Raw genomic sequence first — 72,089 nt, forward strand, 5'->3', positions numbered from 1 at the left:
TTGTGCGTTGGCTAGTACTATTTCTATTTAAACCTGCATGTTGTGAAATGTTATGAAATCATTCCTGCTGTATTTACTTATCTACCACGGAACATTAATTAGTACTCTTATCAACTAAGAGAAATTCTCTGGGGGCAGTAATGATGACAATCTGTCTGCTCAAAGGGCTCCTGGTGCTGCAGACTCCCGTGCTGTTTGTTGTAGCCTTGGTCCCATGTGATCTGCACCTGGATCCCATTCTTAACTTCATCTGTCAGGAGAAGTGACAGCTACCATCAGAGAGGGCCAGTGATGCTCTCAAAGTCACTCAGCTGAAAAGGGAGGATTCCAGGTAAAATTCCCCTAAGCCAGTGCCTTTTACTGTTACGCTACATTGTAATACAATGTAGTGCAAGATTTGTTTCTCTACAAGTAAGTTACTTTGTTTCCCCCAGTGAAATCTGTGTCTGGGGTGCACCGGCTCCCAGTCCCTCAGCTGTGCTGTGGACATGCTCAGGCCAGGTGCACCCCAGAGAGACCAGTGAAACCTCAGCGTGACAAAGTGCCTTGGGCTCAGGGAGGGAGCGCTCCGTGGCTGCAGAGGTCATGGGAGGCCTTGTGGAGAGAGTCACACCACGTGAACTGCAAAGAATCTTTTGACCAAAGCTGGAGGGAGGCAGTTAGGGAGAAACTACACAGCAGATGCTTTAGATGTATGACACGTTCTTTCCTTCGTACTTAATTCAGCCTTGGGGCTGTTCTAGCGCACCTGCTGTCACTGGCTAGGTCCCGCCGTGGGGGCCCAGCTGTCCAGGTAGCCTTTACGGAGGCACAGTCCAGTGGGAGAAGCGACAGGGGGACGCCATTAAAATAAGAGGTGGGCATGGAACAGGCCAGTCCCCAGGGCAGTCTGAAAGTGGCTCTGGGCTTCCCGGATACCTTGTGCTGGGCTGACTGTGGAGGGAGAGTGGGTGAGGGATGGGGAGTGGGGCACAGGGTGAGCTCCCAAGGAGGGAGCTAGCTGAACTGAGGCCAGGGCAGCTCACTGCTGAGTGTGCGGGGAAGCTGGTGCATTGAGGGTGGGTATTTAGTGTCTAGAGAATAAGCGGACTTGGGGACTGGCCAGAGATGGGAGAGGGACACCTGGCCTCTGGCTTTCAGCTTTGTGGCTGAGAGGTTGGGTCTTTCCCAAGAGCAGAGACCCAGGAAAGCCAGCTGGTGGTGTTACCCACCAGAGTTCTTGGACTCCTTAATCAATAGAAACTGATAAGAGGCCAGACAAGGAATTCAGGCAAGGCTTTATTAGGACTCGTGCTGCAGCAGGAGGGAGTGAGGACAAGTAACATGCTCCCCTGGTCCCTCCCCAAGGAGGAGGTGAGCTGGTCCCTTAAACAGGGTGAGGGATGCGGGAGGGCTGGTGGGATGGGCTGGGGTGGCGGCTCGGGCGGTCTGCCACCCCTTTGGTGGTGCTGTGTGCAGGTATTTTCAGCCCCTTGTAGTTTCTTTGTGTTCTGTTGCTTGAGGAGACATTTCTCCAGGCACAAGCCCTGCAGCAAATTGTCCTGCGTCCCAGGCTGTCTCAGCCGGAGCCACCAAAAGTCAACGTCAGACAGATTGTGATGAGGTTCGTAAGACATTTGAGACCTGGGGCCACAGATAATACTTCAGCGCTGAAGGATGGCTCATGCTCAGGCTGCCTGTCTGTTTTCTGTGCTGCTGACACCCCGGGGTTGGCGCTGCGTGGTGGACACCGACAGTCTGGCTTCTCTCTAGGATTTCATGAAAGACGGTAGTTATGGTACAGCCTGTCCTGTGCCGCCTGCCCCACCTGCCACCCCACGCCCCCTGCTGTCGGGATTGCTCCAAACACAAGCACGGACCACAGACCACTGTCCTGGCATCTTGGATTTGAGAACTTGAAAGTCAAGTCGGTTCTCCTGGAAGTGGAAGTGATAAAACATAAGTGCTGATGGCGGCTCTATTTCTACACATTTGGTCATGTGGAGAAAAGTGATCTCCAGTGAATGAAAATTCTCAGACCGCAGAGGTGAGAAGTGGAAATGTGATGTAGCAATGTCAGCCCTCACATTGGAGCTTGGCACCTGCCATCTCTCGCCTGCTCTTTTCTTTGCTTCATTGTTGATGCTTTTGAATTTTGTGAGCCACTCCTGCCCTCTTCCAGCTCAGTCTAATGAAGGGTTTCTAAAGCTTTTTTTTCCCAGTCCATTTATATATTATGTTCACAGATACATATAATCCTGGTTGTATAGGCTCACAGAAGGTAAGGTCACATGGCAGAGGCTAGGTTCCAATTCAAATCAATCTGATCATCTGTACACCAGCTTTGTATTCATGACTGCTATCACTACAGCCTGCAAATCTCAATGACTTACTGTCGTGAAGTTTCTTTCTCACTCAAGCAGAGCCCACTGTGGATACTTCTAGATGGACAGACCTCCTCTAGGCTGTCACTCTGCAAACCAGGTTGCCTCTCCTGAGGCCTGGCCATTGTGTGGCTTTTTGATTCTCTTGACATCATTTCACAGCTGAGTAAGGACAGTAGGGTGGGATGAAGGGTCTCTCACCCAATACTTAACAATCTCAGCCTAAGGATGGTTCACTTCAGTTCCGCTGGCTTTGTGTCGACGAGAACCAGTCATGTGATCACACCTCAATGCTAAGGGAGCCGGGAAGTTGGTGCTGGGCCAGACAGCCCCCTCCTAGCCGCAGTCACTCACCGTGGAAGCGGAGCACCAATTACTGGTGTCTTTCATGTCTCTGCCATAGATCCCAAGCCACAGCCTTCTCCTCTCCACCAGGGTTCAGTGGAAACACAAGAGGTCCCCAGGGCTTCAGATTGACCTGAGGTGCCAGTCTAGTGACATCAAGTCATTGTGCAGACAGGAGAGGTGAGCCCCATTACGCCATGAGCATCTGACCATGGGCGTAAATGCTATTTTCCATGCACATGACCTTGGTCTCCACGGGACGAGGTGGCGGGAATGTGGGGGCCAGCACACACCATCAGGCTTAGTCTAACTCCATGCTTTTTCCCCTGTGGATGAGAGTCACGGGAAGAAGTAACAAGAATCAATGTGGGAAGAAACCAATCACATGAAATTATAGAGCAGGGAGTCAGTAATGGAATATAAATCCTGCCCTCCAGACCTGGGAGTGAGACTAACAGCCCAGAGGTGGTTCTTTTACTGTCTGGCTTGTTGGCCCCTGTGATACCACAATAAAGAAGCATCTTCCTTTTTCCCATTAGAGGTCTGCTGCGCCTCAGTTACAGGACCTTAGAAGAAGTGCCGTAGGGGCCCAGGGGAGTCCTTTGGGGTTTGGTGGTAGCGTCTGGGGATGCCATGAGCTTCCCAGGTGGGATGAAATAAACTCACAGATTTCAGAGATGCTCCAAGGCTGGACAGCTGCCCCCAACACACACCCACTCGTGCACGTGCATGCGCGCGCACACACGCAGGCACACACACACACACACACACTGCTGTCTTCTCTGTAGACAGAGCCCCCTGGCCCCTAGGGTTCCAAGGGTGCACCATAATACATGTGAAAAAGAAATTAGTTCACAGGGCCCTCCCTGGAAGGCTTGTTGTCTTTTCCGTGCACAGAAGAATGGCGTGAGTCCTGCTCTGATGATCTCTGAATAGGTTCTTGAACAGCATTAAAGTCACTTCTTCCTGAAAAATCTAAGAGTCTGTTTACAATATAATTAGCATGGTAATCAAATGCAGTCAATGAAACACAAAAAACCAATTACTTGTGGTTTTAAACTCTTTATCATTAAATAATACAACTTCAGAAACAATGACACATCCTGGTTTTCTAGTGAACTCTCAGGCACACTATCTTTTGTGAGGCTTTGAAGTAAGAAAAAGATAATCAATTCAGCTCTGTCTGAGACCTTCGCTTTTAAACATCTGCTGATGGCGAAAAGCCAAGACCACTATTACAAGGTTTCATCTAAAGCAAAAACACTTTTATGCTATTCCCAAGGAAAGAAGGGTGATTTATTTATTTCTGGGGTGAAGATCTACACACACACACACACACACACACACATATACACATACACACTTGTGTGTGTATATGTATTAAATTATAGAGCAGGGAGTCAGCGATGGAATATAAACCCTGCCCTCGAAACCTGGGAGTGACACTCACAGCCCAGGTGTTGGTCTTTATCTTCTGGCTTCTTGGCCACTGTGATAGCACAATGAAGAAGCATCTTTTTGCCAATTAGAGGTCTGCTGTGCCTCACTTATGCAAATATGTATATACATTTCTGCCAGATCTTGGCTTTTGAAGTGTTTGTAAAAATAACTGGCACCACTTGGACAAGAGGTGGTGAATCTCCTTCTCAGTGTTTCCTTAGGTGTCCTCTCTGGAGTCAGGCCCGGGTCTGTGATGAGGTGTGCAGCAAGGGTAGGTGTGAAGGCTAGAGGCTCTCCTGGTCCAGAGCTTCCACCATGATGGGGCCAGCTGGGTGGGTGTGCCCGCTTGGAGCTGCTCCTGTACCAGGCCATGAAGGGGTGAGCAGGTGTCTAGGGGAAGCTGCAAGCAGATGGAGAAGGTGCAGGTGTGGTTGGCGCACGTGGTGGTCACTCAGCTCTGCAGGCAAAGCCAATGGCACTCGTTCTGCAGGCTTGCTGTATTCCTCTCTCCAACGAGGGAGAATCTCTTCCAGGCTTCAGATGCGAAGACCCGCACTGATGGTGAGTTGCTTGCCAATGTCCCTGGCGAGTGAGATCCTGACTCCACATCCCATGCTCTCTCCACTGCAACAGACACCCGCTGGAACGTGATCTGAGAGGGCTCTCCCCTCCTAGATGGCCACCTTCTGTAGGACGGAGACCGTCGATAACTCATCTCCATGGAGAGCATCCCCAGCAAGAAAAATATAACTCCAATGTCTCTCTTTTATTATGTTAGCCATCATAAGGTAGCATTCTCCCTTTACTAATTTTAAGGTTGGTTTATCTGAATTATTACTCCCTTGTTGGATTTAATCTACTTACGTTCCCTGGATCTTTTTCTCCCCTTTTTTAATATTATAGACGGAATCCTGCCTTCTGGTTAGGCTGCCCATTCTACTCCACGTTTTCTGTTTATCCTGTTGCCCCACCTAGAATGCAACATCCGTGTAGATCATAATTACATCAACACCAGCCACTCATAACTGGGTACTTGTTTGCAGTGGGGATGCTGGAGGCAGGTAATTCAGATTTCCTGCTATGCCTTCCACTAAAAGACCGATCACCTCACACCAGCACGTCTAGCTCAGCTGTGCAAACATTTTTCAGAGCTCTCATTTGCACTAATTTTAATTTACAAATCTAAACGTGTTATGTGTACATAAAATCAAGGTAAACTAGAGTTGGCTCTTTCTTTCCCTCACTAACAGAGCTCATTCTGGAAAATAAAAACAAATGAAAATAGAAATTTCAACAAGATGAAAAACCTCTTTTTACTTTAGTTGACAAAGGATTTTATTTTTAGAGTTGGAGTATTATCTTTAAAAAATTAGATGCAGAAAACAGAGATACCATTTTTTAATTGGAACAAAAAATTTTGCCCTGAAAACAAGTAAACTACAAACTGATATCCATCATAAACATATAGTCACAAAGTCTAAACAAAAAGTTATCAAGTGGAATCTAGCAATACAGTGCAAGCTTCTTTACATCATACTATGCACAGCGTTTAACTCACAGTGGGTCATAGGTCTGACGTAAAACCTAGGTTATGAAACTTCTAGAAGACAACAAAAGAGAAAAATTTTATGACTTTGGATTAGGCAAAGGTTTTTTTGTTTGTTTGTTTTACTAATGACGCCAAAAGCACAGTCTATCAGGGAAACACAAATTAAACCCATAAGTCATGGCAGACCCTTTAGCACAGCTAAATTAAAAAGTCTGACCATACCCAGTGGTGATGAGGATGTAGAGGAACTGGAATTCTAGTACACTGCTGGTGGACATGTAAGGGAAGGAAGGGAGGAAGGAAGGAAGGGAAGGAAGGAAGGAAAGAAGGAAGGAAGGAAGGCAGGAAAGAAGAAGGAATGAAAGAATAAAGGAAGGAAGGAAGAAAAGAGGAAGGAAGGAAGAAAAGAGGAAGGAAGGAAGGGAAGGAGGGAGGGAGGGAGGAAATGGTAAAATAGTCTTGGGAAACAGTTTGGCAATTTCTTTTAAAGTTAAATATATACCTACTATACGATCCAGTTTTCATTGTTGGATGTCTGGTATCTCGAAGACCATTATTTCATATATTTTGTCTGTTTTTTATGTTGTTGTTTTTAGCTTTTTTTTTTAACACAGAATGGTAAATCCAGTTCCCGTTTCTTTATTCTGGCTAGAAGTGTTAAGTTTATGAGCTGTTTTAAGAGACAGAGCACGAGTCCCAGTATGCACCCACTGCTCATCAGACCGCGGCCATTGGCTTCCCACTGGCCACCAAGTCCACACTTGCGTCCCCCTTCCTGGCTAACTCTGTACTTTTTCACTGTCTTCAATGCCTGAGGTCATCTCCGGTTGCCTGGAAGAGTCATGACCCTGGCCTTTCATATTGGTGACTACACTTCAGTTTGAGATAAACATCTTGAGCCCAGGCTCCGTACCAAGCTGTAAGCAATGCCCTGGTAACAGAGAGAGGACTTCAGCACCGTCCTCGGCGTGGAGAAGAGACGTGCCACCCAGACATCCGAGGTCGGTCTGGAGGATGCAGTTGTGGGTGTGACCAGGATGCTGAGGAAAGGCGTTCTGTCGGCCACAATCTGTGCTCAGTCCTGGTTTAAGCCCTATGTTCATCGCACGTGTCCCAGCCCAACCTGTACCCACTGGGTTTGCAAACCTGTTCACTGGAATCTGACCAGATGGCCATCTCATTTCTCTCAAGAACAACTTTATAAATAGGTATTTTTAACCAAATTTTACATAAGAAGACATATGCTTGGAAAATGTAAAGCCTGCATCAATGTGATTCTTCTAAGCACTGGTAAAAATTTAGGTGCAAAATGATATATTTCCATTTTCTACAAAATCCATGTTTTTCTATCACCTACTGTAGGTCCAAAGCACAAAACACAGGACCTGGAACACAGCAGGTGCTTGATTGATGTGAGTTTTACTAATACTATGAGTGAAAACAACCTGATGGAAAAAATGTAATTATGCCTAGAAATCCCACCCTGGTGTCTCCCTATTTGATCCTCCTAGATTCTTTTTTATTATTTTGGTCTTAGTTCATAAATTCAGAATTTTTTGAAACGGCCAGTCTACCTACAGCAGAGTGGCAAAATCCTACTGCTCTCTACGTTTTGTTAAAATAAAATGTCATCCCGTCCCTTCGTCTACTCCCAGCCACTTCCTGAAACAAGTGTTACCTGGGCTTCCTTTCACCTTGAACAAGGGTGCATTTGACGCCTGATTTGGAAGCCCGATTTTATTTTTCCCGTTTCCCAAACCACTGTGATTGGCGTGTTCATTACGCAGTGGGACAGCGTGGTCTGGAGAGATGCTTTTGCTTCACTCAGTGAGGACAAAGGCAGATGAAGCTGCTTCGAATTTCATTCTCTGATTATTAAGGCAAAGAGGAGCCCTTCCCAGCCCCACACTTAGCTGTTGCACCCTCAGGGGCTTAAGAGTCATACACTGGTTCCCCAGAAGCCAAAGGAGAAGTCGGTTCCATGTGGGCAGAACATCCCAAGGAGACGCGATCTCCTTAGGACAGGGCAGGGGGCAACGGCCGTGGGCACCACCTGTGGGACTCACCATAACCCTGTGAAGTGGGCTCTGTCATTGCTCCCATATTAAGGTGGGGGAACCGAAGGTTGAGAGGTAACTGAACGGCACGTTCAAAGTCTCGTGGCTAACAAGTGGCAGAGCCAGGTCTGTCTGGCACCTTTGAGTCCCCGCGCTGCATCCGTGATACGCTGACTCCCCAGTATGGGGCTCATGCCTCTTTGACAGTGGATCCAAGGGCTCGATTATCAGATGGGAGTAAGCCCCTGGTGCTTAAGGCAAAGACTAATGTCCTCACCACGGACCCAGGGCCTGCTGCGTAGTCCTGCCAGGACTCTCCATCCTCCTTCCATCAGGCCCCTCTTTCTCTCCTTTGTTATGTCCCTGCCTCCTGGGCCCTCTTGCCATTCTGGTCCCTAAACTGCAAGGCCCTGAGCTTCCTCCCCTCCTAGGAGTTTTGTGTGTGCTGTTCCCTCTGCCTGGAAAGCCTCCTCCTCCTTTCCTTCCGTTACCCAGTTACCCTCCACCCTCCGCATCAGCAGACCTCCCTCTTCCAAAGCCAGACCTCTTCTTTCCTGAGGGCCACCTTTGTTTCCTTCAAATCGCTTGTCTCTTTGGGGAACCAGGCACCTCTCTGTTGTATTTCTGAGTGTCCTGTTCACGTGTCCCTCCCCCACTTGTCTGCAGGCTCTGTGAGAAGACAGATGATGGGGCACTCTGCTTAGCATGGTTTCTCCAGCACCAGAACAGCAAATAGGAGATGTTGAACAGCCCCCTACTGAGTAAGGGGCAGCCCATGCCCCACAACAAGAAGAGCACATGCTTTGCATCCCAGGACCCGAGTCTAAAGCATCGCTTCGTCATTTCCTCGCTGTCAGACCTGAGACAAGTTACGTGATGCCTCGGAGCTTGTGACTCCTCCATGGAGCGGGGACAACAGCAACAGTGACGTTTCATGCCCAAAGTTCCCAGTGTGGCGCCTGGCACAAGGAAGCGGCAGAACATGCAGGGTTTGCAAAACTTCTAAGTTGTAACCAGGATGCAGTGTGACTTTTGTCTCCTTCCCCTTTGTATTTAGTGATGGAGCTAGTTCCTCCACTGCCACTGAGACGGTAGATTTTTCTGTCCCTCTTTGCCAATGAGATTCCTTCCAGCCACCCCGAGCTACCCCAAACTGTGGGTTTCAGTAATTAAAATTTTATAATCTGAGATATTAATCAAAACTTCTGACCACATTTCCAAATAAGACCTTCTCTGAGGTCCCCCATAGGGCCTGCTGTGGGTGGGAATCCTCAGGTGAGGTGTGGTCTGGCTCGTGGCTGCCCCTCCGCCTCCACTCGCTGCTCCCTCGCCAGCCCGCCAAGGAAAGGGAGCCGGGAGAAGGGGCGGGAACGGAGGCGGGGAAGGTCTGTCGTGATTGTTGTGTAGACTGGCCTTATGCCCTGGGCTTGGAGGACCCTTAAACTGATTTTCTCCCCGAGCCCCTCACCTGATGCTCTGTACTCTTATCCCCACGGCTGAGGGTCTCTCGTCAGTGATGCTGTCGATCTACCCGACCCCCTATCATCCAAGTTCAAGTGTTTTTGTTTATTTGTCTGTTTGTTTACGTCATCCTTAGCGCCTACGAATCCCAGGGTCTCTGTAGCTTTTCTGATGAGGACTGTGTGCTTCCCTACACCCCCAGGTGACTGCACTGGATGGGGTCCAACAAGACCCAATGCTCTTTTGCTGGCTTCCTCATCTGTGTGGAGAATGGGACTCACATCCTCCAAGAACCCTCTCGAAATAAATCCTTTACTAGAGTTCCTCTAATCCCCAACAGTCTCGCCTTTTATACCCTAATTGTGGGTGAGTGGTTTCAAGAACCATGTAATCAGCTTATTTCACCAGTCCTGCCTCTGTTCTGACAGCTCCTTTGGAACATCTGCGTCTGTCCCGTCACAGCACAAACCTCAGTGCCAGCAGACTGTGACGCGTAGAGTGGGTCCTGGAACGTGCTTGGGTCGGTGGATACAAATGAAGTCTGCCCTCTGTCCTCAGGCAGCATGCAGGCCAAGGACACAGGTGAATTCCGTATCTCACTGTCTGGGGTGATGGCAGAGACCAGTGATGCCTGGTCAGAGCATAAATCCCAGAGGGAATGTCCTAAATTTACCTGATAATAATTAGCTTCTGTTTCTCAACCTCCTGCAATCTCATTCTGGACCTACTATATCAAGGACCCATCCCCACCAATAAAAACAAATGCAAATTTGTTTTCACTAATATTAGAAATGAAGTAATAAAAATGAAACATCTAATAGGAAAATAAGATGTAGTGTCATTCCCAGTGACAAGTGCTGAGTCTGTGTTCTATCCAGGGGTCCCTAGATCATGGAAATTTTCTCCCCGAGGAAGAAAAACTTATTTTCACATAAAAACTTGTATTAAATATTCACAGATGTTTTATTCATGTCCTGAATCACATTTTATTATTTTATTAATATCCTGAATCATAAAACAAACCTTAACAGATGTAAAGGAGCTGAAGTCGTGCCGAGTGCGTTTTCTAATCAGGATGGAAACAAACTAGAAATCCATCAAAGAATTTAGACGGCACAGTGCTCCGTAATCTTGGGTCAAAGAGAAAGCCTCAAAGGAAATTAAAAAAAAAAACACAGCAACTTTGCTCGTAGAAGCCAGCACTGGAGCCTCCCTAATTGTCCTTCGGTGGGTGAATGGTTAGACCAAGCGCAGTAATCCACAACCCGGAAGGCCACGCAGCCATAAAAGCAAGAAACCCTTGATCTCGCCTCCTGGAATCAACCTCAAGGGACTCGCCCGAAGCGAAACAAGCCAATTGCAAACGTGCATTATGAGCTGATGTGCTGTTCTGGAGATGCAGAGCAGGCTAGCAGTTTTAGTGAGTGTCATAGTGCGAGCGGCTGCGATGTTCTGTCTCACTTCTGCCTCTGTGCCCAGAGCCTGGCCCTGCACTGGGTGCCTGGGAGTCACTCTGCAATGCTTGTTCCGCTAACGATATTTGCTCAGATATAAATCTTGACTTTAATGCAGCGGGGAGACATGGGGTGCAGGGTGTGGATGGGGGAAAAAGAGACATGTTTTCTTTAGCATGGGAAGTGTATTTTACTGGAATGACTTAAACAGCCTTTTTCATCTTTCCTCCAAAGCAGGACTCTAACTTTGTGTGATTGGCCAAAATTAATTTCATCTTTCTTTTAGTTTCCATAGCAATGTACTTCACATCTCCCCTTCTGTCGCCACTAGCAATTTCCTAATGTTATATTTGCCACGGAATTTGCAGACATTTTCTATCATTGTTTTTCTGGTCCTAGCTTCTAGAAAGAATGCCACTACTTCGCACAAAAAAAGGCTATGTGGGACTCGCTCACTGCTCAATGTGCATCTGGTGAATCGATGGGTAGCCTATGATTCTCCTCCCAAGCATCAGTTAATTTCAGTTAAAAATTGTTATATCCATCTCCTCTGGGAAGAGTGTTAGGTATGAATTTACAGAAATGCACAGAGAACAGCAGCTGTTTTCAGGATTCTTCAGCCTGGACGGCGTCTTCAAAAGCCCTGCAAGAGAGAGGGGCGCCGGGGCTCAGAAGCACAGAGGAGGGGTTCTTAAGGCAGCTCTGGGCAGGGGATGCTGGGATAATGTGTGTGTGTGTGTGTGTGTGTGTGTGAGGCGTGGGAAAGAAAATCACACAAGTCAAAAGGCAGCCGGCTAGGGGCAGTGATATCTCCTGGCCCGGCAGATGGTGCACCTCCAGCCTCAGAACCCACACGCAGTGATGGCTCCTCTTCTGACCATATGCCCAGCTCCTCCTGCAATGCTAGAAAGAAATGGTGAATGGGTCTGAGCTCTTCCCGTGTGCCAAGCCTTCCCCTTCGCCCTGCACACAGGCGTTGCCCTTTCTACCTTGAGCAAAGTGCTTCATCACTCAGTTTCTTTACCTGAAGAACTGGGATAAGACGATGAACCTCCACCCTGGAGGTTCTGGCGAGGTGTGAATGAGGTCACCTCCGAAGAGCCCCAGGAGGGGTGGCGGGCCAGAGCCAGCACGTGGCAGATGTGAGCTCCTTATGGTGATGAGGATGAGGACAGTGAACAGTCTTGCTTTACACTGGAAAACAGAGATGGGAATGATGACCTGACTTACCTGAGAAACACAGGAAGTGGTCTCCGTGAGCCAGGGCTGTGTGTCTCCAAACAGCCAAGTGTGCATCTGTGTCTTAAATCCACCTGCTCTCCAGAGAGCCAGGCTGCTGACAAGACTGCCTGGACCACCTCTCAAGTGCTATTTATTCATTTTTATCCTTATTTTTTATTGAAGGGTAGTTGATTTATGATGTTAGTTTCAGGTGTACAGCAAAGTGATTCAGTTGTACCTACACACACATACACACACGTTTTTTCAGTTATGAGTGTTATGAGTAACTATTACTGTTGACTCCAGGTCACATTAATTCAGCACCCTCCAGTTTGCACAGCGCCCTCACCTGCACAGTTGTTGTGCTCCCCGTCAAGAGCTGTTGGGAACTTCTGAACGGATGCCAAGAGGAGGTTCGGTGAAACGCCCATGGTGGCTGTCCTCACCTCCAGGCGCCAGGCAGTAAGTCTGATCACTTTTACTAGTGTCAATATCACCTAATGTGTCCAGATAAATAGCAGGAGTGGCTGGGGGGCCTTTCTTTGCACCGGGCTCGACAGGGTCCAGGCAGCGAGGTGCACTATGCTGCCTGTGTGGTGCCCCAGTCAGGAATTGGGGCCAGACTGAACTCCTGTCTGTTCAGCTCCCAACACCTCCCTAGGGTGTGGAATCAGAAAAGATAACTTTGTATTCCCACTGCCTTTTAATTTTTTTTAATTTTAAAATTAATTAATTAATCATTTTATTGAAGTATAGTCAGTTTACAATGGTGTGTTAATTTCTAGTGTACAGTATCACGTTTCAGTCATACATATACATACCTGTATTCCTTTTCATATTCTTTTTCATTATATATTACTGCAAGATATTGAATAGAGTTCCCTGTGCTCTACAGAAGAAACGTTGTTTATCTATTTTATATACAGTAGTTAGTATCTGCAAATCTCAAATTCCCAATTTATACCTTCCCAACCCTTACCCCTCCCCCAGCCATAAGTTTGTTTTCTATGTCTGGGAGGCTGTTTCTGTTTTGTAAATAAATTCATTTGCAACTCCCACCCCCATTGCCTTATTTATTTATTTTATTTTTTAATATATAAAAAATTATTGCGGTACAGTCAGTTTACAATGTTATGTCAATTTCTGGTGTCCAGCACAGTGCTTCAGTCATACATAAACATACATATATTCGTTTTCGTATTTTTTTCACTGTAAGTTACAAGATACTGAATATAGTTCCCTGTGCTATATAGTGTAAACTTGTTTATCTATTTTATATATAGTAGTTAGAATCTACAAATCTCGAATTGCCTTTAAAAGAACATGAGAAAGATTCTTGAGAAAATAAATAGCTAAAATAAAGTAAAACTGAACAATTCTAATTTTGAATACAGTGGGGAAAACCTGCTGAGCCAGGGCTTAATGCTTCGTTCTCTGTCAAGAAACTATTTCTATGCAGAGCTGGCAGCCTGCCTGGGGTAGGTGAGCGCGTGTGCAGAGCCCAGGGCAATCAGGGAAGGGACAGGGTACCTTCTACACCCTTTCCCTGAGAGTCAAAGGGCTGATGTGCTGGAGAGAGCCTGGTGGCCTGGGGCTACCCAGAGCCAATTCCAGGTACCTGGAGATGAAGGAGGCCCCTGAAATAAAATCCCCTGAAAAAGATGTGAAGGGAGGCAGGTTGCAGGGCTGGCCTGGGACGAGTAGCACCAACAGTGAGTCTGGGTCAGAGATCTGAGTCTTCTCCTGGACCAGGCGGCTCTGAGGGCCTGGGAGAACAGTTGCTGTTAGCAATCTTGCTTGAACACCAAACAGAGATGCGAGTTAGCTCTTTCTGGGGCTCTCAGGCTGTGCCTTGGTTGCGAGAATTGAAGGTCATGGGGTCCAGCCGTCTTGAAGTCCTCCTTGGACAGTTTGAGCTGGATCTCCCCCCAGCCGGCCTGGTGGCCGGAGGTCCCAGCGGTGGGACATCCCGGGTGGAGCGCACCCAGCAGCCGTGGCCTCGGTCCACCCTCACCACCTGTGCTTGTGCAGCGGGGTGAGCGGTGAGGGATGCTCCCCGTGAGTGCAGGGCAGAGAGGCTTCCGGACCCAGGAAGACTGACATGGCCTCGACCCTCGGGACATTGACGAGCATGTAAGAGCCTCGGGGATTTCTGGACTTACTGGATGGGGGTTCCATTAGGGGCCAAACGGGTCTGACACAGAGAAAGTTACTGAAAGTCTGTGAGTTTTGCTTTGAGATTCTGAGATGTGATCCATCCCAGAGCTGAAGGATGCACACCCCCGTTACACAGGAATTATATTACTCATGGACTAGTTACTGAACAAATACTTGTTACTGAAAAAAAAAAACTATATAAAGGAGCGTTTGCCAGCATACTTATTGTGGTTTTAAAGATTTAGAGACAGTTGGATTGTAAAGGATCATACTGTATACAGGATTAAAAATACATATAAATAATTTTATTTATTTAAAGAGTGCACATATACACACAGTGTACTGCAAAATTCATTCGTTTGTAGAGTAGCTCTCTAGTTCCTCCTCTGTATCGCTAGGGAACACATGATAGGAATGATCACCTCTCCTTTCTCAAGAACGCTTGAAAGTGCTCTGATATGAAGCTGTCAAGCCCAGCCCCACATCCTCTGTATTCTCCTAGTGTGCTGGTAGATGAGTTGATCTGGTTGGCAACTGTTTAAGCTTCAAGGTTTAAAAGTCTACTGTGACACCAAGAACCTTCAGACAGGGGCATGTAAAAACATCATATTTTGTTGTTTCAAAGAGTAACCCTGATCTGAAGTTCCATGATTGAACATTCATTTCTCTTTTTATTATGACTCTCCCAGACTGGGAAGTCCCTGAGGGCAGCGTCTGGTCTCAGTTGGTCACGGCCACGTCCCTGGGTCCAGATCGTGCTCCTCGCGGTGTCAGACAGCAGCACCTGTTGAGTGAAAGACAGAGATGAACAGTGAGGGTCCTAAGAGAACATGTCAGGGAGGTGGGTGTGACGGGCAGAAGCCTCCTTAGACTGTGGTCCCAGCAGGTGTTGGGATAATTATTTCTCCAAACAGCCGTCTGCTTCGTTGCCAAATGGGATCTTATCAGCAGAAGTGAGGACCGCTCACACCGGTCCTCCAGGGCTCAGCCGAGCCTGCGCTGCACTCTGCCGCCCCCCAGCCTTTCTTCTTATGACCATGCAGCATCGCCACCGTCCCCTTCCAGCCCCCAAGGACTGTCGCCAGCGGTCAGGTTCCTGTCTTGTTGCAGAAAGGATTCAGAGATGAGACATGGAGATCCAAAAAGTCAGGTGAGGATTTATTAAGGGGTGGGCAGTACACTCTCAAGGCGAGAGCGGGCAGGCTCAGGTGAGTTTCGCTGGCAAGCTGGTTACATAGGGTGTAAAAAAAAAAATATGTTGAATGTCAGATCCACAGAGTGGAGTCAGTCTTCACCTCCAGTGGGTCAGACTTCAGCCTAGAGACACTTTGGTCCCCCTCCTCCAAACCAGACTTCTTCCCGTGTTTCCATCCTTGTATTGGCCCTACAGATTTTATCTTTTCTGTAACACAGAGAGAAAGTAACAGAGAAACCACAAGACCCTTCCTTCCTAGGAACCCACCCCCTCTAATTCTTTGCTTTATTTTGCCCTCTTTCCAGGCTGGCCCTGCCCTGGCCACACCCCAGGGAGAACGTGTCACAAAGGGGACCTCCCTTGACCCACCCCTGAAGTGAGGGAGCCGTGCCTCTGGGGCGAAGTGAAAGGGCGACCTCTTTCTGCCCCTGGGGGTTGGCGGGAGTGGAAGGATGTTTCTGTAATTACTGTTTCTATCAGTCTGCATCCCTAACCCATACGCCTTACAGAATGATCCCCACCCCGGGACATCCCGGCTGAAACATCACTCCTCTATGAGAGCATTTTCTATATAGCCAGATTACCAAGTACATAGTCCTCCAGATAAAACAGCAAGCCACCTACCGGTTTGAGGAACGCGTGATAAAACCATTTCCCAGCCGCCCGTATTAAACATCAAATAAACGCTACGAATGCTGCGGGGCCCCTTGATCAATTTCTTGGCTGGCTGTTGTAAAATGAAGGATCTCCAACTCGAATCAAGCCATGCGGCTTGGATGGTTCATATCAGGGATTCATCACTGGCTCTCAGCAGAAGCAGTGCCCCATGACAGCAGACCAGGGGCCCCACGTTCCAGAAGCGAGCTTACCAAGGCACACTGTCCCACATCAGTCTACATGCAGTGGGGACAAAGCCACAGCAGTTAGGACCAGTCCAGGACACAGAAGCAGAAAGGTTGCTGTAATGTCCACCTTCCTTCCCCCCAGAGGAGCCTCCAGCCACAGCACAGCTTCCTCTGAGCCCAAGCCATGCTGTCCTTTCCCGGCTCTTTGCTGTCAGCCTTGCACCTGGGATCTCTTTGTCCGCAGACCCCTCTTCCCTTGGGTCTGCAAGGTTACTCTCCTGCCTGTGGGTCCTCTTTCCTCCTCCTTGCTGGGACTTCCTCTCCCTTTTCTCCCACTGATTCCCAAAGATGGTTCTCATCTGCCACCCTTCAAGGCAGCTGGCAGCTGGCAGCTGGAACCCTCCAAGCAGGCTTCTGTAAGGTGGGGAGCACCCTGCCTGCTGTCTCAGAGAACCAGGAATGTCACAGCAGTGCTCCCAGGTGGGCCCACCGCAGAGTGGGCATGCGGAGACACTCCTACATCCTAGAGAGCCACCCTCACTGGCTGCGGGTGACACCGGCCACCTCAGTGCCTCCCAGAGCAGCACTAGAGCAGCACACCCTGTGTAGACGGAACAAGTCCGGCGAGAATGCCCGTGGGCTCTTGGATGAGAGGGACGGATGTCACCACCACTGTGCTCTCAGAACAGAATTCTGGAGCTTGGAGCGTTCCAGAACCACAGGTCAACCTCCTACGCAGGGGGAGAGTGAAGAGCCTAGAAGCTGAACTAAAAGCGTGAAAACAGACAAGGAGTCCTGTTTACTCCCCTGTCCTTTTCTGTGTGTGGTTCAGTCAGACCGTCATGTTGCTTAGCATTATACACAGAATCTGCGTGGGACGCCCAGCTCTATTAAGAACGTATTGATGTAGCGTGACTCCAAGCTAGACCCTAAAAGGGGCTACAGGGATGGGCCAAGAGAAGTCTGTTTTCACAGGGACTGAGGGCTTGCTGGGAGAAGGAAAAGGGCATAAGGCACAGGGAGGCTGGTCCGGTATCCTGGGGAAAGGCAGATGACAGCTCGGGCACACGGGAACTTAGATGTCACCTGCCCAAACTCCCTGGGGACTTGTGTTTGGGTCTCATGGAAAGCAGGGTGGCTGGGCTTGAGATCTGCTAAGAACTCATAAGGACACAAGGTCCCTAGCAGCAAGACTCTTAAGATCCTTCCAACAAAGGGGGAAAGCTATCCCCCAGCACGTTGAGCTCTGGGCAGACGGCAACAGTGCTTTCGAAGGAGACAACACATGAGCAGACACGGGGCTCTTTGGGGACTCCTAGACAGTGTAAGATGAGGCTTTGTGAGACTCGGGGGGTTATGAAGAAGGAGTGAAGGAAAGAGTTAGGAGCCGTGTGAGCCTGACCAACATAGGGAGCTCTTTCCTGGGTAGAGTCTTCTTTTAACGGTTAAATAGATCTTGCCCTTGAGAGAATTCCGGTGCACAGAGCATAAGCTTGGGGATGATACAAACACAGGGCTTGGGTGTTTGTGCCACTTAGTTAATTTCTCTTAGCTTCAGTTTCTTTTTTTAAAAACAGGACTAACATCTGCTTCTCAAAGGTGTAGGGAATGAAATGTTCATGGATGTGCAACACTAACCCCATCCCTGGCCCTCATCTTGTGTCCAGTGAGAGTTGATGGAAAAAAATGAAGGCTGCCCGACCACACACTGGCAACACCTGTACTCTGTGAGAGGCCTTATTTGTTTTACAGGATCGATCTCGCTCATTCTGCACTGATATTCCCTGTAATAAGACCCTTGGGCTTGACTTGGTCTCTGGGTATCAAGAAGCGAAATTACAGTGACCTGGAGGTCATCGTAAAGGGCCCCTCAGTAGTGTCTGGGTCAAGCAAAAGTGATCTCCACTGTGAGTGCTGAGCTCTGGGCTTTGACTGAGGGCCCGTCTGAGCCCTAAAGTGGATCTGGAGAGGTTTTACAGAATAACCCGGGCTCCCTGACTCACCTCCACACACAGGTCGGTGACAGATACTTCTCAGGTAGGTCAGGAAAGCAGGGTTGCCTTTATTAAGATCATTTACTAAGGTTATCTCACCTGTGATTTGTCTGCTTTTCAGACTGTCTCAAAATACCAGCTCAGGCACCGAGGCTAGGCTGGGGTCTTTCTTGCATCCCAGGGTAACTGACTGTCACTAACCCTGAGCTGAGGTTAATTACAAGTAATGGCAACAGGAAGATGCGTGGAGTATGCACCGTCCCCTCCTTTCTCCCGGTGGTGGGGACAGACAATTACAGCCAAGTGGGACGGATGCTCCGATGGAAGGAATCACTGGGTACTGAATCCCAGCTAGGGTCACAGGGGACTTCATGAAGGGAGGTGACGCCTGAGCTGAGGTCAGAAAGACAAGTAGGAATTAGGCAGGTGGAAAGGAGGGAGCTGGGAAGCTCCTCGTTCAATAACTATTGGTTTAGTACCTCCTATATTGTCTAATAATCTGGATGAAGAATGACGAATAAGACAGAACCTTTGTCTAAGGAGGCAGTGAAAGTTCAGAGTAGCAGTTGCTTCTTAAAGGGGAAGATGGGAGTTGCTAAAGGACGACCTGAAGGTCTGCAGTCCAGGGGGCAGGGGCCAGGTGGATGGGGATCTGGAATGTTCGGAGCTGAGACTTGAGTGCTTGGCAGGAGTTCGGTGGTGCGGACAGAACAGCTTTCAGGCAGAGGGCACAGATGTGAAGGATCACATGAAGGATCAGAATTTAGAAAAATGTTGGTATTTTCAAGGAAGTGGAAGAATTTCAGTCTGTACAGTGCGTGGGGAGTGGAAGGAGAGGTGAGAGTGCAGAGGTGGGAAGGACCTGGTCATGCCAGGCTGTGGGACTCGGGTTAGATCGGATGGACAGTTGGAAGCATATTAAGGGTGGCCATGACACTGAGGTTTCTGAATGAGAAAAGTGATGCTTTTGGCTATGATGTGTTGAATGGACTGAAGGTGAGACTGGAAGTAACTCTACTTTCTAGAACAGGTCTGGTGGGACCCAGGGAGCTGAGAATCTACTGGAGAGTCCATTCAGTGCCTCTGAGAGTGGTGGTCTGAACATCAGCAAAGGCGGTGGAAAGCGGGATTGCGGATGGATTATAGAGACAACGTGGTGCATGGCTTTTCTCAGGAGTTTAGAGAAGGTTTTGTAACCTAAAGCTGCACATCAAAACTTCTTTCTGACTGACAGGGGTACCCTTTCCTTGACTAACAGGTTGCCTGTTCTCAGGCTCTTGTAAGGAAGAGTCACCAATTTATTAGACTTCCTGGACAAAGTAGGTCCCACCCACCACCTCCTCTCCTGCTAACTTTGCTCCCATCACAGGCCCTTCCTGAGGGACAAAAATGTCCCCTTCAGCATGGATGCCACTATCAATAGGTGGTCTAAGAGCATGGCTGCGCTTTGCCACCAGGTTTTTAGTGGTTAGTCCCACAGAAGAACTCATCAGAAGTTAAATTATCCTGGAATATCATGAGGGCTGCCAAAATGACCAACAGATGGGCCCCGATTCTGGCCAAACTCGGGCTTCTGTGCACCTCTTCCTCCAGTTCCTGATGGTTGGGACAAAGCAAGCTCCCTGGGATCCCATCTTCCAGGAGGCTGTTGCAGTGAAGTCAAGCTCACCAAGCTCTGCCTTGTTTCTTCCAAACCTTTGTCAAGGCAGCAGGGGACTGTACTTCTATCCCACCAAAGATGGTAAAATTTAACCAATGTTTAAACCTTTTATGCTCAGGAGTTGACCAACTTAGACTTCTTTCTGATTAATGTGGTAATTTAAACCCAAACATATTCCTTACTCTGACAGAGGCTGCTGGAAATGTTCACTTCCAGCAGCCATCGCAGTTAGCTGGGGCCGCAGGACTGCACTGTGGGCAGTGGGTTGTAGCCACAAGTGACGTAAGCCATTTCCAGGGCCAGACGTTAAACATATCCCAGCGACACTCCAGTCCTTTCTTCCTCTTCTGTGATGAAGCCCACCCAGGATTCCCTGTTCAAGGAGGCAGAGCTATGAGTTACAGAAGTACCACCCAACTCCCTTTGCTTAAGTGAGAAATAAATCTCTTCTTTATTAAACCAGTGGAATTTGGGGGTTTATTCATTAATGCAGCAGAGCACATCCAGACTAATGAGCCGTAACTGGATGTATTTGGTATGGCTCCTACTTCTTTTCCAAGGTAAATTATTCATCAACAAATTTGAAAGTGCCCACACGGAGGCTGCACCTGCTCTGTTTGTCCCATCTGGAAAAAGGGTATGATTGTGAAGGAAACTTCTTAAACTCCTAAAGGACATTTAGGAAGTACAGTGACAATACTTGGATATTTTTTTGGAGGTGGAGATGGATACGTGATAATGAGAAATGGCTAGAGGGCACTGTTTTCCCTGGGAGAGAAAAATCAAGAGGAAGAGTGTGTTGTATTTTGATTTGTTTTGTTTTGACTTTGTGGCACATGAGAAGAGACGGTCAGTTCCACGTTGGACTTGCTGATTTTGTTACCTGTGGACATCCAAGTTGAGAATCCAGTCGAAAATTGGATACACATGACTGAAACTTAGAAGAGAAGTCATGCTGGAGTTATAGATTTTTGAGTCATCAAGATATAAATTGGAGCCATCAAAGTAAATGAGCTCATCCAGGGAGACAGTGGAAAATAAGAAAGACAGCATTGTAAGATTGGACCCCACAGGAATACTCACACTCAGTTGGCAGGTTTTATGCAGAGGTTGGAAAGAGGCAGAAATGTGTGTGTATGGAGAAACTAGCTTAGGTAGTACCAAGGGAGTTAAGAAGAGGAGGAGGGCACAGAGGATGCTGCCAGATGCTGGGAGATGTTGGTCAGATCTGGCTGTACAGAAGCCATTGTGACCCCTGGCAGCAGTCTGAGTGCCAGGATGGGGCTGGATGTCGTATGTGCAGGGGTGCATGGGAGGAGAGGAAGTGGGTGAAGTGAATATGGAGAAGGGTAAGTGTTTGGTTACAAAGAAGTTGTGGTATATTTATACAATGGAATATTACTCAGCCATAAAAAAGAATAAAATAACACCATTTGCAGCTACATGGATGGTCCTGGAGATCATCATACTATATGAAGCAAGACAGAAAAATAAATCATATGATATCACTTATATGTGGAATCTAAAAAAAAGACACAAATGAACTTCTTTACAGAACAGAAACAGACTCACAGACATAGAAAACAAACTTATGGATACCAGCAGGGGAAAGGGAGGGAGGGATAAACTGGGAATTTTGGATTTGAAGATGCACACTACTGCATATAAAACAGATAAACAACAGATTTCTACTCTATAGCACAAGGAACTATATTCAATATCTTATAGTAACCTATAATGAAAAAATAATATAAAAATGAATATATGTATGTGTATATATGACTGAAACACTATGCTGTACCCCAGAAATTGACACAACATTGTAAACTGGCTATACTGCAATTAAAAAAAAATGATATGGACAAGACAGTAAAAGGACATATGATGGAGGCAGAACCTTTTTCTCAGGATAAGAGTAAGTTACCACGCTGAGGGGAAGGAATCAGCAGGGGTGACTTTTAGGATTGGGGTTTTGCGGAAACGGTGTGAATCATAGAGCGGTAAAGGAGATGAAGTTTCAGAAAAAAAAAATGCTTTTTCCAGGGATGACTTTGGAGTCCAGGAAAGACAGAGAAAGGAATAAATGCGTGGGTTTACTATCTTACTGATTGATAGAAGAAACAGACTAAGGTAAACGGTCTTAGTCCATCACTAGGGATGGAGGCCCGGACTTTCTTGGAAGGCAGTGCCTGGCACTTGGGGTGAGGGTGGGAAGGGCCCGAGGCAAGACTGGGACTGTTGTGCCAGTTCTAAGGGAGCTCCATCTCTTCTCCCCAAGATCTCACTTTTATATCAGCTGTTGGGTTCTCTTTTCCCTTTATAATAAGAATTAAGAGAGAATATTTTCTTTTCTTTACCATTTAAGAGATAAATTTGTTGTTGCAAATTTAAAAAAAACCATTGATACCCTCTGCTGTAATGGAAATCAGATTTTGCTCCATTATCTGCCCATCCATTCATCTGTCCATCCCTCAATATGACTGAACACCCATTTCCGCTCTGAACGCTACACGAAGAGACTAGAAGTGGAGACCATGGGCCACATCCCGGGCCTTTGACGTCATTCATGGCTGACCACGGCACCTGGCCTCTGCTCTTGGGCTGCACTGGGTGGCACCACACTTATTTTCCAAATGCCTTGTCAGTCTAGCGCCCTGCCACAGCCACATGGCTCTACCTTGTCTGTCTCTCTGCATGAGAATGTGTAATGTTTTCTGCTGCTTTATTACAAAATCTAACTTCACAATGCTTTAGTGGCTCCAAACAATTAGCAGACATTTTATATCAAGCTATAGCTAGCATATTTTTTAATCAGTTGGTTTCCATAGAAATAAGATCTCTATTAAAACAATGGGACCTGCCTATTTTGTTATTTGTGAACCTGCATTGTGTTGAATATACAGTAGGTAGGTACTCAATAGATATTTATTGAATAAATATCACTGTGGTTCACAACTCTGACTTATTCAAGGGAGTTTAACAGTGTCCAAAATACTACAAGTAGAATAATAACCTGCACAGGTGGTAGTGATAAAACAAAATGAAATGGGTAAAGGATTGACTGGATCAGGACTTTAAGGTCCCTCACAATCCTGAGGTTTCATGATTCTAGGAAGTCAGGGCCGAGGAAGATGGGGATTGGAAGGGGAGGATATTTGGATTTTGCATGGATTATTTAGGAAGCTCAGATAGGTCGAACCACCTCAGTTAGATGCTCAGTAGGGCATATTCCTTATACAGGCACAGAGGGTGCACACTCACTATGGTTGTCAGCTGGGCTGCTGAGAAGTCTGTGATCAGGGTCCAGCCTGCTGGCCCGACTCCACATCAGACCCAGGTGTGGCCTGGGAGCCACCTGCCATGGACTTGCCTGAGGCAGTTGCAGAAAAGATATGTTCCGGAGCCACAGAGTGAGCATCTTAGGGAATCTGCATCTACAAGACGCACATCTGACAACCTCTGTGCACACCAACATCTGAGCAGCCTTGACTGGTGCGATGCTGCTGAGACCCTTTAGTGAGGAGACCACAGACCTGAGATGTGGGCCTCAGCTGGCCGTTCCTGGGTGCGTGTGGTTTGGGATTTGTTACCTCTGTCCACTGAAACTTGTTTTCTCTTGACGACCGCCAGTGCTGCCCTAACTTCTTCCACAGGAGTCTTTGGAAGGACCAAGGCGGTAGAGCACGTGAAAGGATGTTGAAAATTGGAGATTGTTGCTGATGTTCTGAGCTGAGTAGGAGTAAGTCTGTGCCTGATGTGAGTGGCTGACTCTTTGTCCAGATTTTGAGATGAATCTTCAGTTGGTGTGAGGGGTATCTTATGGCCAATAATCCTGGTGGTAAAAAGATCAGTCTTCAGACAAGTTGAAAGTTAAGCCCCATGAGTGCAGGTTAATGGTAAGGCTTTGAAGAAAGAAGCACTGGGGTGTCAGACAGAGCAAGGGACTACCCCAGAGTGGAGCTGGCCTCCTGGAGACAGGGCAGCTGCCCTCCCTGCAATGCTTAAGGCTGCAGAGTGGATAATTTTCTTCAAGGAAGCTGGGAAGATTCTTGCTCTGCTTTGAAAGTCAGGCCAATGACTCCTAAGTTCCCTTCCAATTTTATACTTTATTGTTTTATGACCCTATAACGAAGCTAACCAGCCACAGAGTGAGGCTGTTACCTTATATGATAATTTGCCATAAATACTTCACTGACAGCCTCAGTGCATTAAAGAACTCTTAACGCTTTCTTTAGTCTAATACAAATTCCACTGGGAATCACTAAGTTATAAGGTACCTTGTATTTTTATAGAGTTAAAAGTAAAAACAGATGTTGCCTTGAAAGTGTGGTACTTTTTTAAAAAGTCTTTTTGTAGATGCCGACGTGACATTTCAAATCGAAGCCTTTTGTTTCCCTCATGACAGTTCCTACGCGTCTACTCTGGATGATGGAAGCCAGCAGTTCCAGCACAGAACACACACACTTGCTCAGGCATGGCAAAGTGGAGACGTGAACTGGGGTAACAAGTCTGAATGAACATGTAGACAGGTTCATCAGGTGACAGAGCTTGAAGATGATGGAAAGTGGTCCTCTTACAGACAGAGCCTTGAGATCCAGAGATGGGCAGGGATCAGGTATCGGTGACGCACTTGGTTGTTCAGTGTCTCTGCATGGCTCCTCCACAAGGACTGAGGAGTGGACCCAGTGTTTTTGAAAGGTGACCACAGAGTGATTCTACCAAATTCAGTATTTGCTATTTACCTACATCATGGCTGGAATATTCTTCATCTTGTCTTGGAAATAAACCAGTCTATAAATGGCAGAAAAAACAGTTGGCTCTGTAGGATATATTGATCTTTCACATATGCCTTAAACATTATATGTCGTGGAGAAAAGAAAAAATTGTACCTTATTTCCTGACCCAGACAGAATCACTAGGAGAAGTGTTCCTTAAGATGTTTTTGTGTACCACTGTGGAATAATGGTGGGTGAAAAGTGAAAAATACGTTTCAAAATCAAGTTTTTTGGCAGAATTACTGAAGATTCTTTGCTGTAGAGTTTCTAAGCAAACTGTGAGTACGATGACATACATTAGGTCTTTCTGAGAAAGATAGGGCATAGGGCAGTGCTCTTTGGCTACATATCTCAAAGAATTAGTGTTTTTCATAATATATTCTGGTAAACTCTAACCTAGACATTTCAGTTGAAGAAAAATACAAAGAAAAACTCACTGAAATTCACTGAGATGTAGCAGTGAGTTAATGGAAAGAGCACATATCATATTTAATGAAATAACTTTCTTCAGTACTTTAATTCAGGACAATAGAGTAAAATTCAAAATATAAAATATGCTGATAAATAATTCATTAGAACTTACTAAGTCCTCGATTTTGTGTAATAATGGAATTTTGGAGGCATTTTGATAGATACAGAATCAGAAAAGAATGAGAATTCTTAGCATAGCTTTCCTGCTAACAAAGGAAACAAGATTAATGTACACGGCAAACTAGGAATAGACGGAGACTTCCTTGACTTGATTTTAAAAAATCTGCAAATACCTATAGTTTCCATCATACTTAAAGATGAGAAACTGTATGCTTTTCACCTAAAATTGGGAACAAAGCAAGAATTGTCCTTTCTACCATGCTTATTCTGCATTGTACTGGAATACTGGAAGTCCTAGTGAAAACAAAAACAAACAAAAAAGGTAGAGACTGAGAAGAAATAAAATATATTTGTTCCCATATGACATCCTTGTCTATGTAGAAAATCCCAAAGAACCAACAACAACAAAAAAACTTACGGAATTAATAATTGCTTATACTAGGTTACAGATATAAGGGTAATATACACCAGTTACTTTCTTATATACCAGCAATGAATAATTGGAATTTGAAGTTATAATATCATTCCAAGTATATTAGCACCCCAAAATAAAATACTTCGGTGTAACTGTGACAATTATGTACAAAATCTATATAAGGAAAACTACAAATTCCGATGAAAGTAAACTAAGATTTGAGTAAATGGAGAGCTACTCCATGTTTATAGATAGGAAGACTCAATATTGTCAAAATGCCTGTTTTTTTCCCATCTTGATCTAAAGATTCAATGTGATCCCAATCAAAATTCCAGTAAGTTATTTTGTGGATATTGACAACATTATTCTAAAATTTATATGGAGGAGCAAAAGACCCAGAATAGTCAACACAACATTGAAGAAGAAGAATACCGAGGACTGATACTACCCAACAGCAATCTAGACAGTGTGGCATTGACCAAAGAATAGACAAAAGATAAATGAAACAGAATAGAGAGCCCAGAAATAGACCACAAGAAAACAGTCAACTGATCTGTGACAAAGGAGTAAAGGTAATTCAATGGAGAAAGAAGTGTCTTTTCAAAAAATGATGCTAGAGCAACTGGATATTTCCAAGCCCGAAAAAACAAACAAACAAACAAAAAATCTGAACACAGGCTTTTTACTTTTCATAAGAGTGAACTCAGAATGGATCAAAGACCCAAATGTAAAATACACAACTACGAAATTTCTAACATATAAGATAAAATCTAGGTGACCACGAGGTTTGCAATGACTCTTTAAATACAACACCAAAATTAATCTGCGAAAGAAAAAAAATTGATAGCTTGGGGTCAGTTAAATTTTAAAATTCCTGATCTGTTGAAGAGATTGTTAAGGGAATAAAAAGACAAGCCACTAAAGGGGAGAAAATGTTTGCAAAACATATATCTAATAAAGAACTGGTACTCAGAATTTACAAAGAACTCTTAAAGCTCAATAAGAAAACAAACAACCCAGTTACAAAATGAGCAAATGATCTGGACAGATACTTCACCAAAGAAGGTATCCATATGACAAATAAGCACATGGAAAGATGCTCAACATCATACGTTATCAGAGAATTGCAAATTAACATAATGCTATATCACTACACATCTATTAGAATAGCTAAAATCCAAAACACTGACGTTGCCAGATGCTGGTGTGGATTGAAATAACAGAAACTCGTATTAGTTACTGATGGGAATTGCAAAATGGTACAGCCGTCTTGGAAGACAGTTTATCTGGTTCTTACAAAACTAAACCTACTCTTACCGCATGATCCAGAAATTGTCCTTCTTGGTATTCTCCAGAATAAGTTAAAAAAAAATACTTGTGTCTACAGGAGAACCTGCACACAAATGTTTATAGTGGCTCGACTCATAATTGCCAAAATTTGGAAGCAACTAAGATATCCTTCAATAGGCATTGTAATAAATAAACTGGTACATTAAATCTAAAATTTCTCTAGAAATAAAGTCTATTGATTAAGAATATATAAGTAAAATATTTTGTATTTTCCTTTCCGATACGAATGCCCTTTTTCTTTACTAATTGCTTTGGCTAAAGCCTCTAGTACAACGTTAAATAGAAGAGTCAAGAGCAGAAATCCGTGTGTTCTCCCTAATCCTGGGCGGAACACATTTAGCCTTTCACTATTAAGTGTGGTGTTGGCTGTTAGCTTTTTGTAGGTTTTCTTTATCAGGTTGAGGAATTTCTTTCTATTAAACTGATTATTAGATTTTTATCATGAAACGTTGTTGGATGCTGTCACGATTTTTCTGCATTTATTGTAGTAGTCATGTTGTTTTCTGTTTTGTTCTATTTATATGGTATATTACATTAATTGATTTTTGGATGATAAATCAATCTTCCATTCCTGGGAAAAATTCTGCTTAGACATGTCAGATAAAAAATACTTACATGTTGCTGGTTTGCTAAGATTTTTTTAAAGAGTATTGTGTTGATATTCATAAGAAATATTGGTCTGTAGGGACAATTTTGTTAAAAATTAAAAATTTGATTTGAACTGAATTGCTATATAAAAATAGGAGGTGGAATGTTTCAAACATTACCAGTACCACTATAACAAAAAACAACTGATTAATAGGGAGGAAAACCATGGCTCCTCCTTTTAAAAATTAAGATAACTGTAGTCTCACATACAGTTTTAAAGAAATAATACAGATTCCTTATAAACTGTGTCCAGTCTGCCCCAAAGGCAAAATTTTGCACAACTGTAGTGCAATATCACAACCACGATATTTACCTTCATACAATCCACCTTCTTATTCAGATTTCCCAGTTTAAGTGTACTTGTGTATGTGTGTATTAAATGCTGTACTTTTATTGCTGTGTGTATTTGTGTAACCACTACCTCAGTCAAGATACTGAAGTTCTAATATCATAATGATTCATTTTCTTGCCTTTTATAACCACACTTAGCTCAATCCCCATCTCCAAGCTAAGCCAATCAGTAATATATTCTCCCTTCTAAGAATTTGTCATTTCAAAAATATGTAATTATAATCATATGTTATTTAACCTTTGCTTTTTTTTAATCAACCTAATTCATTGGCTATTCATCCACGTTATTGACATTATCTTCTAAGTGATGAGTGGCCCATGTAGTATGTGTACCACAGTTTGAATTACTTAGTTATCTGAGTTGATTCCAGTTTGGGGCTGTCAAAAATAAAGCACCATGAACATTTATTTACAGGTTTTAATTTCTGGAATATAAGATTTAATTTCTCTTGGATAAATTCCCAGTAGTGCAATTTTTATGAGGTCTGATATCTCTCTCTCTCTCTTTTTTTTTAATGAAACATGCTTTTGTTGTCATGTCTGGGAACTCTTTTTCCTAGACCTAGATTTCAAAGATTTGTCCTTTTCCTTTCCTAAAATTTTAATGTTTACATTTGCATTTATGGGGTCTTTCTGAAAGTTTTTTGGTATAAGACATGAGGTTTATTTAGAGTTTTTTTTGGTTTGTTTGTTTTGCCTGTGGATGTCCAATTGCTCCTTTCTTATCTCTTTAAAAGGCTATACTTCTAAACCTCTTTCATTGAATTGGCTTTACAAAGTTGTCAAAGATAAGTTGAACTCATATTCTCATACTGAATTTATTTCTGAATTTTCTATTCTGTTCTATTGATCTGTGTCTATATTTGTGGTTTCTGAGGAATTTGTTCATTCCTTGTAAGCTGTCAATTTTATGAGCATAAAATTTACATATTGTTCATTTATTTTGTTTTTAATGGCTAGAATAAATTGGAACTGATATCTCCTGTTCCAGTTTTTATATTAGTGGTTAGTGTCCTTTCTCCTTTCTATTTTGTCATTCTTGCTATATGTTTATCAATTGTTTTTTTAAGAACTAGTTTTTGGTTTTATTGCTTTTCTCTTTTGATTTCTCTTTAATTTCATTGACTTCTGTTATTATTGCTTTTATTTCTTACTTCTCCTTAGTTTGGATTTAGTTTGCCCACACTTGAAGTTGGAACTTAGGTTATTGATTTGAGTCCTTTCCTCTTTTCTAAGGAAATCATTTAGTGCTATGAATTTCCCTCTTAGTATGCCTTAGCTGCATGTTCTACTGATGTGTTATGTTTTCACTTTTCATCCTGTGCATTCTTCCTCCTTGCACTGGAATCTTTGGGTAGGAGGGTAGTCTTGGGCCCAGCAGGGAATGGGAAAACTTCCCCTTACAACTTATGTTTGGTAGAGCTACTGGCTGATCCCTTTGTACTGCAGTATAATTGCCACATGGTTTTGTCAGAGGGACTCCTGTTACATTTGGAGGAGAAAATAGCCTACCTTGGCTGTTAGATTGGGGGTGATAAAATGTGTGGCCAGGTGGCCTTCCTCTACTGGGTGGGTGGACACAGACACCTGTGGTTATGCAGTTCTTTTCAGTCCTGGGGCCCAAACCAGCTCACCTTCTTTTTATCATCCTTTAGAATTCCCTGTTGGTTTGTCCTTTGTGCCATTTCAAGTGAAAAGTTGTGATTACTGTGGAAAAGAAGGAAAGAATGAGTTGTTCACATAGGAAGTACATAGTTTCTTTTCTTGTATTTTCTTTGCCCGGTTCTGGTATCAGGTAATACTGAAAATGAACTGTGTTTCCTACTCTTCTATTTTTTGGAAGATTTTGTGACTATTAATGTTAATTCTGCTTTATATATTTTAGTAGACTTCATCAGTGAAGTCATCTGAGTCTAAGGCTTTCTTTAGGGATTTATTTTCTTAACTTCTAGAGAATCAATTTTCCACTTCTTACAGTTTGTGTAATTTTAGGAATTTTTAGATTTCACCTAAGTTATTCAAATGATTAGCATACAGTTGGTCATAGTATTTCTCTATAATGTTTTTTATTTTGATTAAGTTGGTAGTCACTCACTCTCTTTCCCTCCTGGCTTTACCTAATTTTTTTTCCAGATTTAGTGAGATATAAGTGACATATAACATTGTGTAAGTTTAAGATATACAACATAATGATTTTTTATATTATATATTGGGAAATAATTGCTACAAGGTTAGTTAAGATATCCATTACCTCGTATAATTACAATTTATTTTTTGTGGTGAGAACATTTAAGATCTACTCTCTTAGCAACTTTAAAGTGTATAATACAGTATTGTTAACTACAGTCACCATGCTGAATATTAGATCTCTGGAATTTGTTCATCTTACAACTAGAAGTTTGTACCCTTTGACCATCATCTCCTCATTTCCCACACCCAAGTCCTTGGTAACCACATTCTACTCTGAGTTTGGCTTTTTTAATATTCACATCTAAGTGAGATTATACGGTACTTGTCTTTTTCTGTCTGACTTATTTTATTAGCATAATGCCATCAAGGTTTATCCATGTTGTCACAAATGACAGAATTTTCTTCACTTTTTAAGGATGAATACTTTTTCATTGTATACCTATATCATTTCTCTCTCACTTTCTCTCTAATCTTTCTATTTATTTTTATCTACATCACATTTTCTTTACCCATTTATCCACTGGTGGACACTTAGGTTGCTTCTATATCTTGGCTATTGTGAATAATGCTGCAATAAACATGAGAATGAAACTATTTCTTCAAGATAGTGATTTCATTGTCTTTGGATATATACCCAGAAATGAGACTGTTGGACCATGTGATAGTTTTGTTTTCAATTTTTTGAAGAATCTCTGTAGTATTCTCTATAGTGGCTGCACCAATTTACATTCTCACCAACAATACACAAGAGTTCCTTTTTCTCCACATCCTTGTCAACACTCATTCTCTCTCTCTTTTTTTTTTTTGATAATATTCATTCTAAAAAGTGTGAGTGATATCTCATTTTGGGTTTGATTTACGTTTCCCTGGTTAGTGATGTTGAGCATTTTTTTCATGAATGTGTTGGCTATTTGTATGGCTTTTTTGGGGAAAAAGTCTATTCAAGTTGCCTGTCCATTTTTAAACTGAATTATATATATTGTTTTCTTTTGAGGTGTATGAATTCTTTATATATTTTGAATCTTAACCCCTTATGAGATAGGTGGTTTGCAAGTACCTTCTCCTATTCCATAGGTTGCCTCTTCATTTTGTTTGTTTCTTTTGCTGTTCAGAAGCTTTTTAGTTTGATGTAGTCTCAGTTGATTTTTTTTATGTCATATCCAAATTATATTTGCCAAGACTAATGTAAAGGAGGTTTTTCTCTATATTTTTTCCTAGAACTTTTATTGCTTTAGGTCTTATATTGTCCTTAATCTATTTTGAGTTTATTTCTGTGAGTGGTGTAAGACAGCAGTTTAATTCTATTCTTTTGTTCATGAATATCCAGTTTTCCCAACACCATTTATTAAAAAGGTGATTTTTTTTTTCCTTGTTGAGTGTTCCCAGCTCCCTTGTCAATTGCTAGTTGACCATATATGCACAGGTTTATTTTAGGGTTCTTGATTCTATTCCATTGGTCTGTGTGTCTGTTTTTATGCCAATACCATATTGTTTTTATGCCAGATTACTATAGTTTTGAACTTTAGTTTGAAATCAAGAAATGTGATGCCTCTGCTTTGCTCTTCTTTCTCAAGATTATAGCTATTTGGGGTCTTCCAAGGTTTCATATGAATTTTAGGATTACTTTTTCTATTTCTGTGGAAAATGCCATTGGAATTTTTTATTTTACATTTTTTTATTGAGTTATAGTCATGTTACAATGTTGCGTCTAATTCCAGTGTAGAGCACGATTTTTCAGTTATACGTGAACGTACATACATTCATTGTCACACTCTTTTTCACCGTGAGCTACCACAAGATCTTGTATATGTTTCCCTGTGCTATACAGTATAATCTTGTTTATCTATTCTGCATTTGCCTGTCAGTATCTACAAATTTTTAAATCCCTTTCTTTCCTGTCCCTTCCCACTCCCTGCCTCTTGGTAACCACAAGTTTGTATTCTATGTCTATGGGTCTGTTTCTGCTTTGTATTTATGTTCTTTTTTTTTTTTTTTTTTAGATTCCACATATAAGCAATCTCATATGGTATTTTTCATTGGAATTTTAATAGAGATCGCACTGAATGAATAGATGGTTTTTATTACTATGTACATTTTAACAATATTAATTCTTCTGATTCACAAACATGGGATATCTTTCCATTACTTTGCATTGTCTTCAGTTTCTTTCATCAGTGTCTTATAGTTTTCAGTGTAAAGTTCTTTTATCTCTTTCATTAGTTTTTTTTCCTAAGTGATTTATTGTTTCTGATGCTGCTGCAAATGGAATTATTTTCTTCATTTCTCTTTCAAATATTTTTTGTTAACGTATAGAATTGCAACTGATTTTTGTATGTTGATTTTATATCTGGCAATTTTACTGAATTCATTTATTAGTTCACAATTTTTTGGTGGACTCTGTAGGATTTTCTGTTTTCAAGATAATCAGCAAACAGTGACAGTTTTACTTCTTTCTTTCCAATTTGGATAATTTTTATTTCTTTTTCTTGCTTAATTGCTCTGTGTAGGCATTCCAGTACTATGCTGAATGAAAATGGTGAGAGTGAGCATCCTTGTCTTAGTCCTAATTTTAGAGGAAAAGCTTTCACTTTTTCACTGTTGAATATGATATTAGCTGTGGGTTTCTCATACATGGCCTTTATTTTGTTGAAGTATGTTTGTTTTATACCTAATTTGAGAGCATTTATCTTGAAAGTGTGCTGGATTTTATCAAATGCTTTTTCTGTGTGTTTCAAATCATACGATTTTTATCCTTCATTTTATTAATGTCATATATCAAATTTATTGATTTGTATATGTTGACGCGTCCTTGCATGCCAGGGATAAAACTCATTTGATCATAGTGTATGATCATTTTAATGTGCTGCAAATGTGAATCTGGTTTGCTAGTATTTTGTTGAGAATTTTTGCATCTATATTCTTCAAGGATGTGGGTCTGTAGTTTTCTCATACTGTACTTACTTGGCTTTGATATCAGGGTAATGGTGGCCTCATAAAATGGGTTTAGGAGTGCTCTTTCCTCTTGAATTATTTGCAGAGTTTGAGAAGGATTGGCATTAAATCTTCTTTAAATGTTTGGTAGAATTCTCCAGTGAAACCATTTGGTCCTGAGATGTTTCTTTGTTGGGAGTTTTTAAATTACTGCTTCCATCTCCTTAGTTGTTACTGGTTGGTTCAGATTTTCTGTTTCTTCATAATTCAGTCTTGGTAGGTTGTATCTTTCTAAGAATTTACCCATTTTTTTTAATAGGTTATCCAATTTGTTGGTGTATAATTCTATTCTTTGTATTTTTGTGGTACCGGTTGTAATGCATTCTCTTTCATTTATAATTTTATTTATTTGAACTTTTTGATAAATCTAGCTAAAATTTTATCAATTTTGTCTTTTCAAAAAAGCACTTAGTTTTACTGTTTTTTTTTCCTATTGTCTTTCTAGTCTCTTTTCACTAATTTTTGCTCTAATATTTACTATTTTCTTCTTTATGCTACATATGGGCTTAGTTTTTTTCTTCTTTTTCTAATTCCTTGAATTGTAAATTTAAGTTGTTAATTGAGATCCTTCCTTCCTTCCTTCCTTTCTTCCTTTCTTTCTTTCTTTCTTTTCTTTTCTTTTCTTTCTTTCTTTCTTTCTTTCTTTCTTTCTTTCTTTCTTTCTTTCTTTCTTTCTTTCTTTTTCTTTTCTTTCTTTCTTTCTTCCTTTCTTTCTTTCTTTCTTTCTTTCTTTCTTTCTTTCTTTCTTTCTTTCTTTCTTTCTTTCTTTCTTTCTTTCTTTCTTTTCTTTCTTTTCTTTCTTTTCTTTCTTTTCTTTCTTTTCTTTCCTTCCTCTTTCCCTCCTTGGTCTCTCTCTCTTTCTCTTTCTTTCTTTTTCCAGAAATGCTTTGTTGCATCCCATAAACTTTGCTAAGTTGTGTTTCAATGTTTGTTTGCTTGTTCGTTTCTTGTTGTCTCAATATACTTTCTGATTTTCATTTCTTCTTTGATTCATTGGCTGTTCAGAAATATGTTGTTTAATTTCCACATTATTTGTGAATTTTTAGTTTTCCTATTATTGATTTCTATTTTCATATTGTGGTCAGAAAAGATACTAGGTATGATTTCAATTTTCTTAAATTTGTAAGGCTTCCTTTGTAGCCTAATGTATGATTTATCTTGAAAAATGTTCCATGTGCACTTGAGAAGAATATGTAACCTGGCACTGTTGAATGGAATGTTCTGTTTATGTCTGGTCCATTTGTTCTATTCTCTTAATAAATTGACCCCTTTGTCACTGAACAGTGACCCTCTTTGCCTCTTGTTGAGACAAATTCACCAATTTTGAATGAAAGTCTATTTTATGTGACATAATTATAGCCACTCCTGCTCACTTTTGGTTACAATTTCATTGGAGTATCTTTTTCCATGTTTTCACTTTCAGCTATGTTTGTCCTTAAGGCTAACGTGAATTTCTTACAGACAGCACATTGTGGGATCTTTTTTTTTAAATCCATTCAGCTACTTTGTGTCTTTTAATGAGAGAATTTAGTCCATTCTCGTCTAAAGTCATTCTTGGTAGGTACGGGTGTACTATTGCCATTTGGTTAATTGTTTTCTAACTTATTTTAGTTCTCATCCTCCTCTCTTGCTGCCTTCCTTTCTGATTTCCTTTGTGATTTATTTTTTGTGGCGATGTGCTTTGATTCCTTTTTATCTTTTTTGTACCTATTAAATGATTTTTTCTTTGTGATTACCACGAGGCTTACATAAAACATCTTGCAGATATCACAGTCTATTTTAAGCTGATAACAGTTTATCTTCAACTGCGTACAGAAATTCTACACTTTTACTTCTCTTTGCCCCCACATTTTATGCTATTAATGCCACAATTTACTTTTTTTTTGTATTATGCATCCATTAACAAATCATTGATGCTGTAGATACTTTCAGTATTATTGTTTTAAAAATCTTATACTAAAGATAAATGTGAATTATATCCTGCCATTACATTAATAAGGTATTGTGATTTTTACTATATGTTTACCATTACCAATGAGGATTATATTTATTTTCATGTTATTACTTGGCATCCTTTCATTTCCCACTTGAAGAACTCCCTTTAGTATTTCCTGTAAGGCAGTTCTAGTGAAGAACTCCCTCAGCTTTTGTTTGTCTGGGACTGTCTTTAAGTCTCCTTCATTTCTGAAGGACAGTACACTCCTGATTGAGTAAATTGAGTCCTTTCTATTTTTTTCTGGCCAATCTAGCTTTGTCAATGTTGTTGATTTTTACAATTAACCAACTTTTAATTTCATTAATATTCTCCCTAATTTTTCCACGTTTTTATTTCACTTATTTACATTTGAATCTTTTTATTTCCTTCATCTGCTTTATTTAGCTTAGTTTGCTCTTTCTCCCCTAGTTTCTTAAAAAGAAAGTTAGTGAAATGAGTTGACATCTTTCTTTCTTTTTAATGCTATATTTTATGTTCATAGTTATATTTTTTCTCTCTAAACATTGCTTAGCTGTATCTCATAAGTTTTGGTAAGTTACATTTTCATTTTTATTCATATGGAAGTATTTTTCAATTTCCCTGTGATTTTTAAATTGATCTATTGCTTATTTAAATACATGTTACTTAATTTCCACTGATTTTTAAATATCTCAAATTCTCTTTTGTTTCCATTCTTTCTTCTGCTAGCTCAAATCTAATGCTGAGCCTCTCTAGTGAAATTTTTATTTTGGGTATTGTGCTTTTCAACTGCAGAATTTCCTTTTTTTTTTAATTTTGTAATTCATGTCTATTGATGTCCTTTACTTGATGAGACACTGTCAGCATCATTTCCTTTGATTCATTATACATCATTTTCTTTAATTCTGTGAGTATAATTATAATACTTTGAAGTCTTTGTCTGCTCATTTCCACATCTGGGGCCCCTCAGAGGCAAATTCTACTGCCTGCTTTTTTTTTTTTTTTCCTTCCTGTATATGGGCCACATTTTGTGTTTCTTTGTATGTCTTGTAAGTTTTTATTGAAAACTGGGCCTTTTAAGAAATATATTACAGCACCCCTGGATACTGATGCCCTCTTCCCATCCTGTTGACTTTTTCCTTCTTTATATTTTAACAATTTGGCTGTAGTTATTCAGTGAAGTCTATTTTTTTTTTCTCAAGTGTGCTGACTCTGATGCCTTGCTCAAAGTTTGGCACCTTGTTTTGATCTTAAACATAGAGTTCTAAGGTCTTTCACTTGGTTAACACCATTTAGCTGCCAGCCATTGACTGGTCAGAGTTTGTGCTCAAGCCCTTTTCACTTGTAAAGGTTTTTATCATTAGATCTGTATGTGGCTTGTAGACTTCTTTTATTGTTGGAGTTTATGAGTTTCCCCCACATTTAGCTATAGACTTTTATCTCAAAAGTCTTCTCTAAGTCACTCATTAGAGGAAAGATCCTTGAGGATGCACAGTCATCCTGACCACTAAGGATGCATACAATTCTGGGGACTCTTGTTGAGTTCCTTTCTTTTATCTCCTCTATGCCAACAGCCCTGCTTGACTGTCACTGCTGCTATTGCAAGCTCTCTGTCCATTCCCTTTTGACTCACAGTCCCGTGAGGCCAGGCATATGGCTAGCGAAGCCTGCAAGGGAAGCTAGGAGACCAAATATCTAGCATTTTCATTCTTCCATGAGAGGAGGTGTGTTTGCAACATCCACCAGGTCTCAACAACTGGAAGATCCTCCAACCACAAAACAGGGTTGAGGTGCTGTTCCTACAAAACGAAAGACAAATTACCACCAGGAAACGTGTCTGAGTGTCATAAATAAGGGGGGTAAGTCTTCCAGGATGAGTGGTTTGGTCAAGAAACAAAGGAGCCAGTGGAGAAAGATTTCTATGTTGAGAAAACCACTTTAACCAGGTAAGATGCTGGTAGAGGCAGCCCTGGGGCTTCACGTGGCTTAGTTTATCTGGATTATCCTCAAAACCATCATTTAAGAACAATTAAGAGTAAAAAAAAAACATAAGGCCTTTTTTGTTTTACTTTTATTTACTACTTTTCTGTGATTCTTTCCACATGCTTGTCCAAGTTTCTGACCCTTATAATTATCTTTCTGCTTGAAGAACTTCTTTCAACCATTCTTCTGGTGAATTCCCTTTGTGTTTAATTATCTGATCAAATCTTTATTTCTCCTTCACATTTAGAATTATTGGTTGTCTTATTTTTTTCTTTCAACACTAGATACTTTGCTCCCCTCTGCCTGCTTGCATGGTTTCTTATCAGAAGTCCACTGTAATGCTCATCTTTTTTTCTCTCTGGATGAAACTTTCTTCTCTGGCTTCTGTTAAGATTTTTCTTTTCATCTTTGGCTTCGACAGTTTGAATATAATATATTCCTGGGTGTGATTTTATTTTTTAAATTTATCATGCTTGGTGTTCTATGAGCTTAATCATCTGATTAAGCCCCAGTCTTTCCATGTCTGTCATGGATTTTTGAAAGTTCTCAGCCATCAGTCCTTCAAATGTTTCCCCGTCTATTCTTTTTTTCTTCTCTTCTTGCATTTCCATTAAGGTATGTTATACCTTCTTGAAATTGTCACACAATTCTTGGATGTTTTGTTCTGTGGTTTTAATTTTATTTTTCTCTTGGTTGTTTTAGTTTGGGAAGTTTCTATTGTTCTTTACTCAAATTCACTCATTCTTCCTCTGCTGTGTCAAGTTGACTCATGAGCCCATCGAAAGCATTTTTCATTTGCATTACAATGAATTTGATTTGATTTACAGTGTTTCCTCTTGATTTATTTTCTTGGAGTTTCCATCTCTGTGCAAACATTACCCATCTGTTCTTTCATGTGTGCATTTTGTTCTCATTAGAACGCTTAACATACTTATCATAGTTATTTGAAATTCTCTGATAATTTGAACATCTGTGTCATATGTGAGCCTGGTTCTGATTGTAGCTTTATCTCTTCACACTGCTTGTTGTTGTTGTGTTTTTTTGTTTTTCTTTTTTTTTTTTTTTTTTTTTTGCCTTTTAACATGCCTTACGAATTTTGATTGAAAGCTGGAGTTGATGTATTTGGTTACAGGAACTTGGATAAAGGGCTTTTAGTGTGAGAACTTAAGTTATTCTGCCTAGGAGTTGGGCCATGTTTGCTCTAGCTATAATGTCAGAGACTTCAAAGTTCTCTGGTACCTGTTTATGCCTCTCTTCTTGGTTTAGGGACTTCCCTTTGTGCTAGTCCTCAGAGAGACTCTGTGTTTTGCAGTCCTTTTATCTATAATCCACTTTTATTATACCTGAAACTTGTTGGTGTGGGGTGGAGAAACATTCCATAATCTTCAGATTATGTCTCTTAGGGGGCCTGTTTCTCATGGATGTGGCCTTTAAAAGTGTCTCTGTTCCTCCATTTCCAATGTATATCCTTAAATTCTGGCCCCCTATTGAATATATTTTTGAAAATTATTTTCTATAGGTGAGCTAGAGCTGGAGGGGACTGGTGTGGGACAGAATTTCTCCTCCCATGCCCACTGGAATTAGCTTACTGGTCATTCCTGCCCACGGCACCGCTGCCAGGGCCAGGACGGGTCTTCTGGGAGTCTCACTGGGAGGACCTAGTGAGGTTCTTGGAGGGTAAGCCCCAGGCTCCACCCAGGACTGTAAGAGTGACCCCCAGAGCTTTCTTACTCTCATGCTAATCCATGCTCAGCCTCCAGCAATGTGTCACAATTATTAGTTAGATAAGTGTTTTGTCACTTTATGCCTCCAGTGACTTCTTGTCCTAGTGAGCCAGTCTTGGGTGCTCTATCTTTCTGGGAGTGGCTGACCCTACAGATTTCAGGGTGGCTTGCCTTGTGACCTCAAGTCTCTAATGAGTCCAGGAAGAGTTGTCGATTTTCGCTTGATCCAGATTTTTTCTAGGACTAACATAATGCCTTCCAAGCTCTTGACTTGTTGGAGCAGCTAAGGAAATTTAGTCACCATCATTTGAACTGAAGTTATTTTTGTGTGGGGGGCTGAGGATGGAGGGGTTGGATGGAATGAGGTTATTCTCCTTTTTCTGTTTTTCCCCTCAAAACTATGGAAAATCCCACCAGGACCATCATAGCTGACTGAACAGGACACTCATACTAGTAGTGAGAAAGAGCTGCCCATCTCAGTTAATCCAACGTTAATGAGGGAGGAAACAGAGCAGCAACAGGGACTTGCCCTCAGTAACTGATGAATTGTCTCAAGGTTTCCAAAGCAGGGATGGAAGGTGAGAAGTTCCAGGTTTTGAAATCAGACATTCTTAGATTATTAATAATAACTTGCCCTTTCACTCTCTGGGTTTCCTCCATTGCCTTGATTTCTCCATTCTTAAACAGAAAGTAGCAGTATGTTATAGGTTACTGCAGGGATTAAATGATATCACTGACTTAACGCCCTCAGCCAGGACCTGGACTTGTTGACCTGAAACCACCGACTCTGCCTGTGCCTCCCTCCCCTGGAGCCTCGCTAGTCTGGGCATCTTACCTCCACTGAATGGGGACACAGAGACTCGACCCTCACCTGGCCAATGCCTTCTGCTCTGCCCCCTGCCCCATCTGAGTCTGTGACCCAAAACTGGCCCACTGCGTGTTAGCTCCAAGTTCAGGCAGGGGCTTTCCTTCCTAATTAGCAAAAGCAGAGCTCTTACTAAATTACTGGCAGATTTAATGTCTCATTGCCTTTTTCTTCATCACTAGATTCTAATTATTCTAAATTGTTTCTTAATTAGACTCTGTCCACAGGAAAATGGATGTGAAATGAACGGGACACAGGATGGACCTCGGGAGGGAAGCAGACAGTGTGTGGTTCCTCAGAGATAGTCATTGTCCCTAAGAAAGGATGCTGCATCTAGGCAGGCCCATTTCCCCAGGAAACCCCATCTCTCCAGGGCCCTTAGAGAGGACAGGCTCTAGTCTATCAGGAGCAAACAGAATTTCCAGCAGACTTCCAGTCTTGAGCAGGGAAGGGTGAATAGAACCAGGCAGAAATCTTCCCTGTTGGTTTTGCCATCTTGGTGATCCTCTAGTCCAAGTGGTTCTATTCCCAACTCATTTGCAACCCAGAGTCTTCATCTTCCTCCCTCCCCTACTGAAATGTGACCTGAGACAAGGCATTGCTCTTGGTCCCTAAACTTTCCCGGCATTCTTTGGATCCTAGTCTTGCCAGGGGACTTGAGATGCATCTGATAAAGTCCCATCTCTTTTTGTAAATGAAAGCTATTTCTCTTACAGAAATGCAAGCTATCACTCTGATAGCTTACAACAAAGATTGAAAAAAAGTATAGTCATTATCTCTACTTCTGAGGATTTTATCTAAGAAAATAGTCACAAATGCAGACAATTAAGCTCAAAACTAGTGTTCTGGGTTGAATGTGTCCCTCCGTAATTCCTGTGTTGAAGCCTTAAACCTCAGGACCCCAGGAAGTGACCTTATTTGGAGATGAGGTCTTTAAAGAAATAATTAAGTTAAAATGAGGTCACTGCAGGGGCTCTAATCCAATATGACTGGTGTCCTTATAAAAAGGGGAAATTTGGGCACGGAAGTATGCACGCAGGGAAGATGATGCAGAGACACAGGGAGAAGATGAGCATCTCTGAGTCAAGGAGAGAGTCAAGGAAAACATCTTTCTCTCATAGCCTCACATCAAAGAACAAAGCATGCTGGTACTTTCATTTTGGACTTCCGAGCTTCCAGAATTGTAAGACAGTATATTTCTGTCAAAGTCACCTAGTTTGCGTTACATTATTTCCACAGTCCTAGAAAACTAATACAGATGAACATTGTAGTACAATTAAAACAGTGAAAAATTTGGGCAAAATGTTCAGTGATTGGGAAATGATTAAGTAAATGTGGTTCGTCCATTTGATGTAATTTCATGCAGCAATTCAAATATATGCTTATGAAGAGATGCCAATAACAGGGAAAATGAGTTAAAAAATAGACTTAAAGTTTATAGGCTGAATGGTCACATATATACCAGACAAAAAACCTACATAGAAAGGTCATTGGGGAAAATGTTTAATTACATTAGTAATCAAAGAGGCAACTTTAAACAACAAAGAAATACATTTCCCCCCAAATAAGTTATATTTTTAAAAACCAAAGTGCTTAATTCTGAGGAAATCCAATGAGATGAGTTTTCTCATATGCTGCTGGTGGGAGTGTGGGCTGGCATAACTTTTCTGAAACCAATTTGGCTAAAAATTGAAGAACTTAAACTTTTTGTGCTATATGGGCTAATATTTCAATTTCTAGGAATTTATACTTAGGAAATAATTACGGTTTTTGAAGAAATATTAAAATACAAAGATATTTTGGTACAGCATGATTCAAAAGAGGAAAACAAATAGAAGCAACAAAAATGCCCAAGAAAACCACTGTGTAATTTCTGATACACTTGTAAAATTCTGTATTATGAAACGAAGTGTTTTTAAGAGTATGTTTCATACTGTGAGAATGCATTGCCTATTTCGTAAAAGTAAAACCACTAAATATATTTTTACAGAAAGGGACCAAGATTTTATACAAATTATCTTTGATTACAGGAAGGCATGTTGTTTTAAAACTGTTATTTGATTGTTCCATATATAATTTTAAATTAAAATGCATAATTATTCATATACTGTGAATAATTTAATACTCTTTAAAAAAGGATAACAGTAAAACATCATCAAGAAGATGTAATAATGTGTGGGGGATGGGGGTGGATGTGATGTTTCTGAAATCAATTATGAATGTAGCTGACTGCATTTTATTGACCTTTCTGGCCCTCAAATCGAAATCAATAGTTAAAGCAGTAAAACCACAGTTGGGTTGCTTCCCTGGGGAGAAAGATTAACAGGCTGGAGAGGCAGGGATATTTGACAGTGTGTAAATCAGAAAAGAGCAAAGTCCTAGTTTATCCAAGTAGGGAGGCAGTAGTAGGCGTGTCAGTCAAGGTGGGGAGGGCGTATAGGACATGCGCAGAGCGAGGACCTAGCCAGCAACCCCTAACAGGCTGGAATCAAAAAGTGCAAGAGGTTGGACTTGGACTAGATAGAGGGTAACTCCTCGACATTTAGAACCAAATGCTTTGCCAGCTCCTTTTTAAGGAGGAATTAAAACATTATCCTACAGAGCAGCAATTCTCAAATCTTTTGGTCTCAAATCTTTCACTCTCTTACAATGACGGAACACATCTAAGACCTTGCCTACTGATTTTTCTGTATTAGAAATTAATACTGACATGTATTAATATCTTTATTATTCATTTGATGTAATAAGAGAACCAGTTAATAGTAAAATAAATTCTGCTTTATAAAAATTAACTATTATATATTATATAAAAATTAATTAACTTTCTAAAAATTAACTAGAATTTTCTTAAAAAGAAAAAATAGTGAGAAAATTGTCATTGCTTCGCCTTTTTGCAAATCTCTTTAATGTTTGGCTTAATAGAAGACATTCTACTTGTTCTGTATACAGTGTTTAGTGGTAATAATCATGCCATAGTCTCTAGAAAACCCTACTGTACAGCTGTAAGAGGACAGTGAAAAATGTGAAAAAACAAGAACAAAAACACCTCACCACAAGCAAACAACAGCTCTTTAGCATTATGAAAGCGATCTTGAACTCATGGACCCGTTGAAACGATTCCGGGGACCCTTAGGGTTCCTTGGACCAAACTGTGATAAACAATAGTTTCTGCCAGATAGGGTAATAGGTGTGAGGCTGCGGAAGACCCCATCTACACCCCGTGGAGTGTGTTTGGCCGTCCCTAAGGAGTTCTGCCTTCCTTTCCCAGCACATGAAATCAGTGATTCAGTGACAGCTGCGGAAAACAAAAAGCACGCCCCAGGCGGACACGGCATACTAAAAGTGGGAAACATACTGGATTCTCTATACAGCGAAACATGCGTAGGAATCTACATTCCAACACGTGAACGCGGTTCATCGGCTGCAGAAGTGGCGGAGATTCCGGCTCGGAGTCAGCTGCGCGGTAGGCAGGAGGTGTGGAACCCAAACGCCCTCCGGGTGTGTAACTGGGTGACCACCAGCCTCAGCAGAGGACCCAGGACAACAGCAATCGGCCGCGGGGCACTGGGGTGTGTTGTGAGACTTGAGGGAGCGGTTAGAATTGTGGCTCAGGGAGTTGGCATCACCCCTGAGGTTAGGAGTGTCCTCCCACCCTGAAGACACCTCTGGCAGGTGCCCTCGCACAGCCGGTCCTGCACCTCCCCTGCGATCGCGGGTGGGGCGGGGGCGGGGGGCAGCCTGCGGCAGAGGGAGCGGCCAGGAGGCACTGATGCTCCAGTGCAAAGATGAGCAGATGTTCAGGAATCGTCCAGCGTTTGCGGAAATCCACTCTATGAAACTGCCATCTCTAAAGTCAACCAGAAGTAATCATTTGTTCGACAAATACCAACTGATCAACAATCATGTGCCCATATTGATTAAGTATGATGTATTTAACCACTGTCCTATGATAGACATTTAGACAGATTTTCTTTATTGATTACTATAACCCTCACTACAATTAACATCTTTGTAAAAATAAAAATAGGTAACACTGAATATTTACAAAGTATTAGGCATGTTTTGTTTAACATACAGTTTTCAAAGTTTTATGTACATTTAAGAAATTTGTCTCATAGCTCTCTTTAAAGTTGGTATTATCATTTATATATATATATTTGTAAGCATTCTTGGTATTTGTGGAACTGCTGAATGTAAAAAGCACACAAATTTTAAGCTTTGATAAGTTTGGCAAATTGTCTTCAAGATATTTGTATAAATTTAGTTTTGTACAAAGTCTAACACTTTTAATTTACACATATCTATATTTCTGCCACTAATAGGTGGCAGCTCCAATTTTCCTGCTAATACTGAATTAATATCAGTATTCTTTTTAGTTTTTGTCTATCTGGTCAGGAAAAACAATCTTATTCTGTTTTATCATCTTTAATTAAATATTTATTTTATTAAAATTTTTATTGGATTAAGAAAGTTGTATCTTTTTAATTGTTTATTGGACATTTGTGTTTTTTATTTGTAAGTTGCTTCTTCATAGCCACTATCAAATCTTCTATTAATTTTTCTTTTTTCATTGATACACGTTCTTTGTTCATCACTCGTATTTCTAATATTTTTCTCCAAGTTGTCAATAAACCGTTTATATGATGCCTTACACAGTACCAAAATTTTTAATATTTATGAAATCAGATCTTGCGTGTTTTTTCCTTAATGGTTTGTCTGGGGTCTGTTTCATGCTTAGAGTTTTGAGATAATTTTCATTTTATTTTTAAACTTATCTTTTCATTAAAAGAATAAGTCAGTGTTATTTTATAGTTGGGAAAAGCCATGTTTGAAACATCCACATGCCCAGATTGGATGGGCCAAAGCCACAGATCTCCTTATGCCATGAGGCCTAATTCTTTCCTTGGTTGGAGCTGGTGTGTCAGCCACCTATGGGATGAGTGACTTCATGAATCCATCCACAGCCCCTAGGAACCCTTTTTGTTGAATATTGCCAGACAGAGAGACAGATGTCACCATCGCAGAGTCATACACCAGAAAGTGTTGGCAATACACCTGCTCTTCCTCCACACAGCTCTGAGGAGAGAGGTGGGCCTCCTGCCTCTCAGGTGATCATCACTGTTACTGCTACCTTGAAGGGAGCTAGCAGGATGTGGAGCAAAAACGCTGCTCATAAGCAACACGTGGTGGGAGGAGGGGTGCAGGGTGTGAACACATCATTCAGCTCTTCCTCCATGTGATCCAGCAATCCCACTCCTCAGCATGTATTCGGAGGGAACTCTAATTTGAAAAGATACATGCGCCCCAGTGTTCATAACAGCACTATTTACAATAGCCAAGACATGGAAGCAACCTAAATGTCCATCAGCAGATGACTAGATAAAGAAGTTGTGGTATGTATACACATAGAATATTACTTGGCCATAAAGAGAATGAAATAATGCTATTTGCAGCAACATGGATGGACCTGGAGATTATCATATTACGTGAAGTAAGCCAGACAAAGACAAATATCATATGATACCACTGATATGTGGAATCTAAAAAAAAGGATGTTACAAATTCTATTTAAAAACCAAAAGCAGACTCACGGACATAGAAAACAAACTATGGTTACCAAAGGGGAAAGGGTGGGGAAGGACAAACTGTGGTTAGGGGTTAACAGACACACATGACTGTATATAAAATAGATAAAAAACAAGACCCTACTGTATAGCACAGGGAACTATATTCAATTTCGTGTAATAAATTATAATGGAAAAGGATCTGAAAAGAAAAAAAATATATGTATACGTATAACTGAATCATTTTGCTGTACACCTGAAACTAACACTGTAAATCAACTAGAATTCAATAAAAGAATTTAAAAAACCCTTCCTCTAGGCTGGGCATAATGAAAAGGTGTTGAATTTAAGATGCCACAGGCTCCAGGTATGATCCAGCCCAAGCATCGAGAAGGCCAGCCGAGTAACCTCTGTGGGTGCGATTCTCTGGGAACCAAGTGGAGGCTTTGGAATCAGGACTAATGCTCTTTCCTGTAAAAATAAACAGCTGTGTGATGTCGTCCCCTTTCCTCTCACTGGAGCTATATTGCACTCCTTCACCCCCACCTCGCCTTGGTGGTGTCTCCACACTTCCCTTTAAGAGCTAAGGCCAGATAGTCCTCCAGGTGGAAGAGCCTAGAGCCTCTCATGACTTAGGAGATCACACTGTGCAGCCTGCCCATAAACGCATTGCTGAGGAGAACACTCAGTGTATGTGCCTTTCCGCCAGATGAGACTCCATTCTCGGAGGCCCCAGCTAGGCATTCAGAAAGACAAGGGGATAAACAGAGACTTCCAAGAGATTTCCATCAGGTGTACTTTTCTTACAGGAAACTTTGTTCAAGCTATTTCTTTCAACCTGAGGCCTGGGAATTTTACCATCTTGTTTACCTAGTGATGAGGCTGTCGTGGAACTGGAGTAAAATGTGTAAACCAGAAGTCACGCCAAGTGTGAGCTGAATTATGAGTTTAGACTGACAGTGGGCAGTGGAAATGCAGGGCTAGGGTACAGCTATAGAGGGACATGTTTGTATAGATGTAGTGTAGGATTGCACAGACGTAGGACTGACGTAGTGTACATTATCTTTTTTTTTCATTATTTAACCTTATTTTGAAATAATTTTAGATTTATAAAAGTGTTGCCGAAACTTGGCCTCCCTCCATACCCTGCTTACTGAAGAGACTTGAGGACAGGGTTTTGGATGAAGTAGAAAAGGCAGCTTCATTTCTTTGCCAGGCAAAGGAGGTCACAGTGGGCTGATGCCTCTAAGACTGTGAGCCTGTGGGGGAGAGAAGGCAGGGGGTTTTATAGTAGAAGTTCAAGAGTTCAAGGGGCAGAGCTAGTTTCCACAGAGGTTGTGTGTATAGGGTAACAAATTGTTGCAAAGTTGTTCCTGTTTTTGCAGAGGCAGGGGTCCCCTTCTCTCTGCTGAGTATGAAGTTCACCGCTGGCTTCGAGACTCTTAATATTCTTGTACCTGGAACAAAGGATGCTTAGGCAGGGGCTCCATGGAAAAGAGCTGTAGAGAAAATCTTGTGCAGTTTAAATTCAGGTTGATAAATGCTTCCAGCCTTTCAAGCAGGCTGAGGCTGGGACCTCCTGCTGCAGGCTGGGGCCTAAGCTTGAACAACAGGATATGAGGGAACCACAAGGGGTCATGCCCAGTTGGGGAGAGTTGTGAACAACAAGGTGCACGAAACACCCAACTGCTCTTTCTGAGGTGTTGGGATCAAGAGGAGGGCACTGAGCATGGTCCCTGCTCGCAGCACCACGGCAGGGCTGGATTGACCACCCAGGCTCCCTCCTCTGCAGCCTAACCCTGGTCAACAAGCGCCTGAGGGAAAAAAAATCCTGAAACCATGATACAGGTAAGCAGTTACAAACACCACTACAGATATCAGATGGTCACCAATGATGACAATAGGGAACCTGCCTGGTTACAGAAGAGCTGTGAAGCTGGTACAGCCAGTAACTGCTTATCCTCTTTCCCTTACATTAGCATCTTACAGAACCGTGATACATTTACCAAAACCAATAAATTTACGTCAGCATAACACTATAAGCTGAACTATAGACACTATTCAGATTTCAAGAATGTTTTTGCACTAATGTCTATTTTTCTGTTACATGATCCAATCCAGGATACCACGCTGCATTTAATCATTATGTCTCTGTAGTTTTCTCCAATCTGTGATTTTTTTCCCCCAATTTTTCCTTGTTTTTCATGACCTTGCCCCTTCTGAAACGTACTTGTGAGATACAGCTGTAGGACGTACCTCTGTTGGGGTTTGTCTCACACTTTCTCATAATTAGACCTGCACCTTTCCCATCTCATCATATCAGGGAATCCACGGTGTCAACATGATTTATCACTGGTGATGGTAATATTGATTGCTGGGGGAGGGTGGTTTCTGCCAGGTTTTCTACTGGAAAGTCATTCTTTTTCCCTTTCCATATTCTACCTCAGCGGTTCTCAACCAGGGGTGATTTTATGCCCCAGGAAGTACTCAGTAGTGTCCGAAGACATGTTGTCACAGATGGAGGGGGAGCTATCGGCACTTGGTGGGTGGAAGCCGGTGATGCTGTGGAACACCTTCCATCACTGAGCCGCTTCTACAACAAAGAGCTGCATTCAGCCCATGCACAACAGGGAGTGCATTAAGCTTCACCTTTTAGAAGGAGCAATAGCAAAGGATTCCTGGACATATATTAAAGCCAACATAGTCATTAAATAACTTTGCAGGAGATACTTTGAGGCTATGCAAATTCCTGTTTCTCCTTAAAGTACCACCCACTAATTTTAGCAGGTATCAATTGCCTGGAGCAATTCTTACTGGGCTGTTCTAATGGTGATTTTGCATTTCTCTCATTGCTTCTACATTTATTATTTCTGTCTTGCTTTTTAATTAGCTTTTCAGGTAGCTATCATTTGAATAAAAAAAGTGGGTTTATTTCCTGTGTCACTAGTAGAATTGACCTAAAAATATGTTCCTGTGTTATTCATTTACATCCTTCTTTATTTATTCATTCATCTATTTTTCAATTGAAGTAGAGGTGATTTACAATATTATATTAGCATCAGGTGTACATAGTGATTCAATATTTTTATAGATTATGCACCATTTAAAGTTATTACAAAATAATGGCTCTATTTCCCTGTGCTGCACAATGTATCTTTGTTGCTTATCTATTTTATACATAGTAGTTTGTATCTCTTAATCCTTTACCCTTATCTTACCCCTCTCCTCTTCTCTCTCCTCACTGGTAGCCACCAGTCTGTTCTCTATATCCATGAGTCTGTGTCTGCTTTGTAACATACATTTATTTGTTTTTTTTTTTTCGATTCCACACATAAGTGATAACATAGAGTATTTGTTGACTTATTTCATTAAGCATAACATTCTCTAGGTCCATCCACACCGTTGAAATGACAGAATTTCATTTTTTATGACTGAGAAATATTCCATTGTGTGTGTATATATATTATATTCATATAGAGTGTGTCATATATTCTTTACCTGTTGATGGCCTGAGAAGGGGTTAATATCCAAAATATATAAACACCTGACACAACTCAATATCAAGAAAACAAACAAACTGGTTTAAAAGTGGGTAGAAGTTCAAAATAGACATTTTTTCCAGAGAACAAGTACAGATGGCTAGCAGGCACATGAAAAGATGCTCAACATCACTAATTATCAGAGAAAAGTAAATCAGAATTGCAACGAGGTACCACCTCACACTTGTAAGAATGGCTGTCATCAAAAAGACCACAAATAACAAGTGTTGGTGAGAAGGTAGAGAAAAGGGAACCCTCATACATTGTTGGTGGGAATGTAAATTGGTGCAGCCACTGTGGAAAACAGTATGGAGTTTCTTTAAAAAACTAAAAACAGAACTACCATATGATCCAGCAGCTTCACCCCTGGATATATATTGGAAGGATATAAAACCACTAACTCAAAATGACACCTGCACCCCAGTGTTCACAGCAACACTATTTACAATTACTAAGACATGGAAACGACCTAAATGCCCATCAACAGATGACTGAATAGAGAAGTTGTGGTATATTTTACAATGGAATACTACTAAGCCATAAAAAAGAATGCAATAATGCCATTTGCAGTAACATGGATAGACCTGGAGATCACCATTCCAAGTGATGCAAAACAGAAAGAAAAAGAAAAATACCATATCATATCACTTATATGTGGAATCTAAAGAAAAGACACAAATAAACTTATTTGCAAAACAAAAACAGACTTACAGACATAGGAAACAAACTTACGGTTACCTGGGTGGGAAGGGGTAAATTGAGAGTTTGAGATTTGAAAACACTTACTATAACATGTAAGATAGGTACATAATAGATAAACAATAAAGTCCTATTGTACAGCACAGGGGCTATATTCAGTATCTTATAGTAACCTATAATGAAAAAGAATATGAACAGGGATATATGTGTCTATATGACTGAAACAGTATGACAGTGAAATTGACACAACACTGTAAACTGACTATACTTCAGTAAAATTTATATATATCCATACTCTTCTCAAACAGGAAGCAGAGAAGATTGGAAATTCAAGCATTATTAATATTAAGGTTAATTATTTAATTCTTCTGTAAATAATGCAGATTGTCTTGACTCAGCTCAAAGCTCTGAAACTTGTTTTCCTGGCAAATTGATGTGACCTGCTTCTTTGCTCCCTTGCCTCCCACTCCAGGGAGTAGACTGTCTCTTGTGTATCAGCGTGTCTACTTAGGGATCCAGGAAAAAAACTCTCTTTTAAATTTCCCCTTCCATCCTCTCCCTCTCCTCTGCCTTCTCTCCTAGTTTTTCTCAAGGAGTATACTACACAGAAGCATCAAGGAAAAGGGGGCACTTGTGAGATGATGTGGTTATCCAATCCCTAGATTCTGTGTGTTCAGAGCTGTAACATTAGCACATAAGAGAATGTGTCCCTGAGTTTATGCTGGCTAAATCTGGAGGCCACAGATTAACCAGCCCCTGCAGGGAGATGTGATTAAGCATCCTATAAATGAAATATTTTTGTCGACATTTTAATAAAACAAAACAAAACAAAATTATGTGGAAAATGCAAAGACTGTATTAAAGCATGCCAGTCCCACAGTTTTTGTAATTTTCCTTATAGTCTTTCCTAGATATAATACTCAGAGTAAAATACATTTATTTCAAGCACATCTTGTTATTTTGCCTGTACTCGTGAGTGAGCAGTCCCCCAGTGAAGACACAGAACGTGTTCTGTTCCTGGAAAGTTACCTCATGCCCTTCCCCTAACAGCCCTCACTCCCCCGCCCCCACCCTCACACATCATCTCTTTCCAGCTTCCATCACCACGGGTTTATTGATATGAAAGTTTATAAGTACTTTATGCAAAAAGAGTCAGGATGTATGCACTCCTGTCTGGCTTATTCTGTTCTATTTGATGTTTCTGAGAGTCATTCATGCTGTTGAATGTAGCAATCATTTTGCTTTGTTTTGTTATATTTTGTCACTTGGTGTGCCGTTACATAAATATATGGCATTTTGTTGACCCACTCTGTTTTTGTTGGGCATTTGGTAGACATCTGCATTCATTTCTGCTGGGTATTGTGGCTTGAGTTGTGCCTCCCCAAATTTGTGCTGATGAAGTCCTAACCCTCAGTATCTCAGAAGGTGACCTTATTTGGAAATATGGTCACTGAAGATGTAACTAGTTTTGATGAGATCACATTGGAGTAAGGCAGTCCCTAACCCCATATGGTCCATGTCCTTATAAAAAGGGGGGATTTGGACTCGGGTACACACACAGAGAGACTGCCACCAGAAGACTGGAGGTCTCCCAGAAGCCAAGGAATTACCAAAGCCAGGGCGAAGCCTGGAGCAGATCCTTCTGTAGTGCCTTCAGAGGGAGCACGGTCCTGCCAAGAATTTGATTTCTGACTTCTAGCATCCAGCACTGTGAAATGATACATTTCTGCTGTTTATGCCATCCAATTTTTGTGGCATTTTGTTATGTATCTTCAAGGTAAACTACCTTACAGTCTGCAAAAAAGTGACAGTCTTGTTTTTGCCTTTCTAATATTAAATCTTGTTTGTTTGGTTGGTTGGATTTAATACTTTAGCAAGAGCTTTCAGTGCAATCATGAAAAGTAGCAATGATTGGGGTCAGCCTTATCTTAAAGCTGTCTCTGGCTGCTGCCCTTGTGTTGTCACTAATTATGATTTTTCCTTAGATTTCTTGGAGGCAGTTACATCAGGTTAAGGATATTTCTTTCTATTCTTGGTTTACCTGTAGTTTTGACTTTGTTGTTCTTTTCAGGATTTTAGGTTGAATTTGGGGAGATATTTTTCACCGTCTATCATATGATTGTGTGTTTTCCTCATCTTCATTTGCTAAATTGCATTAATATACAATTATTTTTACAATATCTTCAGAGTTTAATCAGTGTCTTCAAGTTTTCTATTTCTCTTTGAGTTGGTTTTAATCATTTTTTTTTTCCTAAGGGGACCATCACTTTTGTGTCAGCTTTCAAATTTATACATAAACAAAACATAGTGTTTCACACTTTTCTATATTTTATTGTCTCTGTTTATATTCTCTGTCCCTCTATTAATTCCAATTTTTAAATTTAGTCTTTCTTCAATTTTTATTGGATTGCATTTGCCAATTTCATTTTATTGGTTTCACAGAACTAGATTTTGGCTTCATTGATCAAATACTATTATTTTTCTCTTATTGATTTTGACTTGATTAAATTAAGATTTTTAAATTAATGTTTGGTGAGTGTTAGTTATTTTACTTTCAGTCCACTTGTGTTCCTGGGTACTCCTCTGTCACTGCTCGCACGTTCTGAACTTCCCACCAGGACCAAAGGAGGGAGCACTCAGACTTTCTTTTCCTTTTAGCCAGATGTGGAGCAGAAGGTGAGGGGGAGCAGAAGAACTGGAAAGCTGTCATCAGTCAAACATGAAACATAGACTCAAACTCTTTAGTAAACATGTAGATTTTTGTGTGTTTCTAAGATAAATGCACAGAGCGCAACAATTTAGTATGTTTAGTTTTTTTTAAGACATCGTCAAACTACAAACTCTTTTCCAGAGTGGCTCTGACATCTCACATGGCAAGTACTAGAAATACAGCTCACTGCAGTCTCACTGGTATTTGTTATTGTCACTGTTTTTTAAAAACTGCTCTGGTAGCTGTATATTGATATGTCACTGTGATCTTAATTTCCATTTACCTAATGGCTCGTGATGTTGAACGTACTTCCATGTACTTATTTGTCATCTGAATATCCCCTTTGGTGAAATGTCTCTCTGTATCTCTTTCCTATTTTTAAATTAGATTGCTGTTTCTTTAATGTTGAGGGTTTTTTTTTTTTCATTTATTTTAGATCCGAGGCCTTTGCCAAAAATGTGACTTGCGAATGTTTTCACCTAGTCTGTAGCTGGTCTCTTCATTCTGTTACTGAGTCCAAATTCATACTACTCGCTGCGCGACAGGCCGATAAATTGAGGGATGAGTTGTTAGAGCAAGGAATAATGACTTTATTTGTAAAATCAGCAGACTGAGAAGATGGTGGACTAGTGTCCCAAAGAACACTAGGTTTGGATGCTAGATACTTTTATAGAACAAACAGGGGGAGATGAGGAGGTAAAGTAAAAAAGGTGACACATTGCTGCAAATATTTCCTGTATTTTAGTTTAACACTCATTACCTGGGAGGCAGGGTTCCCAGATATGGGCCATTATGTATAATTTAAGCTTATAGGTAACATCCTTTTAGTGATTAACTTGTTGCAAAAGCAATAGAATACAAAGATTAAAGTAAAAGAAATGGATCCAATATGGAGTGGAATGTAATCCTACCTATTACAATTCTATTAGCAGGATTGTTTGCAGAGAAAGTTTTAATTTTGATGAAGTCTAATTATTTGATGTAAACACAGACATCTCTCTTTATTTTGACCCTGTCTGATTTCTTTCAACAGCATATTATGCTTTTCAGCATACAAGTTCTGCATATGTTTTGATAGATTTATACCAAAGTATTTCTTTCCTTTTTTTGAGCAACTGTGAATTGTATTATATTTTAACTTCATTTTAAATCTGTTAATTGTGAAAATATAAAAGTGCAATTGACTTTGCATGTTGATCTTGTGTTCTACAAACTTTCTGAACTCATTGATTAGTTCCAGTAGTTTGTGTTTGTTTGTAGAATCGTTGTCATGTCATAGCATCTGCAAATAGTATCTTTTTTTTCCCTTTCTAAACTGTATGTGTTTTCTTTTCTTTTCTGTCTTACTCTGCTGGCTGGAACTCCCAGAACTATGTTGAAGCACAGTGTTAATAGAAGGGATCTTTGCCTTGTTCTTAATTTAAGGGGGAAAGCACAGTCTTTCATCATTAAATATGATGCAACTTGCGGTTGCTTTATAGATGGTTCTTCATTAAATTGAGGATGTTCCCCTCCATTTCTAGTTTGCTGAGTTTTTAAAATTATAAATGAATGCTAGACTTTATAAAATGCTCTTCTGCATCAATCGACAAGATCACATGGTTTCTTTTTAACCTACTAACACAGTAAATTGCATTGTTTTATTTTGGAATGTTGAATAAGCCTTGTATCCCTGGATTAAAGGCCACTTGATCATGATGTGTTACACTGTTTATACATTGTTGGATTCCATTTTCTAACATTTTGCTGAGGGGTTTTGTACATAAGTTCAAGGGAAATGTTGATATGTATTTATTCTTTTCTTTTCTCTCTCTCTCTTTCTCTCTCTCTATTTTTTTTTTTTTACTCTATCTAGTTTTGCTATCAGTGTACTACTGGCCTCACAGAATAAGTGTGTTACCAAGTCCAAACTCATTCTGCTCACCACATGACAGGCCAGTAATTTGGGAGATGAGGTGTTGGGGCAAGAAATAACAATTTATTCAGAAAGCCAGCAGATTGAGAGGATGGCAGGCTAATGTCCTAGAGAACCACCTTACAAGTCAGAATTCAGGTTTCTTTTATACTAAAAAGGGGAGGGAGCGTGGTTGGTTGTTGCAAATTTCTTGGAGTCAGAATCCTTTGTTCTTGCAGCTGTCCATGTAGGTCAGGTCATGATGTTCTTGTAAACCTCCAACAAGACAAATGTTCTTTTCTGTTCTGCAATTTTTGTCTTTATTTGAATAGGAAAATGTTTTACCTTTAAAGATCAGAGCCTTGACAGTGGGCTTTCCTGTATATTTCAGACTCAAGGCAACATTTTGTTTTTTTTTTACAAAAGGTACGGAACTAGCATGACTGAGCACAGGAGACAGAGCACAGGGTTAGAGCCAAAGGAACAGATCTAATGTGGAGTCAGAGTTGTTCTTCCCTACTGCAAGTTGGGGAATATCTCTTATTCTATTTTCTGGAAGAGATTTATGTAAAATTAGTGATAATTGTTAAATGTTTGGTATACTTTGCCTGATAAAGCCACATGGATCAAGATTTTTTTCCCAGTAAAATATTTCATTATAAATTCAATTTTCTTGCTAGTTACAGGGCTGTTCAAATTACTTATTTCATATTGGGTGAGTTGTGATACTTCGAGGTAGATTTTGAGGAATTGGTCCATTTTTCCTAAGTTATCCAATTTATGTATGGAGAATTGTTTATGGTATTCCATTATCATCATGTTGAAGTCTGCAGGATCTGTGGAGATATCACCTGCTTCATTCCTAATATTGATAATCGTGTCTTTTTTTTTCTTCATTGTCACTCTTGCTAGCAGTCTGTCCACGTTACTGATCCTGTAAAAGAACCAACATTCTAATTCATTGATATCTCTGTTGTTTTCCTGTTTTCGCTTTAATTGATCTGCTCTTACCTCCATTATATTTTTCCTTCTTGTTTTTGTTCACATTGCTCTTCTTTTTCCAGTGTCTAAGTTTTCCAGCTCCTTGATACTAGCCTATGTACAATTTTCCAGGTCCAATCACAGGCAATCCAAAAGGCTTTGCCTAACCTCCCCACATAGACTTGGTGCACAGCCAGAGCAGTGCAGTCTCTGACGGGAGTGGCAGTCAGGACTCGGGGCCCCTGGCTGGCCCCACTCTTACACAAGCTGCATTCTCAGCTCTGATGACTCCATTCTGAGGCCTCTTGATCTGCGGCCTTCAGCTGATGTCCTCCTCAGGTCTCCCCTCTCCATCTTTCTGAGACCCTTCAGTCTATAAAATGTGGGAGCCTTTGTTTAGGGCTCCATTGTTAGTGAGACAATCTGTATGTTTGATCAACCTGAACTTCCATGGGTGGCATCCCACTGGGGAAATGTAGTAGACAGTAGCTTTCTCCAGTAGCCTCCTGCTCATACTATTGCACTGAATGGTTAAAGACTTGACTATCATTTTCATTTTGGTTGTGATCTTATCGTGTGACAAATTGGCATGTCAAGCAAGGTTGTAGATTAATTGCAATGCTGTTATAGAAGAGCAAAAAGCTGGCAGATACCATGGGCACCTTTGGGATGGCTAGCAGAGAACATGGGGCACCCTAGAGGGGTGCTAATAGATTTTCTGCAAGAGTATGAGAGTTCTACGGCACTTTGCTAATGTGTCTTGGATTGAGCATCCCATGGGGCACTTCACTAGCTATGCCGAAGAGTCTTGGGGAGCGCTAGCAAAAGCCACAGGGCATTCTTGGAGGATGTTAGGGAATTTTTAATGTTATTTGTTTCTGAGCAGAGACTTTTGGTCCTTCCCTTTAACCTAAAGTTCCCTGGCTTACCCCCCTGGTAGGTTAGCTTAGAGATACAACAGAGGAGTTCAGAGAAAGTGAGGGAAACACTTCCCTAGCACTGCTTGCAGTGATCTGATGGTGGGAATACTGGGGCACTCCCACGAACTGAGTGACTCTTAGCAGGTCTCTGACAATGATCAGCTCTGTGCAATTCAGCCAGTTGTTGAACTTTCAGAAGGTATAAAAGAATGCAGAGCCCTTCAAAATAACTTTGTCCATTGATCCTGAGAGTCCTGAGCAGGAAACAGCCATCTACCCCAACCTCTACCTGGCTCTCCACTCCCTCCCTCACCCCAGAAAACTTGTGACCAAGCCTGACAGGTGACCTTCCAGAGGTTTGCACTTTGATACGCTGTGTGATCGATAAAGTATCGATAAAGGGGTCATGCTCTCTGCCTTCCTATGAACCTGGGTGTAGATTGGAGGGAGCTACTTTTTTTTTTTTTTTCGCTCCTACTTCTCAATTGTTCAGAAATAAACATACTAGCAGTTGGTGAAGCCAAAGTCCTTCTGTCCTGGAGCAACCAGAGGTCCTATACCAAGGTTAGAAGTCCACTGGGAGATGGGAAAAGTGCAGTGCTTGGGTCCTTAAGGTGCTGGAGCACAGGTAACACACAACCCCTGGCACCAAGATGAGAAGAAAATAGCTCTCTGGTTTTGGATCTGAGGCCACCAACACCAGCACCCTAGCCCAAGCCTGATTATAGGTAGGTTCTTTTGGGTGTCCACAGACCTCTATTGTTATGACCTCTGCTACTGAATTTATTATGGTGACTGATACATTATCTATGTGCACTTCTTTTAGACATCACCCGCAAGCCTTAACAGGAATAGCTGCAGTTAGGTGTGCATGGTGTGTATGTGTGGGGTGACTGTGAACCTGCTTGACTCATGGGCTATAGCTAATGGCTTGACCATTTGATCAGGACACTGGCAAGCCTCACACTGGCACATAAAAATGTGAACATCTTAGTACTATGAATTTTCCTCTTAGCACTGCTTTAACTGTACTCCTCAAATTTACACATACTGTCTTTTTGTTTTCAATGTAATTTTTGTTTCCCTTGGGACTTCCCCTATGAATCATAGATTATATAGAAGTGTATTTTTTTAGTTTCTAATTATTTGGAAATTCTTCTGTTGTTGTTCTGTTATTGTTTTCTGAATTTATGGTCAGAAAATTACATAATTTCAATTTTTTTTAATTTGTTGATGTTTGTTTTAGGGCCACAGATATACAGTGGGCTCTAGAACAATGTGCAGGTTACGGCCACTGACACCTTGTCCAGTTGAAACTCTGTAGATAACTTTAAAGTTGGCCATCTGTAACCACAGTTCTGCATCCATGTATTCAACCAACCATACAGTGTGAGGTACTGTAGTATTTATTGAAAAAAATCTGCATATCAGTGGAATCACACAGTTCAAACTTGTGTTCTTCAAGAATAACTACAGTCTATTTTTGTTATACGTTCAGTGATTACTGAAAAGACACTGCTTTTTTTGGGTGTCATGTTCTATAAATGTTGATTAGTTCTTTTTGGTTGATGAGTTCTCTTACTTGCTTTCTGTCAAGTTGGTCTACCAATTGTTGACAGAGTGGTGTTGAAGTCTCCAACTGTAATTGTGGTTTTGCTTATTTCTCCTTTTTTCCCCTCAGTTTTTGCTTTGCATAGTTTTCAGGTTTGTTGTTTGGTGCATATAATTTTAGAATTGCTATGTCTTCTTAGTGTATTGATATTCATCGTTAGGTAATGTCTCTCTCAGCACATTTTTTTGGCCTGAAATCAAATTTATATATTATTATAGTCCCTCCTACTTCCATTTGATTGATGTTTGCATGATATCCTTTTCCATGCTTTTGCTTTCAACCTGTGGATGCCACTGTATTTAAAGGGAGTTTCTTGTAGACAGCTTATGAATTGGTTATATTTTTGTTCTTGCTAATATTTGTCTTTCATTTGCTGCATTTAGGCCATTTACACTTGATGTAATCATTGTTATTTTAGGGCATATATCTACCATTTCATTTTTTGTTTATTATTTGCTCCTAATGTTTTTGTTTTATTTTTCTTTTTATTGCCACCTTGTAGTTTACTTAAACATTTAAAAAACACTCCATTTTGATTTACATATAGTGATTTTAAGTGGTTTGAGTGTATCTCCTTGTAAATTTCTTTTTAAAAATAAATTAATGTACATTGATATATTACATATACATAGCTTGTCAGAGTCTATTGATGTTGGCATTTTACCAGTTTGAATGAAGTATAGAAACTTTATGTCCCTTTAAGCCCCTCATTATAATATAATCATGTTAAATATTTCTTCTACATACATTTATAATCACATCAATGCTATAATTTTTTATTTAACTATCCAACACCATTTATAAAACTCAAAAGGTAATTTCAACAAGAAAAAGAAAGTCTATTGCATTTATTACTGTCTTTAATTTTCTTCCTTCCTGATATTTTCAGATTCCTGTTTTTATCACTTCCTTTCTGTTTAGAGATCTTTCTTTAGCCATTCTTTTAGGGTAGGGCTTCTGATAACAAATTCTCTTAGTATCCCTTTATCTAGTAGTGTCTTGATTTCCCTTTCATTCCTGAAGGATATTTTCATTAGATATAGAAATCTGTGTTAATAGTTTTCCTTTAGCACTTGAAAAATGTGCTACTTCTGGCCTCCATAGTTTCTAATGAGAAGTATGCTTTCATTTGAGTTGCTTTTTTCCCCTGTAGTTAATATTTACTTTATGTTTTGCTGCTTTCAATACTTTTTTGTTGCCTTTATTTTTCAGAAGTTTTAACATGATGTTCCACAGTGTGGATTTCTTTGGGTTTATATGATTTGAAGTATGCTCAGTCTCTTAAATCTGTAGATTTATACTTTTGTCAAATTTAGAACATTTTTAGCAATTACTTATTCAAATACTTTTTGGCCTTACTCTCTTTTTCCTTTCCTTCTGGGATTCCAGTGATTAAATATTATGTCTTTTGTTACAGCCTCACAGGTCCCAGAAGCTTTGTTCATCTTTTGTCCAGGCTATTTTTACATGGTTGTTCAGACTGAGTAATCACTATTGTTTTATCTCCATTCTTGTCTTCTTTCTGCTGCTGTGTCCTCCTCTGCTGTGGTTTTATTTCACTTATTGTATACGTCATTTATTTATTTTTATTGAAGTATAGTCAGTTACAATGTGTGAATTTCTGGGATACAGCATAATGTCCCAGTCATGCATATATATGCATATATTCATTTTCATATTCTTTTTCATGAAGGATTATTACAAGATATTGAATATAGTTCCCTTTGCTATACAGAAGAATTTTTGTGTTTTATCTATTTTTACATATAATGGTTAACATGCGAAAATCTCAAACAATTCTTAAAATTGAATTTGGTTTTCTTCCTGCCTCCTATCTATTAGCTGAAATTTTCTATTTTATCCTTGACGCTTTCTATTTTATTTTTGGGTTTTTTTTGTTTTAAATTTTTATTTATTTTTAATTTTTTAAATTTTTTATTTTTTTAAACTTTTTTATTGATTTATAATCATTTTACAATGTTGTGTCAAATTCCAGTGTAGAGCACAATTTTTCAGTTATACATGAACATATATATATTCATTGTCACAGTTTTTTCTCTGTGAGATACCATAAGATCTTGTATATACTTCCCTGTGCTATACAGTATAATCTTGTTTATCTATTCTACAATTTTGAAATCCCATCTATCCCTTCCCACCCCCTACCCCCTTGGTAACCACAAGTTTGTATTCTATGTCTATGAGTCTATTTCTGTTTTGTATTTATGCTTTGTTTGTTTTTTTCTGTTGTTGTTTTTGTTTTTGTTTTTTAGATTCCACATATGAGCGACCTCATATGGTATTTTTCTTTCTTTCTGGCTTACTTCACTTAGAATGACATTCTCCAGGAGCATCCATGTTGCTGCAAATGGCGTTATGTTGTCAGTTTTTATGGCTGAGTAGTATTCCATTGTATAAATATACCACCCCTTCTTTATCCAGTCACCTGTTGATGGACATTTAGGCTGTTTCCATGTTTTGGCTATTGTAAATAGTGCTGCTGTGAACATTGGGGTGCAGGTATCATCCTGAAGTAGGGTTCCTTCTGCATACATGCCCATGAGTGGGATTGCTGGGTCATACGGTAAGTCTATTCCTATTCTTTTGAGGAATCTCCATACTGTTTTCCACAATGGCTGCACCAAACTGCATTCCCACCAGCAGTGAAGGAGGGTTCCCTTTTCTCCACAGCCTCTCCAGTATTTGTCATTTGTGGATTTTTGAATGACGGCCATTCTGACTGGTGTGAGGTGATACTTCATTGTAGTTTTCTATTTTGTAATTTGTGTCAAGTGTGTTCTCAGTTGCTCGTTAAAGCATTTTGTATGATGGCTACTTTAATTTTTGTCAGGTGATTCTGACATTTGTGCCTTCTTCATGTTGGCATCTGTTGTTCAGTTTGAAATCTCTGTTTCTTTGTTGTTGAGTGATTTTCACTTATAATCTGGGTATTTTAGATATTATATTGTGAGAATTTGGATCTTATTTAAATCTTATGTTTTAGCAGTTCTCCTATGGCCCAGCTCCTTTGGGTGAAGGGAGCTACTGCCATATAGGATGGAAGTCCATGCTGACTACTTGGCCTCCTTTGGCACCACTTGATATTCTTTGTGTCCTGAGGTCCCCAGCCCTTTGTCCTTCTCTCTCCCTTTCAGAGTATTCTTATGTTTGTTTTATACAGACTCCAGGTTGGTTAGTTGTATTTGGTTGAAGAAATATGGATAAGTACATCTCCTTTGTTTTTCCAGAAATCATATCTCTAATGATTTGTAATGTAAATGCTTTGACATTCATTGTCAGATCACAAGGTCAATGGTGCATATCTTCTTGGTGCACTTGGCCCTGGATGCACTGTCTGATAGTAATTTGACAAGCACTGCTGTTTTGTTTCTTTGTCAATAAATCTATGCCACTGTGTTACACATTTTCTTGTACCTTTTTCCTTTGTTTTCCTCTTAACTGTATTTTTAAAACTTTGCATCTCAAGTGTCTATGTCTCTATGAAGATAATTCAAGTAGTTAGCTTTATTTTATAAATGATATGATTAGATATATTCCTTCTGCTTATTTCATAGGTGCCTTTTTAAAATATTTCTAGTTTGTTTTTCTCCTTACTCTTCCCACTTATTTTTGTTAAATTCACCTTAAAAATGTTTTTTCTTTTATCTTTCTTTTGTAATTCAGCATGTTCCTGTCTTGTCTTGTTTTCCTAGTGGTTATCTTATTGTTTTGTTTTGTTTTAAGGATTAGTGGTTTTATTGTTTGGGTAAAAATTTCACCAACATGGAAAAGTGAAAAGATAAACCAAAAACATTTAACCCAAGTGCCACCATCCAACATTTCTATTAATTAATGTTTATTAAACATCATTCCAGGTATCACCCAATGAGACTAAGTGAATAATATTTCTAAATTAACTCATCCTGAACAGTTTAAATTTAAACATGTTGAATCAAAAATTAAGTAGGGAGCATTGCTGATCATTGCCTTCAACAAAGGAGGTATGAAATTCTAAAACTTTCTTCTGAAGTTAAGGGGAGGAAAAAGCTAATGAAAAAAAGAAATAAGTGGTTATTTATTGCCACTCTGTGATTTAAGAAGTATTTACTATTTAGACCAGTCTGTGGTTGCCTTGCATTTAGTGATGGAGACACCAACTCATCCACATTTTCTTTCTCCCCTCAGCCACCTCTGGCTGGATCTCTGGGGGTGTCAGCCTCCCTTTCCCTCTATGCTCACGGCAGTCTCCTGGAGCAGGCTGAGTGGGGTCCTCTTGCCTAGGGAGTCCATCTCTGTATCTTTCTCCCAGTGCACAAAGAATAGCAATCTGTGGAGCTTCCCTGGTGGAGAAACAGGAAACAGGAAGTCAGACGTGTGACCTCAGAACTCTGTCTACCTTGCCTGGGCTCTTCCCAAAGTACCAATACTTCAGCTTAATCCCTATTCCACGATTAACCAGTACTGTACCTTTGGGCAAGTTCTTTCAAGTGTCTGAATTCTCTGTATACCAATCCCACTTTCCAGGTACTTTCAGGAATAATGGTGTTTGCAAAACCAAAACGAAGACAGCAAAATTTAATGCATATATTTAAGATTATAACTCTTTTCAATTATTTTTTTTCCTCTGGCCTTCTTTCTGTTTTTGGATAATAGGCATCTCTTAAGTAATAGGCAGCTCTGGATTTCTCTTCTTCCCAGGATCCTTGTAATCACATCATTATAATCCATTTGCTTTTTTTCCCTCTCACTTTTAATCATTAAATAATAAGGAACTTTCAGACATTAGCTTTTTCTTTTCTTCCCTCAGCCTACAGTCCCCACGTACCTCTTCTTTGCAGCAGTCTTGGGATCCTCAGCCCACAGGTGCTGTCAGCCGTGATTTTCCACTGGAGAAGTCCTTTTGTATCTCATCCTGATAATGATAGTGTGTGCCTTTTTGGCTCTCCTGAGCACAAAGGTTCTCAAATAGTAGTCATTCTTTCTGGGAGAATCATTCGTGAGGCTGATGTGATCATTTGGTGAATGGAACATGTAGGCTATAAGCTTAGATTTGCTAAAGGTCACACCGTGACTTAGGGGCAGACTCAGAAACAGAAATAAGCGAGCTATGAAAGCTGGATCAGTCTTCAGGAACACTGCAGCTTTTATGGAGACTATTGTTAAAATTGTATGAAATTGTTGATCTTTGCTATTTCCCCCTTCACGTCTACACTTTATGGGAACACTTTCCAAGTACCTATGCTTTACCCTTCTGGTTATTCACAGCCTCCATTCTGTAACCATATTCAAGTATATTAACCTGGTCCTAAGTTATTTCCCAGCTCATCTGCGTCCTCACTCCTGCCACTACCACCTCAATCACACCCTCCTCAAAACTGCCACCAGCACCACACAACCACCACAGCTCCCACCCCACCAACATTTCCACCACAACCTCCACCTCCAGTGTCACCATGGCCACCACCAAACACAACCACAACACTGCACTATTATCTCTGCCACCACCTCCACATCTCCACCAAAACTGTCACTACAACCAGCATTGCCACAACCACTAGAACTACCACCAACCACAATATTGCCACTACAAGCACTGCCACTGCTACCACTGACACCACCACCATCATCACTGCTCCCACCGCCATCACCACCACCTCCAGTACCACCAATACTGCTACCACCACCAAAACTACCACCAATCACAACTGTACAACTATGTTACCACCAACCCTGCTGTGAAACCACGAATACCAATATCACCTCCATTGCCACTGATACCACCAACATGGCCACAACCCACATTGCAGACCACCACAACCACCAACACCATCCCCACTACAAGTACTATGTACCAGAAACATTGCTACAATGCACTCCAGCACCATGAGCGTCACTGGTGACCATTACCATCACCAGTATCACAATCACTGCCACTACGATCACCACCACCAGTTGCTGCCCCATGCCTTTATAAATTTCCATATGACACCCACTCCTCTTAAAGTCCAATCCCCTGCCTGCTAGCAGAGTCCATTCCTAAGTCATTCTTATGGATGTAGCTCCAATTATCCTTTACTGAAGCCTCCCTGACCCTCTCAGGAACTCAATTGTCTTTCTCCTGTGAGAAAGTCTCATACCAATATCTGTGTTGTACACTAGCTCCTGTGCCCCAATGCTATGAGTGTCTCAGATACACAGAACATGTGTAATCCACCAGAACTTGAGTACCTGGCAAAGAACAGACAATCCAAAAAAACGTTTGATGAATTGTATCAGATCACCCTAATTAATATTTATATAGAAATGTATGGTTTATATCACTTTTAAATTACTTGAACCAGTTTCATACCAACAACCATAGTTTTATTAAGATGTATCTTGCATTTCAGTACTTAATTTTAGGTGAAAAGAAAATTTCATGCCTCAGCTGCCTTATCAGCGATATAAGAATGGCCCTAAGCCTGGTTCTGTCTGTGTGATAACAGTTATCCAAAATGGCAATAAACTGACTTTGCTGCTGAGGTCTAAGAAAATAATATAAATTAAGAAAGTATACTGTAATCTGTGTGAAGTTGTCTAGAGTCTAGACAGAACTGTGTGGATGAGATGGCTGGTGTGGACAGTTTTTTTAATTAAACTTTGTACTTGTGGATAATTTTAGATTCACAGTTGAAAGAAATAATATAGAGATCCTGTATGCCCTTTTTACCCAATTTCCCTCATAATACACCTTGCAAAACTGTAGTTAAATATAGCAACTAGGATATATTTTTTAACATTTTTTATTGATTTATAATCATTTTACAATGTTGTATCAAATTCCAGTGTAGAGCACAATTTTTCAGTTATACATGAACATATATATATTCATTGTCACATTTTTTCTCTGTGAGCTACCACAAGATCTTGTACATACTTCCCTGTGCTATACAGTATAATCTTGTTTATCTATTCTACAATTCTGAAATCTCAGTCTTTCCCTTCCCACCATCTGTCCCCTTGGCAACCACAAGTTTGTATTCTATGTCTATGAGTCTGTTTCTGTTTTGTATTTATGCTTTGTTTGTGTGCTTGTTTTTTCTTTAGATTCCACATATGAGGGATCTCATATGGTAGTCTTCTTTCTCTTTCTGGCTTACTTCACTTAGAATGACGTTCTCCAGGAGCATCCATGTTGCTGCAAATGGCGTTATGTTGTCAGTTTTTATGGCTGAGTAGTATTCCATTGTATAAATATACCACCTCTTCTTTATCCAGTCATCATAGGCTGTCTCCATGTCTTGGCTATTGTAAATAGTGCTGCTGTGAACATTGGGGTGCAGGTGTCATTTTGAAGTAGGGTTCCTTCTGGATATATGCCCAGGAGCAGGATTCCTGGGTCATACGGTAAGTCTATCCCTATTCTTTTGAGGAATCTCCATCCTGTTTTCCACAGTGGCTGCACCAAACTGCATTCCCACCAGCAGTGTAGGAGGGTTCCCCTTTCTTCACAGCTTTTCCAGCATTTGTCATTTGTGGATTTTTGAATGGTGGCCATTCTGACTGGTGTGAGGTGATACCTCATTGTAGTTTTGATTTGCATTTCTCTGATACTTAGTGATATTGAGAATTTTTTCATGTACCTATTGATCATTTGTATGTCTTCCTTGGAGACTGTTCTCCTGGAACAGTCTACTCAAGCAATAGAAATAAAAGCAAAAATAAACAAATGGAACCTAATGAAACTTACAAGCTTCTGCACAGCAAAGGAAGCCATAAGTAAAACAAGAAGACAACCTACGGAATGGGAGAAAATTTTTGCAAATGAAACCGAGAAAGGCTTGATCTCCAGAATATATAAGCAGCTCATACGACTTAGCAAGAAACAACCAAACAACCCCATCCAAAAATGGGCAGAAGACCTGGCAACGAGGATATTGACATTGATACAGTCAAGATACAGGGCACTGAAATCCCCACAAAGATCCCATATGTTACCTGCCCTTTAACAGCCACACCTCCTTTCCTCCAGATGTACTCCCTCACTAATCCTTACATCCACTCCTACAATTTTGCTGTGTCAAAGATGATATTTAATTGGAATCATATAGTATGTAATCTTTTGAGACTGGCTTTTTTCACTCAGCGTAATTCTTTGGAGAATCATACAGGTTGAGGCTTCAATAATCTTCTCATGTTCATTTCCAGTTTTGAGTTATAACAAATAAAGCTGCTGTAAGCATTTGTGTACAGATTGTTGTGTAAACATAAGTCTTTATTTCTCTGGAATTTTCTCAGTGAATTTGATGGGTCATATGATTGTTGCATATTTAGCCATTTCCATGAAACTCTCAAACTTTTTTCAAGTGATTGTACCATTTTGTATTCCTACCGACAACATGTCAGTGATCTAGTTTCTTTTTATTCTTGCTAGTATTTTGTGTTGTCACTATTTTATATTTTAGACATTCTGATGCATGTGTTGTGAGATCACATTGTGGTTTTAATTTATATTTTCCTGATGAGTAATGAACGTGAATAAATTTTCATGTGCATACTTTCCATCTGTATATCCTCTGTCATGAAATATGTCTTCATGTTTTTTGCTCATCTTTCTAAATGAATTTTTTATTTCTTTAAAGTTGTGTATACACAGAAAACTATAAACCATTGATGAAGGAAATTAAAGAAGACTTTAAAAAATGGAAAGATATTCCATGCTCTTGTATTGGAAGAATCAATATTGTTAAAATGGTCACACTGCCCAAGGCAATCTACAGATTTAATGCAATCCCTATCAAATTACCCAGGATATATTTCACAGAACTAGAAAAAATCATAATAAAATTTATATGGAACCATCAAAGACCTAGAATTGCCAAAGCATTACTGAAGAGAAAGAAAGAGGCTGGAGGAATAAGTCTCCCAGACTTCAGACAGTACTATAGAGCTACAGTCATCAAGACAGCATGGTATTGGTACAAAAACAGACATGAAGACCAATGGAACAGAATAGAGAGCCCAGAAATGAACCTACAAACTTTTGGTCAACTAATCTTCGACAAAGGAAGCAAGAATATACAATGGAATAAAGACAGTCTCTTCAACAAATGGTGTTGGGAAAACTGGACAGCAGCATGTAAATCAATGAAGCTAGAACACTCCCTTACACCATATGCAAAAATCAGCTCAAAATGGATCAAAGACTTAAACATAAGACAAAATACAATAAACCTCCTAGAGGAAAACATAGGCAAAACATTATCTGACATACATTTCAAAAATTTTCTCCTAGAAGAAATAAAAGCAAGAATAAACAAACGGGACCTAATGAAACTTACAAGCTTCTGCACAGCAAAGGAAACCAGAAGTAAAACAAGAAGACAACCTACGGAATGGGACAAAATTTTTGCAAGTGAAACTGACAAAGGCTTGATCTCCAGAATATATAAGCAGCTCATACAACTCAATAAGAAAAAAATAAACAACCCAATCCAAAAATGGGCAGAAGACCTAAACAAGCAATTCTCCAAGGAAGACATACAAATGATCAAAAGGCACATAAAAAAATGCTCAATATCACTAATTATCAGAGAAATGCAAATCAAAACTAAAATGAGGTATCACCTCACACCAGTCAGAATGGCCACCATTCAAAAATCCACAAGTGACAAATGCTGGAGAGGCTGTGGAGAAAGGGGAACCCTCCTACACTGCTGGTGGGAATGCAGTTTGGTGCAGCCACTGTGGAAAACAGTGTGGAGATTCCTCAAAAGAATAGGAATAGACTTACCGTATGACCCAGCAATCCCACTCATGGGCATGTATGCAGAAGGAACCCTACTTCAGGATGATACCTGCACCCCAATGTTCACAGCAGCACTATTTACAATAGCCAAAACATGGAAACAGCCTAAATGTCCATCAACAGGTGACTGGATAAAGAAGGGGTGGTATATTTATACAATGGAATACTACTCAGCCATAAAAACTGACAACATAATGCCATTTGCAGCAACATGGATGCTCCTGGAGAATGTCATTCTAAGTGAAGTAAGCCAGAAAGAGAAAGAAGACTACCATGTGAGATCGCTCATATGTGGAATCTAAAAAACAAAAACACAAACAAACAAAGAAACAAAAACAAAGCATAAATACAGAACAGAAATAGACTCATAAGCAGAGAATACAGACTTGTGGTTGTCAGGGGGGTGGAGGGTGGGAAGGGATAAACTGGGATTTCAAAATTGTAGAATAGAGAAACAAGATTATACTGTATAGCACAGGGAAATATACACAAAATGTTATGATAACTCACAGAGAAAAACATGTGACAATGAGTGTGTATATGTCCATGAATGACTGAAACATTGTGCTGAACACTGGAATTTGACACAACATTGTAAAATGATTATAAATCAATAAAAAATGTTTAAAAAAATAAAGTTGTGTTTGAGATATATATATATATATTTTATACATGTATATATATTCTATATATTAGATTCTAGTTCTCTGTAGGATTTGTACGTGGTTTAGCAATATTTTATCTTGGTTTATAACTTGTTTTTCACTTTCTTAAAAGTTTTCCACAGACAAAAATATTTAATTTTGATGAGATCTGATTTATCATTTTTCCTTTTATGGATTGTGCTTTGGTGCCAAATGAAAAAAATCTCAGAAGTGCCAAGATTCTCCCTTATAATTTTTTCTAAAATTTTTTCCAGTTTAAACTTTTGTGTGTAAGTGTAATATATTTAACTTAATTTCATAGAAATTGTGGAGTTTAGGTCAAGTTTCAATTTTCTTTGATTGTGTTGCCCTGTTGCTTTATTTACAGTTGTTGAAGGCAATTTTTCCTCCATTAAATTTATTTTTCACTTATGTTTAAAAAAAAAGGAACCAGAACAGCATTACTAATCAACACTATATATCTGACATTTATCAATTATTCCACATGGCAACAGCAGAATACATATTCTTCTCAAGCTGAATCCAGCATCCACTGAGATTCACCCCCTCCAGGTCCTCAACCACATATGAACACACTTAAAAAAGTAGAAAGTGGACAAAGTGTGTGCTCAGATCACAGAAGAATTATACTACAAAGCAATAACTGAAAGACAGGTCAAAACTGTGCAAGTATTTGGTAATTAAGTAGCACACTTTTAAAGCACAGGTGGATCAACTCTGAATCTGTGTGCCTAGCCCTCTGTCAATACCACGCAGTCTTAATGTGGTACCTATGTAAAAAGTCTTGACACCATCTCAACTGATTCCTTCCACTTTGTTTTTACTTTTCAAAATTCTTTTAGCTATTTTAATTCTTTGGTCTTTCCATAAATTTTAGAATAATCTTGTCTATATCTACAAAAAAAAAAACCCTTACATAGGTTTTGATAAGTAATTATCTTTAACTTGTGTCTCTATTTGAGGAAAATTGACATCTTTGATGTTGAAAGTCTTCTAATTCATGATCATGGTCTGGGTCTCCATTTATTTAGATTCTCATTGATTCATTTCTCCAACAACTTGTAGTTGTCAGCATACAACTCCTGCGCTTGCTTTGCTAAAGTTTTACCTACATAGTTCACATTTTTAAATGGTTGTAAATGGTAATTTATTTTTAATTTCAGTCTCCATGTGTTCATTGCTAGTATTTTTGCATATATGTACAATTAAATTTTTATGTCAATCTAGTAAGCTGCAACTTCACTGACATCACTTATTAATTTTAGGAGGGTTTTTTGGGCATATTCTTTGGGATTTTTTATATAGACAATTATGACAGTTGCAAGTAGCAATAGTTTTATTTATATCTTTTCAGTCTGTGGCCTTTTATTTTCCTGTATTGCTTTATTACACTGCCTAGAACTTGAAGCACTTTGTTGAATAAGAGTGATAAAAGTAGACAGCTTTACTTTGTTCAGTCTTATACCATTAAGTATAATGTTAGTGATAGATTGTTTCGACATGCTGCTTGTCAAGTTGAGGAAATTTCCTTTTATTCCTGTTTTCTGAGAGTGTTTGTCAAAAATGATAGTTAAATTTTGTCCAGCGATTTTCTGGCATCAATTAACATGATATGGTTTTTCTTCTTTAGCATGTTTATATGGTGGGTTACAGTGATTCATTTTTCAACTATTTTATGTCTTGCTTTGCAGCCCTGGAATAAATCACGTTTTGTCACAGGGTGTAATTTTTAAAAATTTATTGCTAAATTCTACATTGTGTTAAGCATTTTCACTGTTTTTCTCCTATGGGTTAGTTACATTTTTCTTTCATTAATTTAAATATGTTTTCATTGGTTTTAGTTTTCAGAACTTTATGATTTATCTTGGTGTGGATTTCTTTAGTTTACTTCTGTTTGGTGTCAATCAACTTCATGAATCTCTGGGTTTATGTCTTTTTTCCCTCCATATTTGGAAGGTTTTCATCCGGTGTTTAAATTAAGCCTTACCCTCTTTCTTCTCTCCTTCTGTGACTTCTATCATATGATTAGATGCTGTGTTATTGTTCTGTTACTGTGCCCAAATTCATTCTGCTTGTCCCATAACAGGCTAATAAATCTGGAGATGAGGTGTTGGGGCAAGGAATAATGACTTTATTCAGAAAGCCAGCAGACCAAGAAGACGGCAGACTAGTATCCCAGAGAACCATTTTCCCCAAGTCAGACTTCAGGCTCCTTTTATACTAAAAAGGGGAGGGGGTGTGGTTGGTTGTTGCAAACTTCTTGGTGTCTGACTCTTTTGTTCTTGCAGCTATCCACGTGGGTCAGGTCATGGTGTCCCTGCAAACCTCCATCAAAACAAACGTTATTTTCTGTTTTACAGCTTATCTCTCTGTGAATGGAAACGTGTTACACCCTTAAAGGTCAGAGTCTTGGGAATGGGCTCTCCTGTATATTTCAGGCTCTAGGCAACATCCTTTTCCAAAAGGTGCAGAACCAGCATGACTAAGTCCAGGAAACAGAGCACAGGGTTAGAGCCAAAGGAACAGATCTAATATGGGGTCAGATTTGTTCTTCCCTACTACAGTTCACAAGATCCTTAGGATCTTAATTTTTCCAGTCTATTTCTACCTGTTTTTCAGTTTTTATTGTTTTATCTTCCAATTGATTCTTTCTTCTGTCCGTCCGTTCTGCTGTGGATTCCATCCACTGAGCTTGTTGTTTGGGTTATTGTGTTTTTCAGTTTTACAATTTCTATTTAGTTTTTCTTTATATATTTGTTTTCTTCACTGAAAATTTTTATTTTCACTTTTTTATTTGTTTCCCAAATGTTTATGATTCCTTGTTGAAGCATTTTCTATCATGGTTGCTTGAACATCTTTGTCAGATATTTCTCACATCTCTGTTACATTGGCATTAGATTATCTATTGGTTGTCTTTTTCCAGTTTGAGATCTTCCTGGCTTTTGATATGAGGAGTGGTTCTTGACAAAAATCTGAGCATTTGGGGTATAGTTGATGAGACTCTGGATCGTATATAAGCCTTTGGTTTTAGCGGGCCTCCTCTGACACTACTTTGTAAGGGAAAGAGGGGAGTGTCACCTCGTTATTGCCAGATCAGAGTAGAAATCTGGTTCCCCATGTGGCCTCCACTGAGTCCTGACTTGGGAAGGCTGGTGAAGACAGGTGTTCTGGCTTGTCTGAAGCTCTCCAATGATGTCTCCTTGGAAGGGGTAGGAGTTTCAGTTTCCTGCTCCCCATGAAGCCTCCACTGGCACCAAGGAGGTATGCTTCACTGAGAGGTTGTGATGGTCCTGACTCTCTCCCAGGCCTCCCCTGGCTCTCCCCAGTGGGGTGGGGTAGGGGTAGGGGAGCAGTGCTTCCCAGGGTAGAAATCCAATATCCCCCTGTGGTTGCCACAGACATCATGGCAGAAGAGGGACACTCATCACTGCCCATCGGGAATGAAGTCCTGGCCCCTGCTCAGCCTTGTCTGACTCTAGCATAATGCTGAAAAGGGATGTTGGGTACAAACAGCCCATACACATTCATATCAAAAGAAAAAAAAAGCAAGCAACCCAACCAAAAATAGGCAGAAGACCTAAATAGACATCTCTCTAAAGAAGACATTCAGATAGTGAACAAGCATAACAAGCTCAACATCACTAATTGTGAGAGAAATGCAAATCAAAACTGCCATGAGGTATCACTTATACCTGTCAGAATGGCCATCATTAAAAAGTCTACAAATGATAAATGCTGGAGGGGGTGAGGAGAAAAAGGAGCCCTCCTACACTGCTGGTGAGAATGTAAACTGGTGCAGCCACTATAGAGGACAGTATGGAGGTTCCTTAAAAAACTAAAAATAGACTTACTGTACGATCTAGCAATCCCACTCTTGGGCATATATCCTGAGAAAAATATAATTCAAAATGACAATGCACCCTAGTATTCACAGCACCATTTACAAGAGCCAAGACATGGAAAAAACCCAAATGTCCATTGACTAGATAAAGAAGCTGTGGTATATGTATACAATGTAATACTACTCAGCCATAAAAAAGAATAAAATTATACCATTTGCAGCAACATGGATGGACCTGGAGAATGTCATTCTAAGTGAAGTAAGCCAGAAAGAGAAAGAAAAATATCATATGAGTTTGA

Source organism: Camelus bactrianus, chromosome 5 (genome assembly GCF_048773025.1).
Source record: "Camelus bactrianus isolate YW-2024 breed Bactrian camel chromosome 5, ASM4877302v1, whole genome shotgun sequence".
Taxonomy (NCBI): domain Eukaryota; kingdom Metazoa; phylum Chordata; class Mammalia; order Artiodactyla; family Camelidae; genus Camelus; species Camelus bactrianus.